Consider the following 72,089-nt stretch of genomic DNA (forward strand, 5'->3'; position numbering starts at 1 on the left):
GATCTGCCGATAGAGGGCAACACAAAGAAGGAATAAATTAAAAATACATCGCTTGTTTTTGTTTCTTTCGAAGGAAGCAAGTCTCGCTTTTATTAGTGAAAACTCATAGAAATAAATAACAAAAGGAATACCGGCAAACTGATGAACCGGAAAATCAAGCGGAAAATAACACGAGCCAGATATCGGCGATAGCAGAGGTCAGCCGTAAATCCATATCTTTATCCACAGTAGTGAGAGTGGTCCGTCGCGTTTGTGTTTAAGACAACGCACGGGCCGTTGCAAACTTCATAAAATCTATCGCAGCGTTTGCGTCACGACCACTTCGCCAACTCCGGAGTCCAGACATCATGGCAAGCAAAGGACAGATCGCGCTACCGCAAATAATGTTACAATGCATCATATAAAAAAAAAAGGAACTTAGGTTAGCTTTTTGGGTTTGTCCAAAAACAAGACTGGGAACTCTACCGCGAGTTGACACTATTCGGTGAGTTCCGCGTAATTCCTAGTTTCCGAAGTATTCGAAGAACTCGAATATTTTGAACAGCGAAAGAGCGAGGCAAATCGAATGGAATAGGAAACATCATTCGCGAAGTGTTCGAAGTTTCGAATATTCGCACACCCGTACTAAGCGTGTAATTATCGCTTCTCAACCGTTCTGGTTGCGGCATTAACAAATAAGAACAAGCGTAAAAAAATAAAAATCACGAAAAAAAAAAATCACGAAATCATAACAGTTACGTTTTGCGTTTTTTCAGCTGTCACTGATCACCAACCCGTCTCTCGCAAAGAAGAGCTATATCGTTGCATCAAGATCAAATTATTTAAATCTAAAAAAATTAACAACTGACAATGAGGAGGTCATTCAAGAAGTTAGAGATCGATTGCCTCGACTTCCGCACCTCTCTCCTTTTGAAGGTTGACCTTATGACGAGGCACAGATAAGTCGATGCCAAGAGACTAAGGAATCACAGTTTATGTCCGCATTCCATTAGCCTCATTCATATTAACAATAGTGTAAAAAAAGACGAGACAAAAGACGAAGAAGCACACAGGAAAAACACACAGGACAAGCGCATTAGCCTCATTTTGTTTTCATGGTATATACTTCGTAATATTACATTGAATGGAAACGCATCTAGAATATTGTTGTGTATGTTTTTTGCGACGTTATGGTGATAGAAACCGACGTTGATTTGCCAAATATTATATAAAAGATTGCCAAAGATTCTATGACACGCGCGGAAGAATCCCGGAGAAAAGCTCACCGGAGAAAAGCTCACCGGAGTAAAGCTCACCGGAGAAAAGCTCACCGGAGATAAGCTCACCGCAAAACCGGCGGATGCGGAGAAAAGCTCACCGGCCATTGAGCGTATGCGGAGAAAGGCTCACCGATTTTTTTTCTTCTATTTATATAAAGGCTGTTGGATCATGCGTAACATATATCAATTTATCATTAAAATTCGTCAGCTTCGTAAAAAAGAAAATCTAATTTTTTAAAATATTTGTTAAGCTTAATTGGGTATACTGCTCCCAAAATAATAATTGCGGGCGAGTGTTTTTTGTGGCCTGCTCTCTAGGCAACGAAAGCCTAATCGAGAGCTTTATGAACTTGAAGAACAGGAAAAAGTTGAAAACTTAATGTCTGCCTAAACCTAAGAAAACAATATTGTAAATGCCGAATATCCGGAAGTGGATGCGCAACAACGCCCTGCTTGAAATTCTCTTAGAAGCTTTTGTTAACTTTTGGAAAAAGGAAAAAACAGTCAGTAGGATATCGAGGCTTCTTTCTTCTACGGACATGCACGTTTTCTAGCCGTTCGTGCTGGCGATCCGCATGTTGCCTTTGTGGGATAGTGCTTCTTCTACGGTGAGCCATCCACGACCTTCAGAGCCGCACACTGGCATTGTTGTTACTCGTGAACTATATAAGAACTCGTATTATGTAAAGGAGAGAATTGGGCGAGTTGGCAAACGTTAAACATGATAAAAACCGCTCAAATGACGGCGACTGAGTAAAGACAACAAACACGACAAGACTAAGCTGTTCTCGCAACTAAAGGTTTGTTAGTGAAATTAAGAGAAAGAAAACATGTAGCGGACACTGATTAAATCAACAAACGCCTTTTTTTCTATTAGGCAGTGCACAATATTCGGAGCTGAAACGGTTCATATTAGCTCGCAAAGAACAAACCTTTTCATCTGACAGAGCTACCGACGGCGTACTGTCAGCTGTCAATAAATTGCTGTCTTTTTTACCGGTGTACGATTTTATACTTGTGGCTTCATTTAAAGGGAAGCTACGGAGCTTCTTGAAAAAAATGAGTTATAAGTTAATTCTAGTGTATTTTCACCTCCTGAACCCGAATACCAAAACCATTTGCTGCGCAAGTATTGTTAAACGCGAGAAAAACGCGAAAGACAGTCGCTGTACGTGACGTCATCGACGGATCTTTTGGCTTGCCAAGGCTAGGGAGGCGGGGCTTCAGCCCTATTTTCAGATTGCTCTTATGGCTCTCCGGCGTGTCGCATTGAAATATAATTGTGATATCTGTTATTCTAGAGGCCAAATGAACGCAATTCAAGCGTTTTTTCTCAAATGTAGAAGTGCCCCATCTTCCCTTTAAATACAAAATGGGTGATTAGAAATTTTTGAGGAATGAGTAAATATGTCCAATGAACTTCAAGAATATTAAAAAAAACGAGGACATATGTTAAATGAAGTGACGAATGCGAATTGTGTTAAATTGCCAGGTTTGGCGCGGAATCCGCTAAGTTAAAAACAAAATCGGTGAGCTTTTCTCCGCATCTGCCGGTTTTGCGGTGAGCTTTTCTCCGGTGAGCTTATCTCCGGTGAGCTTTTCTCCGGTGAGCTTTTCTCCGCCGCCCCGCGCGGAAAGGGGGTTCATTTTATCAAACTTAATTTTTAGAAATTTAATAAGATAGGATGGATCTGTCACCAGAAACACAAATAAATTCTCTTAGTTACGAAAGTAACTATCGATTTCGGCATCACATGAAATAGGTGCTTGTTTTTGAAGGAGCTTATTAAAATGTACCCACCTTATGCCACTTAATTCTTGCGATTCTCTGCAGGTTTGGCTCTTTTAACAGACGTGCGAATTGTTGCAATCAAGTAAATAAAAAATACTTCCCAAATTTTGTAAATTTTATATTCTCAAGAACATTACAGGGACATCAAACTAATATGGCATTCATGAAAGTCATGCATAAAAAAAGCAACCATTTGTAAAGAAAATTGCAGTAACATTAAACGGAGAATAACATTAAACACAACATGAACGTGCGTTTTGCTACTTCTGAGCTCGCTGATAAAAAAATACGACATTTTTTTTTTCGAACAGCTTTGCTTTTAGTCTTATGTAAAGTCTTCCAAAGAATCATTGAGCAATTCCTAGCGTGAGGAGGATTTGAATGTTTCTGCCCCTACTCGACAATAGACAATAGATAAGATATACGAAGAAAACGTCAGCACGGCAACATCGATAAGCAAAGCATTGTCGATGTCGCCGTACAGAACGGAAAAAGATATTTGCTATACAATGAAGTGGTGACCTATCAGTGGACTCGCTGAAGGCGCCGGACGCACACACATTGTGAGTTTCATTTTCTTTCTTTCCCAGCGTTTTGCATCATAACGGAAAAATTCAAAACTCAACAAGGCATACATCAAACTTTAACACGTCAACTCTTCTTTATGCAAGTGTATGTATCGCGGTTTTGCTTAGAAACAACAACAAATTCAGTCCTGAATAGCAATGCGTAGTGAAAGTGTGCAACACATGGTAGTCATTCAGAATCTAACCAGTTTGGGGAACAATTTCACAGGTGAGAGATTCGCGAGAATGCTATACTGACTTCGTCTGCTCATCTGTTGGTTTTCGTTACTTCATAGCCCCTTATGATAATTCCATTAAATCAGGTATATTTTCATGTTGCTACTGTGGCCCCGTCATGGTCTTTCGTGTCTTTCGTTAAACTTTAGGTCGAAAAAACAAACTCTCGAATAGCTATCACTTGCTAATATATATATATATATATATATATATATATATATATATATATATATAAGGCCGGACACCGGGCAAAACGTCGAAGATTAAATCGTTCGTTGTTGCTGTTTTCACTAAGGGTTTTTTTCTTCTCAGTTATATACCCACGCCTTCGGCCTCCCGCCACCATGCCCGTTGTATATATATATATATATATATATATATATATATATATATATATATATATATATATATATATATATATATATATATATATATATATTAGGAAGTGATAAATGTTCGAGAGATTGTTTTTTGAGCATGGAGTTTAACGAAAGACACCATGACGAAGCATGTATAATGGCAAGTTGAAAAAAAATATTATCTCATTGGTGTGATGTTGTCAGCTCCAGAAAGGATAGGACACGATGATAAAACTGACAAAGGATTTATGAAAGCCGAGCCGGCACGTGGGTCCTGGCGCGAGGGGGGGCGTGCGTGCCACTGCTCCCTCGTCATCTTCACCTTCCTAACAGTCCTCCCTCCGACGAAAACGGCCAACCCGGCCGGTGAATATACGAACACATGAAGCACAATTACAAAGCCACACACATATAATAACAAAGGACGGCCGCCGACAGCGAGAGTGAGGATGAAGATGAAGAACGTTGAATTTCAGCCTCTTCTGCAGCATCAAAGACCTCTGCACTAGCCACAGCCGCACGACGGCACGGTCCGGGCTGGGAAGTCACGTCAAGAAGCTTCAAAACGCCGGGGGTTGGGAACAGAGACGGCGGATCGTCGGTCGGCCTCGTGTGATTCGGCTTGTCATGGTTTCGGAGCAGGGGCAGGGCGACGGAGCCATGGGCTGGTGTTTGGTCTGCTGCTGCGGATAATTGCCTTAACGAGGCGGGATGACAGGATCACAGCGGCGCTGATGTTCAATATAGGTGATGAGCATTGCTGCGCACCTCTACCGTTCTGTTAGGGTGATGCTGTCGGTAGCATAGAAAACAAAACAAGTGAGGACAGGCAGAAAATATAATGATTGATGGATGCTGAGGCGGCTTGTATGGAGGGTTATTTCTACAACGATCTCGGAGAAACTCACTTAAATTTACATTGTAACAGTTTGCCCTGTCATGAAAAACAACAACACGAGTATGTATCTCCAGCCATGCACACTATATCTCATCTTTCGCCTTGCATAATTGGTGCTCGGTTCACTGCTGATTCAAAAAGCGATACCTTTGAGTCGTTCCGGGTTTTAATGCGCCATCTTGTTTATGGATTTTATTTCAGTGCGTCTTTCGTGGACTTGCTGAAAAAATAAATAAAAAGGCAATCCAGCAGGTATTTGCAGGACCGTAATTTTGCAGAAATAACCCTCGAAGTAACCCAAAGAACCGAATCAAAACGGATGCGCATGCCCATTGACCAGTGAGTGTAATAAAAATTCTTCGTTGACAATGCAGCCGCAGAGAAAATAACAAAAGAAAATAATCCCGTCTTTTTCATACCTATTAGTTCTTACGCGTGGAAAAAGATTGTAAAATAACGAAAATCGGCCATGTCTAATCATTACAATACCGTGCTAGCCAACAATGAAAAAAAGGATACGGTTATTGTAACGAAAGCCGTTTAGCTCTGAAACGTAAACGGATGTCATTAGAAGCAAAAGGAATATGAAATGAAACATCTAATGGTCATTTCCTCGCGCAAACACAAGGTACATTGGCTTCTATTTCTTTTTGATTTATTGAAGCCAATGTTTGTCGACGCTTGTCCGTAGGGCTTGCAATTAGTTTGATCTGGGTAATTTCATGTGGGATTATGCGAACGCGTTTTGACCTGTATTTTTGCTTTATCGTTAATTGTGGACCCCTATTTCTTAATACCTGCGCGGTAAAAGTCCTGTCGAAATTTTTTAGTTTTTTTTTTGCTTCTGATTGAGATTGTACATTTTGTAGTCCGTCTCATATTTATAGATACAAGTCGAGTTTGGAGCGTCAAGTACACTGCATAGGTAATCGTAGAGAAAACGTGCACGCCCCTATATACCTAAGAAAATTGTTCAACAGTTTTAGGTGTTTCTTTGAAAAATCTTTTTTTTTCACCTCAACATACCAAAAAAGACGACTCCCGGAGGCCTCAAAGTGGTGACCAACGCAGAAGATGCGTCTCTTAGTAAAATATTGATAACAACTCTGAGGCCCCCAGAATTTAGGAAACTTTTTTTCTTGCTTCCTACTAGCCTGTACCACAGAAAAAAAAGAAAGAGGAAGGCTTACTTTTGCTTTATTGGGATTGAACGGGACAGTTGCGCTTGTCGTTCCAAAGCAAAACCTGAAATTTATCTTTGCGGGTTTTACTTTTAGTGAAGCATTATGACGTATGAAAGAGTATCCAAAAAAAAAATAAGGACAACCTTTTTATTTCCAAATTTTTATCGGAAGCTTTTAAGTTGGCCTTTGTATTTTGAATCATTGCCATCACCTTTCTTTTTTGAGACTTCTGCATATCTTTATTTAAAGTAATACCCACATTTGTCGCTTACTTTCCCTGAGAACCCCCAAAGTTCACCTTCAGAAGAAACTTAGGGAAATTATAAACTTAGTTTTATAAGCCAGAAGAAGATAGCTATTGCCAAGAAAAAAGAATATCTGGTGTTATTTGTGTTCAATTTTACAGACATAGGTTGAAATTTCTCTGAAGACTAATTTTTCAGTGTCATAACTGGTGTTATAAAAATGAGGTACAGAAAACTGTGATGTTTGTAGGAGTCATTGCTACCTAGGTACACAGGCCACTGTTTTTGACAAGAAAATTAACACTCCTAAAAATTTACAGTAGGTGTTACTTGTCACCTTCTTTAAGAATCTCGCACTGTGCACGTGATGTCTAATTTCGAATTGAAGGCAAATACTGGGCAATTCAATCATAGCTACAAACCGCGCTTACTGCAAAAACAAAATTTCGAAGTGATGGCAGAAAGGGAATGTGTTCTAGCTCCCTCGGAGCTTTTCGAACATTGTTGCTCTTCTAATCATTAACTTTCTCTTCCCCTAAATATATGTTATCGGATCAGAGCTATCATTTTTATCGAGACGTGTGTAATAACGTCAATACTGCTCCTTCGGTTAGCTTTCACATTGTGGTTACTCCTTAGTAAAGTGCATCGCGTGAAACAGGCTGGTTGTTTTTGTTCCACGCAGGCAAGTAATGAACAGGTTACAGCTTCACTAATTTATTAATTAACCTTGTAACGAAAATAAGCAAGGTTTCTTTTTCATGGTCATGAGTTTACTTAATATGTGAATATAAACGGACCTGGCCCCTTTCAGTTGTTATCGCGCTTTCTCGGGAGTTGAACCGAAACTGGACCATTTTCATCGAGCTTGGATAAAATTCGAACGAAAAGCTTTCGGGATCGATTTCATAATTGAAGCAACCGATCGCTCCGAGAAAACGAATGCATTTATTGCCAATCAAAAGCGGCGGAATAAAGCTTTTTAATATTACAGAAATACTTCGCGCAATGAGCCCTGTTATTGCAAAGGCTGATAGGTAGGTTGTTCACTTCGCCACACTTCTCCTGGCTATATTTTTTTTAAACCAAAGAACTTACTGGTGGGAGTTCTTTTTGGGGCAGTCTTTTCACGTAACCCTGTCAGAAGCCCTCTAAAACCACAAAATGGAAACACGGTTTTGTGTCTTTTTTAGATGCTGAAACCATACCTAAAACTCTATAGTTGGCTTTTGTTTAAAAAAAAGAAAACGAGGGCGGTGACGGTCGTGAAACGCTCATTACCGAGTGAAAAAGCAACCAAGAACGAATTGTTTGGTGATTTCTGGTGTGTATCCCGTGCCAATGGTTGTAGTAATTTAGAATATGGGGATCAATAATTGTCACGTTGATTAAACAAATTGGAGCTACAGGATATGGCGCGATTCGAATGCTGAATGTGGAATACCCCCCGTTTCATAATCTAGGATAGTATCAAGCTCGTTACTTAATTATTTTTATTTATTTATTACCTACATCGCCCCGAAGGGCATTACAGTAAGGGGAGTCACAATACAAAAAAAAAAATGGATTTCTTAACACAGCATGGGTTATCAAGACACATGAGTACGCAAAGTAATATACAAAACTCGCAGACGGATATAACCATACATAGGTACACATAGCCAAGTTTATTTGGCTGTTACTGAAGGCCAGGGCTTACTGCTAGTTTTGGCACTGCAGTTAAGAACTCTTACATAAAATGAATAACATGACTATTGAGTATTCTGGATAAATCTCTAAAGGTATTTGCTGATGCAACGCACGAAATAGAGCACGCATCGCAGCAATGTTTTGTTCTCACAGCATAACATTTCCACGACCCAAAATCAAGTATAAATCTATAGTACATATATTATTGGAAAGAAGGCATAACAAGACATTAAGTTAAAGGGTATAGCTATTATTTAAAAAAAAACTTTTTGTAATGGTACAACCATCCTAAACAACAAACAGCGAAGAAATGTTTAAAAAAGAAACACGTTTTCTCGGCAGTTCTGCGCATTCCGGATTTCCTGTTGTCGCAATATCGGCGAAGTTGTTTCTCTCGTGTAATGTGAAGAATCGAAAAAAGGAAACAGTATGAGTGCCTTGCAGAGTCATGAAACTGACAAAAGAACTAAATATACTTCGTGAGAAAAATATGCGACCTTTGTTTTATAATTTAGTAGCAATCTATCTTTTCACTGCAAAAGTTTCACTAGCATTTTTCTCGTGATACATTGTATATGAGCTACCAAAGTTTTATTTTGATAAATATAATTAGTGCTCGGATATAGATTGCTGCAAACACAATATGTTGGGTGTAAGGGGTAATAGCAGCCATAACAAGTAATATCTGAAGTTTGACAGTCACATGTTAATGTCTGGCGTTAGAAAGCGAAGTGGAGTCGTATGTTTGAGGGCTTTGCTATGCGACGTGCCATCGCGTGAGTGGGAACTTATCGCACCTAGATATCTTGCCGAGATTCAGTTACTACTGTCGCACCGCGTAGCTAAAATGTCGACGGCCTTTCACATTACGGTCGGGTGGATGATAGTAAAGGAGACAGTCCCAAAGCCTCTACTTCGAGGCACTCCCGAACATGGGAGCCTCTGGGTTGATAGGAAAGGCGCTCTATTTAAATCGAATATGGCGGTAGATTTGTAGTACATTGAAGAACATTGAAATCCAAGCTTTAGTTTCATACCAATTTTGCTACGCTTATAACATTTTTCTACCTTACATACTTACTGCTGGTTCTATCGTGCACGATTAGGCAAACCTCTAAGTTTAGAGGTGTCATATTTGACAGCCGCATTTGTTTAGCTTATTACAACACTGATTATATTTTTGACAGCCGCATATTTGACAGCCGCATTTGTTTAGCTTATTACAACACTGACAACACTGCGGACTCTGGAGTAAATTAAATAAAAGCTTATTATCAGATTGATGTAGAAGTTTGTGTGCGGAGATAGAGTTCCAGGAAGTATTCACAGTACAAAGAAGTAGTTCCGCCGTATTGAATACATGTGTTTGCACTGATAACCAACCCTGTGCAGCGATTGGAACGTAATATTTTGAGACACTTAACATGTATATGTTTTATTGTTTGTAGAACTATTTCAGAACCCTCAAAATTTGTTTCTTACCCTTAGAAAGTTTGTGTTGTAATATTGATGACCCTGTTAGGAGAAATGGCAAAGTATAAAAAAGTTGCGAGAAGTGCACGTGACGAACAGCCAAGAAAATAATTAATAATTACAACGGATGCTTGAAATAACAGTTGCAGCCCACTTTTCTTAGTCCCGGTATTATGTGGACAAATTCTTATGCATTGTAGCATGAGTGAGGAAGCATTTAGTCTCGATTCACATTATCATTAATATCAGTGTAATTCGTGGAAGTTTCTCACTCCAAAAATAAATTATGCATGACCGAACAGCCAGTCTCAGCATGCATGCAATACTAACGTTGAAATAAGATGTTGAGGGAGAGAGGAACAAAACAAGTTCCACAAACCATAAAGGGAAAGACAAGAATTCGCACCACAGTGTTTCTGGAGTCTCCACCCTAGGATTCGTTTACTTTCAAACCAAAGGGGCGAACCAGCCACCGGTTTAGACTTGCCGGAGGCTTACCCGTATCACACCACGGACAAATCAGAGCTCTTTGAATAATAATAACTCACCTTGCTTCTACTTCAAGGGTGAGACATTCGCTAACCTCGATCTTCTCCCGATAGCAGCCAGGATTGGTTTATTATAGCCACACTGTAACCATATAACCATTTTCTGGTTAACTTGAACAGTTCTTATCGAACGGGCATCTACTCAGCCGGAAGGACGTAATTCCGGCGCCTACAAAGTGCTTAGTAGATATCTCCCGTTTCATTCCTTCCTACTAGGTTGCAGCTGGTAAATGGCTCCTGTGGGCCAATGGGGACCGCTTCATATTCTTTTTTTAGTTATGTCTACTGTACGCTGTTCTAAGAAGAAACAAACGGAAAAACGTGGCGAAGCGGCCTTGTCGACTTTTGCAGATTGACAGGGCGGAGTGCCGCAGCAGCCTTCGTGTAGAAAGAGTGTCCGGTGGCGAGCGGATTCCGGCAGCCGGGTCAGTGGCGAGATTTCGCTATCCAAACCCGTTCTCATTATTGCCGCGCCGCCCACCAGCACGCGACCCCGTGCACGAGAGGACATTGCGACTGGCTTTCGCGCGCGCTTACAACGTAACATTGGCTGGAAAAGGTGAGCGCGACTCCCATGCTTTCACGTAATACCCGCTGGCGTACCCACGCCCGGACTCAATCTGTCGCTTGGATATCGAGCTGCATGCATTCCCGGTTTTGTGCGCCGCGGGATCGCGATCTTGACGCAGGTAATTCGTCTTCTTTGTTTACTGTTTTGGTCTCCTTAACTAGATTAGTTGGACGCGCTCGCAGATCGAGACTCATCGTGTGTGTATCACGTGGTACCTAGTCTGAATTGGTTTGCCGCCGGCGGCCTTTCAACGCACATTCTCGTATGGAGAAAGAAGTGAAAGTGAATTACGTTAGATGTCTTGAGCGTGGTAGTTTGTCAATCGCAGGCTACGGAAGAAAATTTCCAAAAGAAGCGGTCCACTATCTTTTTAAGCTCCGAAGTTCAGTCGATATCGAAGTCATCTAAATAGAAGACAGGGTTAATAAATTGGCAGCGACCTTTCTCTTCAAATTCCCAGAATGCACGTAATGCATTATATATCGGGAATAAAGGGGGGGGGGGGGGGATCGGTGTGTTACGTGACTTATATTCTCCCCTCTCCTTGGTAAATTTGGCGGGAAAACTGAATGGTTGTATAGGTCACGTGACCTGACGTCGATTTCCTCTGCTAAATTTAGGGGGGGGGGGGAAGGGAGGGACTGTATTGGCGTCTAGGTCACAAAACGTGAAGTTTCCCGCTAAATTTAGCGAGTAACTTAATTGGTGTAGAGCTTGCGTGACGTCGATTTTTCCCTTAATGTAGAGGGGCACATGAGTAAATGTTTTGACCACAAGACGCGAATTTTCACACTAAATGTAGCGGAAAACTGAGTTGGCGTCTAGGTCAAATGCCGTCACTTTTACCAAGGTGCATAGGTCACGTTACGGGTGACGTCACGTGACGCCAGTTTCGCCGCTAAATTTAGCGGAAAATGCGCTGACGGACGGATGGACAAAGTTTTCGGATTTGGGGGGGGGGGGGGGGGGCGGCGTAAAAGAGGCGAGCTGATGAATGTTGCACATGATTCTAGCCGGAGGCGACGAACAACAAATGGGATAAAGGACAAACACACACGTGCCGCGGAAACGCATGGCGAGGTATATTACCAATGCCGGAAAATGAACTGCATTTTAGGGCAACCTTAACAATACCGCCTAGAGGACAAGGCTTGCATCCCCCCCCCCCCCCTTCCCAATCAGGAGTGAATCTACGCGGCGCTGCCTAGCTCGCATCAGCGTCACCGCCAGCTTGTCTTGTTGCATCTGACAAGTGCGACGCTGCAGGCGGTGACGATAAGACGTACGAGTCTAGCGCTTTGCAATGTACTCTCGTCAAAGTTCAGTGTGTTCGCTCCCTGTCGGGTATCCACTAATGATTACGCAAAGGCTTTGCCTTCTAGGTAGTATTTGCCCTATCCGGAGATTGGCCTTTGAAGTGTCGTATCCTATTGTGTTTGTTAAGTAAGCTCTCTCTCTCGTTCTCTTTCTCTCACTCTCTTTTTCGTCTTCTCTAACAAGGAAAGTTATTCGTTTCTACTACCAGTGCATTATTTCTATTGCGTTTCACTTGGGAAAATGTACGTGACCCGTCGACAGTAACGCATTTCAGCCGATTCCTACGGCTCAAAAACGATCACCGAGGAGCTTTCCTTCTGTGGCTAAAGACTCGTGGGCCTCTGTTACAAGCCGTTTCTAGGCGCCAGAGAAAATGTTCCCAAACCATTGGCAGTAAAAAAAAAACGCTTAGAAGTTATTGCATTTGAAGAAAGAGCGTAGTTCCTTCCGCTAAAAATGACATGCACGCGAGAACAAAGAGGCGCACCCACATCTGCCGAGAAGGTCGCGCGCTCGTCCTGTCTACTCCTTTCATAAGCACTACTTTTTCGCGAGCTGTTTTTATATGGTATAGTCATGAGCCAAGTCGCCTGAATCGCTACTTTCTGACGGTCCTTAAATAGTTCCGCTACACTGGGAACTGCATAGAAAAGGAGAGCCATCGATATTTTCGCTATGGCCAGACATCACAATACCCTCTCAGAAGAGCAGATAAGATGCACTCAATATAGTACAGTGAACCTTCGGTAAAACGACTCTCCAAATAAACGTCGGCTGCCGAGAGCTTCGCAAAAAAAGAAGAAAGAAACAAATGTGCGGGAGGTTAAAGTATTCAACAAGCAAAAGTTGTCGGACCACATGGCACACACCTGCCAAGTAGCGCACTTTTTGATCACCGGCGCGGGTCGGCTTTATCGCAGCTGCCCGAAGAGCTGAGCTTGCGAAGCGTACCAGATGCACTTACCGATTGCCCGTGCGTCTCTCGCAGGTGGGAGGGGCACCGGTTCGTTGACTCGGCGCACGAAGTAGGCGATCGAGGCGTGGTGGTTGTTGTGGTGGTGTCGGCGGCGCGCCGGGAAATGCATTTCGAAATTGTGCGGAGCCCGGTGTTCCTTACAGAAGAGCCGGTATCTTCACTTTTCTTTGTTTGTGCACTGGAGAATATACGGTGGAGGCATGGTAAGTTTGGGTGACCAAGAAGGGAAGCAAAGTAGCGAAGGGCTCATGACGGCCCGGATGACGTTCTAAACGTAAAAATTTGAGCTCACTAAATCAGCCGAACTGGTTTGAGGAGCAACTGTTGCCGATGTGCGCGACCAAAGGCGTCGCTGTGTTCGACTCGAAGTTCGCGGTAGGCCTAATGACAGCTAGGTTCCTGTGTACACTGATAATGCCTGCCAAATCACCGGTTCACGGCGAGGCAACTGCCAATCACGACGACGAGGCAGATATAAATCCCGCTAATCGTGGCGAGAAAAATTCTGATCGTGACGTTACGAAAGGAAACCCCAAGAGGGCGCCACCGAAACATATGGGCACCAGTAGTTGCAGAGAGCTTAAACAGCTCGAGGAAGGGGTTTATTATAATAACTCTTCTTGCTCCGTGATTGGTTCCTTGGCGTTCTTATCGGCTAATGTTGCAACCCAATTAGGTGTAGACTGACGAAACAATTTCCGGGGCACCCCACGCCCGGCATTTCTTAAGCTGTCAGTGACTGCATAAGTCTATGCGGAGGGCAAGTTCGTCTGCTTCTTGCACAGGGGTTGCGATGACGTCAGAACGCCGCGCTCTTATTGGCTGATCAAAAAAAGAAAAAAAATAGTGGGTAGACCTCAGAGCATCCAGCCATTGAGGTCTACCCACTATACTTTTAAGCAAAGCCAATCAGAGCCCGGCGTCGTTTTGACGTTACCGCCACCACTGCCCAACACGCAGACGACTCGATCTCCGCGTAGTAACCGACGACGTAAAGCACGCAGGATATGGTGAATCCCGAGCATTCCTCTCTCGCGCCGCAATCAATAAGAGTCTAGCATCAGGACGCAAGAAGCGTGAAGATAATAATAATAATAATAATAATAATAATAATAATAATAATAATAATAATAATAATGTTTTATTTTTCTTTAATGCCCACAAACAGCTCTAACAACTTTTGTGTGGTGCACCGTCAGTTCGTTTTCACAGCAACACTATTTCAAATACAAACATGCACAAAATTACACAGACATTTGTAAGGGCACAAATAAAAGTTTGCAGAGCAAATACAACCTTCCACTAACTCTTGGTTGGATAAAATGCGCTTTTGCAAGGCCGACTTGAAACTAACGAAATCAAGAGAAATATCTACATCACAATCGCATATAATATTAAAGGTAGACTGCATACGACATAATGGCGATGAAGATGCAAGAATAGTAAATATAATAAACTACGCCATGCGTTTCTTGAGTTGTCAGCAACTGAATTCGAATACAGCTTGTAATGAGTGGTTTAATTTAGTTTATATTTGCCGCGCAATTTGAGCTCCGTGCTTTGGTTTTCCGCTATATGTTTGGGGTGATAACCGACTGCCACACGCTAGCTAAGTTTCAGCTGATCGCTACGGGCATATAATCCGGGAAAGAATTCATACGGTAATTAATTAAAGCGAGACAAAATACGCTTGCGGCCTGGTTGGTTGAGCGTCACACAATATTAGCGCAAAAGACAAAGGAAAAGGAGGACAAAACAGAAGAAGCGCTACTTTGAACTGACAATTTAACTGACGTTTCCAACTAACGTTGAAAGTAGCTCTTGTCCTGTCCTGTCCTTTCTTGTGCTCCGTCTGTTGCGCTCATATTTGTATGATTAAAGAGAAAGTTAGTGTAGGGCAATAGATTCATCTTCGATTACCCTTTACAAAAGCACATATATTTGTTAGGGCTAAAAAAAAACAACCGGTGAGGGTATACAAAATTAAGGTCGGAAGACGAAGCCGCTTACATGAATGCGTCGAACTTTTAAAATATGTTTTACCGCATTGGCATATTTGGTATAGAAAAGGAGTTGGTGGAACGACAGACCTATCTTATTTCAAGAGAACTGAAATTTAAAACATGTACAACATTATCTTGAAAATAAAAATAATAAAACAGCTTGCTTTGGAGGTTAGACCTTGTCATACAAGAAAGATTAAGAACAACCCTCTATGCTTTACGACATCCGAATTATAGAAATAAAGGTTAGCTGTTCAGGTCAGCGCTTTCCGAACTCTGCTACCTTGAGATCCATCAGAAATATAAAATATCTCGTCGCGACCCTCTCCCCAACTTTTTGCTATGTCCCAAGCTTCTGGGTTTCAGTGCATGAACAAACACAAATTTACTGCATAAAACATGTCGCTAAAATCTTATTTCATAGTTTTTATAGTCACAGTGAAACGGCTGAGCTAAAAACGGCCGAAACAAATTGTATGCCAGCAGGAATGACTTTATTCTTAATCCCTGAAGTGAACTTGTTTGTTAGAGCGCAGCTTCTAAAAACAAAGGGGGAGTTTAAGCCCGGCAGCTCCCAGTCCCTGCTCGATGTTGAGCTCCGACCTGTACGTCGTTTCCATCGACGTCGCCGCAGAAAAGCTAAGTTAACATTTTCTTTTTCGAGTCCCCAAGACGCCTGATGAACCCCTCGCCTCGCCCCTCTCCGCTATATCTGTCGTTATTCCCTTGGGGTTCGCGACTTACAGTTTGGGAAACACTGGATCGAGATCCGGTTTCTTTCTTTAGCCTCGAACGCGTCTCCAACTGGTGTTTTTAGCGTCGTCCTATGCTGCCCTTACATCAAAAGTGGTCCCGAAATCGCAACAAATGACGTCACAGAAGCCAGAGTGTCACGCTGTCGAATGTCGCCATCCTGGCGGTTGGTAGTGGCAATGCCGGCGAAAAAAGCACAAGAGAACACGAGTGTCTTTGTCGTCGCGGCGTCCCAACTCCAGGCTGCTGAAGATTCCGTGGACTGTCAAAACTGGAGATCAACGTGGAGCAAAAGAGGTGCCTGCTACATCCAGCACTGCTGCTGGGACACCGCCAGGGTCGCGACCGGCGTCAACATGACACTTCTATGACGACGTCCCCAGGCGGAAATCGTGGGACCGTTATTTGGACGCGCTAAACACACGAATCGGAAAACGCGTTCCAAGCACCATACTTGAGAAAGTGCTGTAAGTCGAAATTAAATTTACTTCAGCTTATTTGGATCATTGAAACTCGATACACACTGCGTTCTTTAAACTAGCAGAAAATATAACATAATACACTTTTAAAAAGAAAAATATGTTAGCGCTCTTTTGTAATAAGGCAACGTAAATTTGTATATACATTTTAGGCATGACTATGTAGGAAACGGCGGGCATAGAAAAAAAACAAAAAAACAACAAAAACGTCCTAACACAAAAAGCGGCACACAACTAACATCATTAACGAAAATTAAAATTTACAAATTCGTAAATGTTTTTGGTATATGTTAAGCCTAAGGAACCTATTGTTAGGGATGATTACATCGGTGTGCAAGTTGATAATTTATAGAACGTATAACATATTAAAAAAAGTAAATAATATAGTGGCATCAACTGCCGGCTTTCTATTTGCTGCTCCGAGGTTGATAATTGAACTGGGATTATAAAGGACATTAGGAAACGACGAAGGAACAACAGTATGCACGAGGAGAAACAACAATATACACGAGGAGAAATAAAAAATAAAGGTATCTTGGAGAACGCCGAGTATTAAGACGGCACTCTCTTATCTACCTTCTATCTAAGGATTGATTGAAAACACAATTTATTCCGCGTTTTACGCCCCTGTGGCGTTGCTGTTGATAAAGGGGAAGGCGAGGAAAGCGCTGTTGATTCGGTTCCTGCTTTAAAAGATATAAGCATCAATAAAGAAAAAAAAATAAAGATAGGCACAAAAAGGCGGACTACTCTCAGTTATGAAAGGCCTCTCACCCCGTAGATATAAATTATGGCGAGTTTCGTGTTCCAAGTCAGCGAGTGCACGCCGCCAGAATTGTTCGATCTCGCGATAAAAAGCAGCTTTCTTTTTTGTTTTTGCGGATATTTGCTTTTATTTATTTAAAAGCCAGCATTTTTTATACACATGCTCTCGTTCTTATTCAGAAGAATGCGCCACGGGGGTCACAAACCTCTTCGCGTGCCATCTCGAAATAAAGTACTTCTCTATAAATATATGTTGTCAATCGCAAAGATACGCAGTCGGCGGCAATTTAAACTGGTCCAGTTTAGAGCTGCACCCCGTTTCACTCAAAGTCGGACCGTAGCCGACGCTACAATCCGGTGGCGCCAACAATAAAGCAGCGCCAAAAGTGCCTCGTCACGTCGCCTCGCTCGCCGTCTTTTCGCGTTCGGTCTCACATAGACCAAACACACACAGTAGGAACCCGCCGCTCCGCCGCCATTCCGGGCTTTCTTTATTTTTTGTGCGTGATTAATTTTAACCGGCGGTAACGAAGCCAAAATAAAACAAAAAACAAAACAACAACGCAGTGACTATGCAATTTCAACACCGCTTAACTGGGTCCAGCCGGTCGTATCGTCGGCTGGGGTCGGACGCGTAAAACGAACCGGCGCATCGCCAAAAAGGGGTAAGATGCCACGGTGGCTTACGCAGGCTATACCCTCGTCGCGTCTAGTGAAGGTTCTCACGCGATAAAAAGAAACAAATCCACGATAACGATAAGATAGCCCTTGCCTCCTACTTTGTCCTTGCGGAAAACGGCCTGTACTCGAGTCCAGGAGCTTCGACAAAGTTGGGTTAGCTGACAAGCCGAGCGGACCTCGTCGGCCGTTCAGCGGACGCACGTATCAGATTGTAAAAACATCACGCAGCCGAAAGGGTCCCAATCGCTCGGTCAGGACCGCGGGCTCTAAGCAGGTAGACCAATCGAAATAAACAGCCACCGCTTCTAAAGATAAGAAAACGCGAAAATGGCGTACAGTGAAGGACAAGGCGTATTTCGACCCGATTAATACGTGAATTCATTATCCGCGTCTTTCTTGTTTGGCGTACTAAACACTCGTTTCAGACATCCCACGTGCTCCAAAGAACCGGTACACACCGGCGGACAGTAAGTCGATTTGAGGTCAATGTGTCGACATCTGTTTCATTCCGACCTCCGCCGTCGACTCGTGCCAAGTTCGCCTTATTTTTCCGAGCACGTTCGCATGACGCGGAAGTGTTTACGCAGGGCTGATGTATTCGAGTTCCATTCTCGGATATTCCAGGTGGAAACATGCGAGACATTTGGGGGATGATCCACGCCCACGATACGAGAAAGCGCACCATTCAGGTCGCTGTAAAAACCCGCGTTATTAAAAAAACAAAGCTGGATCCAAAAAAAGAATGTCTAGGGGAAGATCACTACCTCGGCGACTCGTGAGCGTACTAGGAAGCAGTACGCGGCGTGTAATTCTAGGTATGGAACAGCAAGTGCTCATAACGTATTATTTTACCTCGGGTGTGTTGCGCGGCGTTTTGGAAAGCACAAGAACGTGCGGTTTTACGAGCTTATTGGAAACGCGAGGCACTTGTGCTAGTGCTGCACGCAACTTGTGGCACGATAGTAGCTTGACGCTTTGAATTCGCACAGCAAGAAGTGCAGAAGGGGGTAAGTTAGAGAATCATAAAAATCTTTGAAGAGGAAAGTTAAAAATGGGAACGGTTAAGTGAACAATAAATAATAATATTTTTAAAACATGACGACGGTGGAGGCCGACCTCTAGATTTACTATTCAAACCAGTTAAGTTGAATACTGCATGGAGATGCCAGCCAGAGAAATGTTTATTTTTCGGGGGAAATATTTTAAGGTGGTGATTTGATTCCGTGCGATTTTTAAAGTAATTTTACTCTGTACTGAATAATATTTTAATATATTTATTTGCTCGAAAGTAGTCATCGAAGTGCCCTGATGTTATTTTGTATTTAATGGTTGTGACAATATTGTAAGGGTGCAGGCGAGCTGGTTAATATTAACCATGTTGGATTGACCTGATACAGCTAGGGGTAGGGAAGAAACATGAAAACGTAGAGGAGACAGAAAATAGACATGACGACGTCTCCCGTCTATTTTCTGTCTCTTCTACGTTTTAATATTTCTACTCTATATCAGTCTCCGGTTAATCCAACACGGTGAATGGTTGTACAAAAAAGAAAATATTAATGGTATATACTAAAAGCTCTAGTATTTAAAAGTATTGTTTATAATTTGCTTTCTTGAAACTAGCGAACGGCGGGTCAGGTTCTACGAAAAAAAGTAAACGGCGAGCTAAAAAAAAGGCAAATTGACAGTTGACGTGAGAATATTTTCTTTGGGGTAGATCACTATTCATCAATAGCGCTATAAAACCTCATACATGAAAGAATATATGTTGGCATAAAAAACAATGTTTCGTTGTATCAAGGGGAGGAGTTTGGTGTTAAAAACACTTTTTTTTTCAGGAGAATTCGTTATACTTAAAAATACCCAATTTTTCTTTTGTCAGTAAATTATTTTTTAAGGTTCTAACACTGTTTCTATTATGCACTTAAGGCCACGGTCCCACTGAATGTGGCAGTTTAGGTACTTTTTGGCAGGCCATTTCTCATCGCTTTTTGAATACTGTTTTGTGCGATTGATGTCGTTCGAAAGGCAAAGTAGTCCTGTATTATTTGATATTGTGTATGTATTTGTTTATACTACTCATGCGCATTTGTAGTTTTGCGAATATGATGGCGCGGACCCTCACTTGCTCCGCTGGTTTAAGTTTCATGAAGAATCTATTAAACATAACACAGTTCCAATAAAGCAGTTTTGTTAGGATGATGTTGGAGCAGAATGTAACGATATACTTTTTTGGTATTTGCACTACTTTGTTTTGTTCATCTCTCCAAATATTGCCATAAATTTGTAATGTTTTTTTAATGACATGAAGGAAGTAAACACAAGGGAAGTAAAATTAGCTACAGACGTGGTGCTTATAATTGGTAATAAACAAAAAAATATTAATGTTGTGTACATTTTTGTTCGTTTAGATATTGTATATCAAACGTAGCTCTTTTTCATGCTTCGAGTCACGGTGCTCAAAATGCAGCTGAGAACATAATTAAATTATGATCAAATATCTTATAACATTTAGAAATACAATGGTTGCCCAAGGAGTGGACGATGGCTTTTTGTTCATTTTCAAAGTCATTACGCGCCAGGAGCCCTTCAAACTTACCTGTTTTTGACGCATATCTTTTATGGACATCAAACAGATTTATTGGCATCTAATCACATTTATTGCATGAAATATATATATACATTGCGATGTATTCGATATTCACAATGATCCCGCTTCGGTTTCTTGATAGGTGTAAAGTCTAGTTAATTTTAAAAACAATTATAAACTGTTTGAGTGCTTTCTTGCGCTACCTGCCGGATGGCAGACAAAACTGCTGATTTCTAATTCAAGAAATTTTCGTGGGTGGCGTTGGCGTCTGTATCATCATCAATGTACATGTCTTTTTACCTTCACATTTGGAAAATATTTGGAAGATTTACTATCGACAAATGAATGGTTTCAGTACTGGGCCATGTTAATAAATCTAAGATAAATAATTACAGAAGCGTAGTGTGATGTAATGTTTTCATTATTCGATATGATTGAAACCTATAAACAACAAAAACGAAAAGGAAGAGAGTACACCCGAGTTCACTTCGTGCCTAGAACCACTAATACCCTAGTTACACGGGCGCTTTGAACTGTCGTTGAGTTCAATCACAGTTATCGGCCCCAACTATGATTGAACCGAACTGAACTGAGATGGTGCTACACGGCTCTCTAGAACCCAGTTGAAGCTAAAACGAAACTAGTTATTGTGCCTCGTGATCAGTCTAATTGTTAAAGTAATCTACTCGGAGAAACATATTTTATTTACTATAAGTGTATCGTACATCATGTTTAATACCTTGTTGCTTTTTAGCGGTGTTTACATCAGTACCAAAGCAAATTCAGGGCTAAGTTGCGCATATTTTAGGCTAGGTGGGCTAGCTACCACCCGCTACGATGGGTGCACCCATTACTATCTGTCCATTCACACAGCTGGGCCCGCCGCCATCTTCGCTCGTTTGGTGGCTTGCCGGCTAGCCGGGATCGTTTTAGCGGCAGCTCGGACGCCTAAATCTATTCGTTCCCGGATATTTTGCTGCTACGATTCTTTTTAGACGCCTCCCCCTGCATTCCGAAACAGTAAGTGCCTCGGAAACGATGGTCGGCGGCAGCGGTCCCGCGGACAGGCGCCATTTTGCCTCAGTTGGGGAAGTCCATTCAGTTGAACTGAGGTAGGGGAGCTCAGCTGAACTCAACTGTCAGCGGCTCGATGACAGTTGGCGCCGCCCTGTAACTCCGGCCGATCGCGATTGAGTCAACGACAGTTGACTCAATGGCAGTTGAAAGCGCCCGTGTAACTAGGGTATAAATGAGCTGCGCTTAGGGTATCGGCACTCCGTTCTCCAACATTGTTGTGGGCGCCGCCATTTTAGGTCTTGTGCAGAGCAAACGCAACTGCCGATCGTCATGATTCAAAAGTGCGACTTCCTCAGCATTAGATCCGGTGTCAGGAAGCTGATGCAATATTGCTTTGCTCCGTTGAGGACTGCTTCAACATTAGCGGAAAACTGAAAAGTGTTTCCCGTGATTTTAGATAAAGCTTCGGATAACTGGCAACCATGATTTTAAGCCACAATATGCCCAAGTGTCGTTACCCTGAAGCGTAGCTTATTTAATGACACTATTCATGCCCTTGTTCAAGGAGCTTGTAGTACCTGAAGGGGCCATGACGGAAGCCCCGTGGGTTCCACAAGCCACCACCTTTTGACGCCTGCCTCTTCCTTATTGTTACCAGTAGTGCCACTAAATTAGCTACGCTTCAGAGTAGCAACACGTGATCATATTTGTAGTGTCCTTGATTTAGCGAAATCGACTATACGGGTTGGCAACATTGGTGTATCAGAAATGGCGGATTAAACGAACGTAAATTACCACGCTGCAGTCCTCAATCCAAGCAATCCCTAAATACTCCAACACCACAATGGTGTCAGAAGTGCCGTCCGTGGTAACGAAAGACCCCTAGAACCCGTGCACCACGAAATCATCGGCGAGCACCGCCACAGCAATCAACGGAACGGGTCAACATGGCACACACGCTGCCCCCGTTTCCGAGCTTCAACGTCCAAGCGACGGATGCCAACAACATCGGCCTCGAGTGGGCCAAGTGGGTGGACAGGTTCGAGAACTTTCTCGTTGCGTATAACATCACGTCAGACGTACGCAAGAAAGCGCTCCTCCTTCATTACGCCGGTGAGGAAGTGCATGATCTCTACCGGTCTCTCCCGGACGACTCGTCATCGGCAACTGTCAGCAGCACCGCGCAAGGCGCAGCGAGAACGTCAACATCTGAGTACGACGCCGCGAGAGCAAAGCTCGACGCTCACTTCGCACCAAGAATCAACCCAACATTCGCCATTTATCGTTTCCGACAAGCACAACAGAACGTCGGTGAGTCACTCGATGCTTTCTATGCGCGGCTCCGGCAGCTGTCTCGTCATTGCAACTTCCCAGACGTTGATCTCGAGATAAAGAATCAGATCATCATCGCGACCATATCCACGCGCCTGCGGAAGTATGCCATACTGCATTCGCTGGACTTGCCAGATATCCTCAAGCAAGGACGCATGTTCGAGGACGTGGAGCACGATGTGTCTGAAATCGAGCGGAGCGCCGAGAAGCCAGTCCTCGCAGTACGAAAGGATGAGCAGCATCGCGGCAGCAAGCCAAAAAGAAGTTTGAAACCGCCTCAGCGACCAAACTACCAGACACAACAACATCACAGCCTGTCGACAGATTGTCACAACTGCGGTGGCAAATGGCCACATGACGGCGGACGATCAAACTGTCCTGCATGGGGAAAAACATGCAAAGCCTGCAACAAGATCGGACACTTTGCTAAGGTGTGCCGTTCATCAAACAAGACAGTACAAACTATCAGCCAGACCCGCCAAGACAGCAGTTCAAGCGGTGAAGAACACGTTTTTGTAGCAAAAACATTGCCTCCAGCAAGCACGTCTCCCAAAGCTGTCATCAGAGTCGACAATGTTCCAATCACCTTCGTGATTGACACGGGTGCAACCGTGTCGGTTGTTGGTGAGGATGAGCTCCGGAACTGTCACCTAGATGAGAAACTGGAGAAAACATCCGTAAAGGTTTTTCCATACAAAGCAACGTCTCCTCTGCAACTTCTGGGAAAAGTCTCAGTCAGCATGATGTACAAGGAAAGGTGCAGTCAAGAGGACATCTTCGTCACCCCAGGAAGCTGCGCACCACTTCTAAGCTTTGCAGCAGCATCAAATCTTGGTCTTATTCGAATCACATACCAAGTCGAAGACTCCCCAACAGGAAAGTCGATCGTGGAATCATTCCCTAACTTGTTCAAAGGAGTTGGCAAACTCAGAGAGCAGCAAATCCACCTCTTCGCGGACGAAACTGTTCCTCCCGTCGCTCAACCGCACCGACGCATTCCATTTGCAGTGCGAGCACTTGTGGAGACAGAACTTGACCGTCTCCTTTCAGAGGACATAATCGAGCCAGCAGTTGGACCCACACCATGGGTGTCTCCAGTGGTTATTGTACCGAAACCACACCACCCCGATGAGATTCGTATGTGCATCGACATGCGCCTTGTGAACACTGCCATTCAACGAGAGCGACATCTGTGTCCAACAGTTGATGACATCATCGTAGCTCTCAACGGAGCAACCATTTTCTCAAACCTTGACCTGAAAAACGGCTATCATCAGCTGGAACTGGACGTGTCTTCGAGACGACTAACAACATTTTCAACGCACACTGGTTTGTTCCGCTACAAACGTCTCAATTTCGGCATCAGCAGTGCAGCAGAAATCTTCCAGAACACAATTCGCCAAGTGCTAAACGGCATCCCAAACGTCCTAAATGTCAGTGATGATATTCTGGTCTTTGGAAAGACTAAAGAAGAGCATGACGCCGCTCTAGATGCAGTCCTACATCGACTTCAGGAATCAGGACTAACGCTCAATGAAAAGAAGTGTCACTTCCACCAGCGAGAGCTGACCTTCTTCGGGCTCATTTTTTCATCAAAGGGTGTTAGCCCAGACCCTAAGAAAATCGAGGCTTTCCTACAAGTAAGAGTACCAGAGTCTCCTCAAGAGGTGAAGAGTCTTTTGGGAATGGTCAACTACTCGGGTCGGTTTCTACGAAACCTTGCTGACCTTACTCAGCCACTGCGTGAACTGACGCTAAAGAATGCAACCTGGGAGTGGACTGAACGACACCAGAAAGCCTTCGACGAACTGCGGCGTGTCATGTCAGACGCATCTACCCTGTCCTACTTCGATCAAGCCAAGCCGACAGAGCTGGTTGTGGACGCAAGCCCACACGGACTTGGTGCCATTTTAACACAACGAGATGGTGCACAGGTCGCAGTGATAGCTTATGCAAGCAGAGCATTAACACCAGTGGAAAGCCGCTACTCCCAAATCGAGCGAGAAATGTTGGCAGCAGTATGGGGCATGGAACACTTTCGGCTCTACTTGTGTGGTGCAAACTTTCTTTTATTGACAGACCACAAGCCCCTGGTGAGCATCCTGGGAAACCCAAGGTCGTCACCATCTGCCCGCATAGAGCGCCTTGCTCTCCGCATCCAACAGTATGCATTTGACGTACAACACACTGCTGGAAGCAGCAACCCCTCGGACTACCTTTCAAGACACCCAGTGCCACAACAGGAGACAGGCACTCGCATCGCCAAAGTTCCTGATGAGTATGTCAACTTCACCCAACGCCAGTGCATCCCAAAAGCCTTCTCGGTCGAGGAAGTTGTGGAACAGACTAAGGCAGACCAACAGCTGCAGCTACTGGTGAGAGCCATCCAGCATCCTCTACGTAACGACTGGCTGCTACCAGAACTAAAGCCATTTGCAGCTATGAAGGCAGAACTCACTTTAACACCAGAAGGTCTCATCCTTAGAGGGACACGCCTTGTCCTTCCAACTGGTCTCCAGAAACGTGCAGTGCAACTCGCACACCGAGGTCACCAGGGAATCGTAAAGACGAAACAATTACTACGAGAGAAGGTATGGTTTCCAGGCATGGACAACCTTGTGCACATGCTGGTGAAGAGTTGCCTTCCATGCCAAGCTGCAGTACCCCAAACAACTCAAGAGCCACTTGCGATCACCGAACCTCCCAGCAGTCCCTGGGAAAAAGTATCCCTTGACTTTTGCGGTCCATTTCCCGATGGGAAATATGCAATGGTGGTGATAGATGACTTTTCGCGATACCCTGTGGTACAGGTCCTCAATTCGACAAGCGCACGCAATGTGCTGAGCAACCTCCGAGCAGTGTTTGGCCAGTTTGGCATCCCAGAACAAGTGAAAACGGACAACGGGCCACCGTTCCATGGCACAGAGTTTGCTGAGTTTGCCCAAGAGCTGGGATTTCGACACCACAGAGTCACACCGCTATGGCCTCAGGCCAACGGTGAAGTGGAACGATTCATGAGGACATTAAAGAAACAGGTGCACACCAGTGAACTCGAAAACAAGGACTGGAAGGCTGAGCTAGATACCTTCTTGATGTCTTACAGATCTACGAAACAAGGCACAACAACAAAAACGCCTTACGAATTGCTGTTTGGAAGACCAATGAGGAATCTCCTTCCCCTCTATGCAGCCCCAACCCCAAGAACAGTTGAATCAGAAGGACTGAGGTCAAGAGAGCTTGCAAGAAAGGCTTACAACAAGCATCGAGCTGACACACGGAGAGGCGCTCGTCGACATCGCTTCTGGGTGGGTCAGCGAGTCCTGTGTAAACAAGCCCAACACAACAAATTTACGTCGTATTACGATCCGACCCCTTATACCATTACCAGCATTCATGGATCTCAGATCAAAGCATCCCAAGGCAACCGAATGATCACACGGAATGCTAGTTTTTTCAAGGATGCCTCCAGGATCAACCGAGTGCCACGCAGAGCAGAGACCGACCTAGATGACACTATGCCACCGTCCAGCACGGACAGTTGCATTTCAGCACCAGGGCCATCAGTGCCTGCAAGACGACAGAGCCCCCTTCATCGACGCTACCCTGTCAGAAACCGCAAGCCACCACGGCATCTTGCTGACTTTGCAACATAATCCCTTTTAAATTCTTTGTGAAGAAGAGTGAACTATTGCAAAATGAAAGAACTCATCTCAGCAAGTGTTCAGCTGAACATCGACAGCACATCATTTAGTTAATTTTGTTTTGTTACTTTGCAACATTTTATTTGATGTATTAGATTCTCAATTTCATCTTCTCACAAGGAGGGTAGCTGTAGTGTCCTTGATTTAGCGAAATCGACTATACGGGTTGGCAACATTGGTGTATCAGAAATGGCGGATTAAACGAACGTAAATTACCACGCTGCAGTCCTCAATCCAAGCAATCCCTAAATACTCCAACACCACAATATTGTGCCTTAAAATCATGGTTGCCAATTATCTGAAGCTTTATCTGAAATCACTGGAAACGCTTTTTTAGTTCTCCACACATGTTTAAACAGTTCGCGGCAAAGCAAAGCAATATTACATGAGCCTCCTAACACCGAATCTAATGCTGAGGAAGTCGCACTTTTGAATCATGACGATCGGCAGTTGCGTCTGCTGTGCACAAACACCAAACTGGCAGCGCCCACAACAATGTGGGGGAACGGAGTGCCGATACTCTATTAGCAGTTGATTTAGCGGCTCTAGTTCCCGGGAACCTCTTTTCCCCTGGCTGAAACTGAAACTAAATACGGATAATCAGCGGCGTAGACTTTCCATTTTCCCGGGGTGGGGGGGGAGGGGGTCCTTTTCCGCGCAATTTGTTTTTACACCGGCAATTATCAGTAGTTTATTTTAATGGGTACATTTTACAGCGTATGTATATCGCCTTGTGTCCGTCGCTGTGTGCGTTATTTTGTTTACATACCACTACTAGAAGCTCGTTACATGGCACGTAATCAGCGTCTCGGTAAGGATCATGGCCCGGGGGGGGGGGGGGGGGGGGGGGGGGGGCTCCGCCCTTCCCCCCTTCCCCGAATCTCCCCAGGAAAAGCACGAGCCCCGATGCCCCCCCCCCCCCCCCCCCCCGTAGTCTACGCCTATGTGAATAATATCCCATTATTATAGCTTATTTAGTTATAACCAACTAAACATGATAGGAGGAAGCGGCCGGGTAGGAGAAACGCGGGTTTTATGAGTGACCGTTATTACCGTCCCAGAAAAGAGAACGCCAGCTTGCGCTGGTTTCAAACAGATCCAAAGAAAAGAGGCGGCACGCTGTGTTCTTTGTGATTGTGCGTCTAATTTATATACAGTAGGCATGGGCGGATAGAGGACTTTGGGTCCGAATCGAATTCGAAGCGAATAGTGATTTTGGCCGAATAATTTCGAATCGAATAGTTCGAATAGTACAAGCAACAAATACCACAAGATATGTTTAAACTATAGTTTTATATTTGCCCTAATTTGGTATTAGAAGTACTGTAATTGTCAATTTCAAGAGTATTGAGTTCGGGATCACGAAATGGTCAAAATGGTTCGAAGCTTGCGCCACCTGGCCGGAAATCCAAGCTAGAGTGAGCCAAACCCGTTTATATCGAACTCGCAAGAAAACGTCTACCAGTTCGATATAGCGGGTAATTGGATATAAAAGTTTTAATGAATTTTACTCGAAAATCCACTTTCTGCTGAAATGTCACACAATGAAGTAGTCTTGCATCTTCTGCTGCTTTTTCTTCATTGCATCCGCCACAACGATATTTTTCTACGCTATCGACGGACTCCAAAATGCTGCGGGCCGCTGCTTTTTATACTCGCGCATTAGCGCCGAACTATGCCGAGAGCACGGAGCACGTCCTAGCGGCCGCACCTTCTCCTGCACAGCGCCGTTTTGCTCTGTAAGTTGGCTTTCCCCTACAACAAGGTGTTTGCGTTGGGGGAAACCAGCTAATTAACAAGCTAGCATTTTTTTTTTTTGCCTTTTTTTTTTAGTTGCTTTTTTGTGGGTGGTTGCGTCAATTGCTTGGAAGAAAAAATAATATTCTCTTTTGCGGACGGAGCGGGGAGAGGGAGCACGGATCTCCCTCTCCCCGCACCGTGGCCGCCCGGGAAAAAAAAAAAAAAAAAAAAAAGCCAGCGTGCTTTGCAAGCTGGCTTTCCCCCAATGTTGCCGCTTGTGTTGGGGGAAAGCCAGCTTGCAGAGCAAAACGGCGGTCTTGGTAGTTCAATATATCGGTAGCGGCTGCTATTTTTGTTCGATGCAACCATAGTTTTTGCTATATATTATCACTGTAACATCACTGTGCACAAAAATGTCTCGATATAAGGAATAATTCGACGTAAACGGGTTCGATATGGTCGGGTTTGACTGAATTTAGAAAGGTCGAATAATCTTATATTGTCGAATACTTAAATTCGATTCGAAGCAAATGACGAACTGAACAGAATTCGATTGGCTATTCGTAATAACCGAATATTCGCCCATCCCTAATATACAAGTATATTTGAAGATCGACGATAGACGTCGATCGTCTCGAGGTAATGTAACGTACTAACATTATATAAATAATAAACATAATGAAGGACTGAACGACTCAATTTTTCAATTCACGGATTGTAATATGGCGGTAGCCTATTGTACTTACTGTTGATGAAGATCAATATGAGGTGACGAGGTAATGATTAAAAGATGAGGCTTTATAAGGACGACGGCATTAGTGGGCATCGAACCACAACGTACAGGGCCAGACTTGTTTCAAGTGTCATGTACCCAAAGATTTTTCTTCACCCTCAACAAAATATGGTAAAATCAATGAGAATGCCGCTTTACAACTGTACGTGGCACATGAAAACTGCACTGTTCGAAAGCGCTGCTATTCATTAATATGAAGGACAGATTCCTAGCAGCATCCCCTGTTGGACTGCTTGAAAAAAAAATGGCCTCGTTGAGGTAAAGTGTCCCCGTTCCAAAATATTCTTATAGACTACCGAAACCACAAAAGAGTATGAGCCGAAAATAAAAAAAAAAAAGGAGCCTGGTGTGAAAGGTCCAAATCACCACCATAGCTTCTGCTACCAAATACACGGGCAATTACACAATACACAAAGAAAGTATTGTGATTTCATTATATTTACATTTAATGGCATTGATATCCATCCATCTATTCTGGTCAAACAACATAGAGCCTTTTCTACTCAAGTTTTGCATGAAAGGCCGGACTTCCGCTGAAATTCCTCACGTAGACGAGTTGTCCAATCGCATAAATTGTCATTACTCCCGATTGGGGAATCTCTCGATCTTCGTTCGTAGGCTATAGTGTCATGAGATCGAGGGGTGTTGCTCATCGTCCGCCGAACATTACTTCGGCGGGTGTTTTTGTCGTGGAAGATGAGACCGTCGCGTGCTACCGGAACAAGAGCCTGGCGATTCTTCACTGAACTGCTTCTTCCGCAAGCTTCAAAAGGGCTTTCTTCGTTTCCCACACCATCTGTTCTGCTCGCCCGCTAGTTGCAGGATGGTATGGTGCACTAAGGTGGTGCCTGATGCCGTTTTTATTTTTCTCAAAAAATGAAAGCCGTTTACAAATCCCTGTAACGCCGAATTGGAGCGCAGCTCTTGAGGAGGAGTAGGGAAGGGTCTATGAACTATGAATGCTTACTGAATAGATTTTCGCTGAAGCTTTTATCACACAGAAGAACAGTCCTTGACTTGGTATTCCTGCATAAGATCATTAATGGTGCCATTGATTCTTCACGGCTTATTAGTAAAATCCATTTCCATGTTCCTTTCCGTGCGACGAGACAGCTCACCTGTTTTGATATTTGCTCACCATGCCGTGTGTCACCTCTTTCTCGTTTACAGACATTATATAACAGCATTGTGCCACCTCAAGTTGACATCACCACACCCCTGCCTACATTTCGCTGTCAGTTGGACGAACTTTTGGTCACTTCATAGCGCGTCAGTGTATATGCATATCTATTTCTTTTTAATGAGTAGGATTTTTGTTTGTTTTTATTGTACGAGTTGGTGCACCTAAGAGAAGGCCGCTCGGCCGTTTTAGGGCACCCGAAAAATAAAGATTATTATTATTATTATAAGGGTACTGAGGGGGGTCACGTCACCTGCGGGTAGTCACGTGACCCCGGGGGGGTCACGTCATCTCGGGGGAGGGGGGTCACGTGACCTCGGGGATCACGTGATCTCGGGGGGGGGGGGGGGGTGGATCACGTGACCTCAGAGGGGGGTCACGTGACCTCAGGGGGGAGGTCACGTGACCTCGGGGGTCACGTGACCCCCCCCCCCCCCCCCCCCCCGGTTACGCCGACGCCGACGCCGACGCCGCTCAGGCTGGAAACGGGCCCCTAAGGCCTGGTTCACACTTAGAGCTAATCCGCTGCCGCCGAAGCGGAATCGGCCGCGGCAATGCACAGTGTACGCTACGCCCGGCGGCTGAATTCTTGCAGATTCGCCCGCCGATTCGCAAGTGTGAACCAGGCCTAAGAGCTGCGCTCTAAAACTTGTATATTTTATTTGAAAGAAGATTCGGCGCGTTATCAGAGAAAAGTATTTTCGGTAGACCAAAAGTAGCGAAAAGAGAGCATAGAACGTCAAGGACGCGTTTGAACGTCGTGGCATGCATCGTGTAAACTTCCAATCACCTACAGTACGCATCAACCATGACTCCACAGATGCGGATACGTTTTGCCACCCTCCGACTGAATAGTCGATCGTTTTCAGTTACTGTTCATGATGGCGCTCGACTCGAGGAATATTTCGAGTCTTTCCGCAAAGTTAGCCCAGGTGCCAATACTTTTGTCGAAAGCGGCAAGTGCTCGAAACGTCGACAACGTCGGCAGCGACGTGCTGTGCTTGACACTTGGCGCTTACCATTCGCTGAAAAGAAACTTGCTTGTTCGTCTGCTACGAGTCGTCCGATATCAGGTCATCACCGCGACTCCATCTCTCGACAAAACAGGTCTTCACTGTCCGCATGTACAGTGCCCCTCAAACTTAACGCCGCCACTCGGTTACACTCGATTACGCAAATATTGATCTATTGCATGCTACCCAAAGACAAATTGGTCGCTGCAGCTCCTCGAATATGTTCCACTGGTTGGGTTCTCATCAGGGACGCGAATGTTCCCCAAGTAGTTCGACCACTAGGTTCAGGAATAGCTCAACAAGTGAATAAACCGGACGATCTAGTGGCGGCGTTAAGTTTGAGGGGCACTGTACATAGTTAGCAATCATATGAACTTATGAATTCCCGAACGCTCATCACTTGCCGTCGCTAAACGCCGCTCAATCATAGCGCCTTCATTGCAAATAAACGTCTTCCTATTTGTACTGATGCTTTTCATCATATTCCTCCTAAGCTGTATTTACAACATAATGTGTGTCGGTACTTCCGAAAATATTGCAACGGCCGTTTGTTTTTTGAGAACCCTATAATGTAACAACCTTTACCACATCTTCCGAATCCCGTGAAACACAAAATTTCGTGACGTCACTTTTCAGTCGTCATTATAATGGCGAGGTAAATACAGTAAATCGCGAAGCAGTTTACTAGACGTCCGCTTCCACTGGTGTCTTGGAAAATTGAATCTACTGAGCATGCATTCCTGCAGAAAAAAATTTCATTGGCAGAATATTGGCACGTCAATCAACAATTGATTCCTTTCTTCTTGGTAACATTTATTGCCAAAGCCCGTGTCAACCGCCTAACAGCGTGTCCGAGATTCTCGCATACATGAGTTTGCTGGGCCCCGCTATTGAGCCAGCTGAGCACAGCTTGCAGCGGCACGAGCAAGGCCACGAGGGGAACGTGATGGTGCTCGAGCCATCCCACCGCCAACCTATTTTTCGGCCACCCCACGGGTGCGTGTCGCCATCTATTGGTTGAACTAACGCCTTGTTCAAGATGGCTGCCGTGGGACCGCAGCCTTAAAACCGAGCCGTTTATAACTTCGTGGTATTCGTCAAAGTGGCGAGTTGATAACAAGTTTTGGAATCTTTGGAAGCTTCCGTTTTTTATGTGTAGGACAATATATATTCTCTAAAGTGCAATCCAAACGACGAGGAGGAGGGCATACAAACGTTTTAACTCTAAAAAAGTGACAGGTTGCTCAGACGAAAAATGATTTATAGATTTGTTCGGCAAAATGCAGGCGATCCTTCGCCATGTTCTGTATTATGATCGGGAAAAAAAACGACTACACAACATACTTTTAATTAGGCTATGAGCAGTTCTTACTCTCTGGATGCGCCACGTAAATAGCATAATTATTACGAGAACCGGAGACCTCGTGTTTTTGTATAGTGCAAGTTCACCAGCTGTCCTGTTTCTTCACTGACGTTTTTGTAAATGACATACCTGGTGATAGAGGATATTTCCTACCTGAATTTAGAATGAGGAAAACGGTGCCTTCCGAGATTAAAATAGAGCAGATAATGGCAGATCCCGTCGACTGGTTTGGCATACTTCGCCACCGACAATTGCTTTTGGGGTTGAATATGCAAATATGGGTTTGGTTATGTTTTGATTCAGTAAATTGAAAATAAGCCTATATACTGAATAATATTCGACCTTTACCGCTGCACAGGAATCACAGATGTTGTGACTTGTAGCGGACTCATTCCGATGAGTGAAATCAGTTTAAGGTTTTTCAATATATAGGCACACGACAAATGAATAACAACAATTACAATAATAATAATAATAATAATAATATTAAAAAATCACTAATAATAATAATATTATTAATATTAACGATGATGATGATGACGATACTGATAATGGTGCTGGTGATACGGTAATAACACTAATAATAGTAATAATAAAAATAATAAAAATAGTTTCTTTCTCATGAAAGTGATGAAGGGGAGACTGGAGAAAAAAGCTGAAAGAAACAGCTCGACTAGCCTCCGGACCCTAGAATGACAAAACAGACGGCAGGCACCAAGAGAAACAATGTAAAAATGAAAACATGGAAAAAACGGTCAATTATGAACGTATTTTTAGCATGAACTGTATAAACTTTGCAGTTGTTCAGCTACGGTTGAAATCGCTATTTGTAAAGCTGTAATTACGGTAGGGTGTATACGAGTATTTGTTTACCATTATTTGTTCTCCGAGGGACATTCAGTGTAACATTCAGTGGACATTCAGGGGACATTCAGGGACATTCAGCGCAACATCCAGTGTGACGAGTAGGATATGCCTGAATGTTTTTGGCCAGTGTTGAAACGTCAGCTCGAAAGGGAGAATTTCTTTTTATTCGTTTTTTAAACTAACGCTCAACCTGTCTTTGAACAGATTTTGTGCAGAACAAATCAGCAGTTTGAGAGTCATACGAAATGTGACATATAGTTGTGATTTTTTTCTTTTGGAGTGAAAATATCTTATCTAAATTTGTTGAAGTAGTCGTGATCCATACTAGGCGACGATAGTTTAAGTTTACGAGCAAAAAAAAAAGGAAGTTGCAGATAAGTAATCGTACAGAAATCGGCAAGACGGAGGGTAGAACAACCCGACGATGAAAAATAACTTTTTGGTGGCCTGATTTCTTTGGTCGTCCCAAAACACGTTTTCAGAAAAAAGTAACACTGGGTGTTTTAAAAGAATACGCAATGTTAGTAGGCATCGTATTTAAGGTAAGGCTGGCATTGTACGATACATGTTTATTTTAAGGACGAAATATAACGGCTTTTGTTCTACTTTGAGCTTTCATTTCTCATGAACTTAATTTGGGCAATGTATTATTAACGAGACATATAACTAAATTTGGTTCACCGGTTGAAAAAATAGGCTCGTTTCGTCAGCTTACATAACGAGTTTTTCTTTTTTCATCCTTATTAACTATATCATTCACATATATGTTGAATAGGAACGGACCTAATATGCTGCTCTGGTGAACACCAGAAGGAATTGGTTTGATTGTAGAAGAAAAACAGCGTAAACGAACATGTTGCCTATGTTTTAAGTACGAACTCAAAACTGTGGGCGCACAGCAGCGAAAACAATAACGTTCAAGTTTTTATAGTAGGATACTACGGCTTAAACATCGGTTCGGTCACGAGCATCTATGCGGAGGGCAAGTTCGTCTGCTCCTCGCGCAGGGGGTAGCGGTGACGTCAGAACGCCGAGCCCTGATTGGCTGATCGCGACCCCCTATCTGGGCGTCGTCTGCTCCTTTGCAACGTCGTCTGCTCGCAACATCGTCTGCGTCTGTCTTACCTTTCCTGCGACTTTCGGTAGTGCAGAGGCCAGACGCTAGGTTCACAAAACGATCTTACGCCAAAAATATGCGTAAGACAAATCTTGATAACAAATTCGTATTCACGAAACGAAATTTTCGTAAGTTTTGCGCAGGTTACGGCGAAATCCTACGACAACTCCGAAGCTGTCTTACGCACTTCTTACGACCAAATCAGCATGGCCGACAGCGTCGCGGTCGCGACGACCAACGGACGTTTATTTTTCTACGTGCGCTTCTCAAGCGTCCCGACTTCAAGCCGCGAGATAAAAGTAAAAAGTATTTGAAACCGACCACGACGAACAAGAACGCTGGATCCACAAACACTCGGGAAAAGCACCAACGGCCACGATTCCCCCGACAACGACCAAGCGAGCACGGCAGATAGGCCTAGCAGGCACTCCGACTCGGCGACCGTCTGCCCACGACCGGCTGGCGTGCTGAATGGAATATGCCCGCGTGACCCTTGTGAACCCTTCCCGTCTTATACCTTGATCGGTGACCTCAATTTTAGATTAAGAGGGTAATCTCTTCCTCTTGTCATCTCCTTGTTTTCCGAGGCAACGGTGACTCTCGCCGGTAATAAAGTGGTGAATCTCCGACAGACGCAGGAAAGGTAAAGCATCCATCGCTTTGACTAGCGGACGTAAAGCAGACAACGTTAACTGCGCCAACCCGCCGACGCCGTTAAAGAGTGAGGAGTCTCGCCGTACACGAAAGGAGGGAAAAAGTATTTGGGAGAGAACTTGCGGACACTAACCACCCTCACTCTCGGTTCTTAGCAAACAAACCTCGGCGCCTCGGGACACCTCGCCAGTGAGTCCTTTGACTTCTCCCCTTGACGCGCGTCTGCTACTTGTTATGCAAAACAACGTACCGCTCGAGTTATTTCGTCTGCCCTCTCTGAAAGGCGAAGTCGAGCTCGCTCGTAAAGACCTGCACTTCCGAAAGTCGCAGGAAAGGTAAGACAGACGCAGACGACGTTGCGAGCAGAGGACGTTGCAAAGCAGCAGACGACGCTGAGATAGGGGGTCGCGATCAGCCAATCAGGGCTCGGCGTTCTGACGTCACCGCTACTTCCTTTCTCATGCGCAAAAGACGAAAATGAGCCCACTTGCGAGGCGTATAGCTTCGAGCGGCGATTTGTCTCGACTACAAAATAATATGAACGTGATCTAAAGGCGGCCTATGTGATTTTATATTGCAATTTAAGTACACTGCGTGGCACAGTTATAGCGAGCAAGACATGGACACCCTTTTGGACGCTGCTGATAAATGGTGGTGACGAAAACCCAAATCGACTACGGATGGTAATGCCAACCATAAGCTTATTTGCTCATATTATTAGTTTAAATGACAGCGTTCACATTTGATCAAGGAGCAAGAAAAATCGCCGGTGGCATGTTTCTGCTAACAGAGTCACTCTTATCAGGTCACTAATTACTTCCCTAAAATGATAAAAAAATACAGGCAATTTCAGGCGAAGGCCAACAAAATATTTATGAATGTAACGACACTCGTTTGAAATTACTTTGTAATAACTCATTACCAGGGTGAAGCAATTGTTTCCTCTTAACAGCATACGTAGCAGAAAACAGCAAGGTATTGTTTTAACCTGATTCAAGTGTTGGCGATTTGAAGTTGCATATTTTCTGGCCCTAAACTGATTGGGTTTTGCCCTTAAAACAAGTATACAACTCTGTAGGTGTACGCTTTATTCTACGCATTATTGTACCGTAATGACGGAATAGATTAAACACTATCGAGTCGATCCCCACATTTCCTGTTCCTGTATTAAAATTAAGCTTTTTCATCCCTTCTCTTAAGCTATTTTCAAGTAGATAGAGCTTAAATAATCGCTTGAATGCTATCAAGAATAAGAAATTGACTAGTTTTACTAAAATTAAACGAATTCAAGAACTAAATAGATTACAAACTGAAATCCGAAGTAAAGTCACATTTATGGTAATCAAAGGGACAAAATTACATAAATTCAGTAATTTTATTACTGTGACGTTATCACTGCCGCACTGAACAACGTTATCATCTACAATGAATTGTGATCCCGCGGCTATAAGAAAAGTTATGTTTCTTGAGTGTCGTTTCCTTTCAACATTCAAGCGAACACTTTCATTCCAACGCAATACGCGCCGTGAATTTATTTTGAAGGAGGAAAACAACTAGTCGCGATCATCAAATATTTTTTTTTTTGTTTAATGTGAGCATTACTCATTTTAGCACAGGATATTCCTCCTTGACTCTGCCATAACAGGGATCGGGGTCGAACGACGAAAGTCTGTGAGACGTGAAGATATTTGCTACTGCATATGACGCACCTATAAAATTTTTTATGCCACTTGCGTTGTATAAATTTTGCTGTAATAGGGATGGGGTAGCCTGCCAGATCCTTAAGTCGACGCGAGTTACGAGCGTTGATTGAGATTGAATTCGCGAGCGAGCGATGACACGGCAACACGTGCGGTAGCATCGAGTGTCCGTGTTCCTCGCTTTCGTTGAATCCACAGCCATCGAGCTGTCGTCGAAGATCGGAATGCTCACGCATTCAACGACGTTTTCTGCAGATGCGTGTCGTAACACGAGCTGCGTCCAGGGACCGGAATTGAAAGGAATCGCCAGGGAAGTAGCCGAGTGCAAGCCATGAAAGACGCAGAGAAATGTGCGGAGGACACCACGGCGCCTTCAAGAATGCCGAGTCATGGCCCAGACAGCATTCACAGCTGGATGACGGCGGGTAAGTCACCCGACTATTTCACTCTTTCGACGCCAGCATTTCAAAATGGGGGACAGCTTGCCAATCCAAATGTACAACGTGCACGTCTCACCTCCCCCGACAAACAGCTTAAAAAAAAAAAAATAAATAAAAAAAAATCCATCAAGAACACAACAAAAATAACGATAGTAATTTTTTTCAAGTTTTTTGTTATTGCAAATATAAATTGCGAATTCCCGAACAGTCATCCTCCGCCGCAATATATCGCTATGGGGCGAAGCAGATGTCAGTTTCATAATTATCCGTTATCTCAATCAAAAGTAGTGTTATTTTCTGAAGATTGCATTGGGGGGAGAATGGGGCCCGTTTTCGTCCAATTTTGGTAATTGGCACAATTCAGCTCCTTGTAGTCACGATCTCAGTCGGCCTCCATTTTCCAATGAGAAATTTCAGAACATTGGTTATATTGCTTCATTTGGACGAAGGATGGGCATTCGGCGATGCGGGGTATCTAATTGAGGGGAAAAGAACCCAGTAAATTGTTGTGTGGTACACCCCGTAGATATAGCGTGGTGTGTAAGGCATGGCATAACAGTTATACTCCCTCCGACGTTCAGCGCACAGAACTTTGCGCCCCATAGGAGCGCATGCAAAGGGAAGTAGCGGCAATGCAAGGAGATCCGAGCCCGGAAAGGGGGCGCTTATGACAGGTGGATACGCGTTCCGTGCGCTCTCCTTGACGGTCGTTATGCACTTTGATTTGTGAGCCACTCCTTGTGGTCTGATCCGCCAAAGACGCTTTTTCGAACATTTGCTCGTCGTAGAGCATACTGCAATTCCATGAGGATAAAATACACATAATTCCCTTTATGCTAAACCAGGTCATACAGAACCCTTTATATCATATGCCTCCGAAGATCAAAGACACTCCTCGTTCATACCTGCTTATCATACAAGACTGCAATAAACGTCTTAGAAAAAAAAAAATAATTGACCACCGTGTGCAGTTGGAAATCCGGTTCTAATTCGTGCATAGGCTTTACGGGTTGCGTGGTTTTTTGCATCATTAAATTAGCATTTAATGTTCTTAATGCGTCGCTTTCTTTTCATTGTTTTGCGAATCGTTTAAAAGGAGACTTCAGAAAAAGACAAACTATATACCGTAAAAAAGTGGCAGAAAATCGCTCGTATTCCGATTATAATTCCAAAAGGAAAGCAATGACAGCACCTATCTCTATCCTGGCTTAATAATGATCCACCTCGCTTGCGTCAAGATAACTTGTTATGACCAGGTTTATGACGAAGGACCGGCTATTGCGCAACACGTGAATTGCAAGCTGGTTCTTACTTTTTAGGATGCGTGGCGGTGTGTCTAGAGTCTAGACAAGTATCACTGATCACACACAAAAAAAAAAACCTACAAAAAGGAAGATTTCACATACTTCAAGAATATTGCACTCTTTTAAGAAAAACTTAAAATGTTTCTAAATCAAAAGTTATGAACTTTCGCGCTCATAGTGTCGCGAATCAGGCGAATTGTAAAGCGGACAAGTTGTTCAAGCATTGCGAAGGTTCTCACTTTTACAATCAAACGTGAGGCGTTGTCTAAGTGACGAATGATGAGGTTGTATATATTTTGTCCTGTTTTAAAGATATTGGTTTAGAAATTGTCTTTAAAGAAGCTGAGCTTCAATAGAATGGCTTTCCCACACTGGTCAGCAAGATTACGCGTAACGTAATTTAATTATTTGCATGCGCATACACCAACTCTTCAGAATCATATTATATTGAAGGATAGTTCTTTTTATCATGCCGATACCGACATAAAAGCTTCGATTTCAATTATGGTGTCTGGAAAGCGTCTCTGACTCATGTGTTTAACGCGTCCTCAAACATGGTTTCTCGATTTCCGCCTGATGAAGTCATAAAATCGTCTTGCCGTTGCTTGCGGCGATCCTGGTGGTGGCGCAGCCGCGTCGGTGGCTGCGGCAGGTTCTGCTGCAGGCCCCTTCCCTACTTGACAGCAAACTTCAGCAGCCTAGAGTTGGGACACCGTGATGACAACGACCCTCTCGTTCGCTCGCACGTTTGGCCGGAACTTCTTCAAATGACCGCGAGGATCCCGACATCCTTCAACTTGCCATGCCGGCTGCCGTTACGTTATTTGTGGCCACTTCGCAACTTTCGATGCATGGGCTGTATAGGACACGAAACACAATAGTCAAAAACATGTTTAGGGCAACGTGTTTCAACCAGATACGGTATAGTTGGCTAACGGGCCCTAGATTTTAGATCTCAAATGCCCTAAATAAGACGTGTACACGATGATAGCCAGCCCCACCTCCAACCCCTTCTCCCTCCCAACTTTACTACTGAATATCGTTCGTGAGTCGATGCTCCTTTTGGCCTCTTGGCCGGACTGTGGCTAGAAAAAGTTGCCCCTTGACGCTACGATAGGCGTACCATATTGATTTACAGTTTTTAGGGGCGAAGCTCCTTAGGGTCTAGCCTTGCCCATCCGTCCGGCGTCCGTGCTCACATCAATTGTACTGCCACGAAAATCGGCCCAACTAAAAGAAAAACAAAAAAAAAACGTGCTTAGGAACGCTTGCCTACGAGGCAGACGTCTTAACCATTACGCTACACTCCATTTTTTTTTTCTTTATTGCCTGGTTAGACATTGAAACGCTATAACACAAAAACAAAACTCACACTTGTGAAAATGTTAAAAGCGCGTGAAACTTTGAACCTACATTTAAAAGCGTTTTACACAGACCAATTCATCTAATAAGGATACCCAGTCTGGGGGTTCTTGCAACGCGCGATAGACTTCCCGTATGTACTCGGCACCTTCAATTAAATGGTCTTCAGCGGGGCGTGCCTTGACATCTGCATTGTTCACTTCCGTCGTCGTCCTCCAGAGGACTACGCTACACTCCAACGTTGCATGTAGCCGCTCAACGTCTATACAGGAGAGGGCGCTGCGGTCAAATGCGTATATAATCGCCTTAAACTTTGCATGCATTGGCTCAACGTTTATAGACGAGAGGGCGCTGCGGTCAAATGCTCAACTGCGTATATAACCTCGATCCATACCACACATTCTCTTTCTGACATGGACCGTTGACTTAAGCGGTGGAGATGCGTTTCCATGGCTTCTAGCGGATCCAAGCTGATCCGCTAGAAGAACCACTGGCTCTGCATTTCACCGACCATAAAGCAGTAATAATGAAGTCAAAACGCAACCCGGAACTCAGCACTACCTATGAGCAATAAAAAAAAAAATCAGCACCATCAGCACTATTTATGAACAATAAAATCAGTATCATCCGCATCACCAGAACTTCGCCCCAATCAACATCATTCACCACGTGGAGATGCGGCCTCTCTTTTTTTTTTTTGTTGCAGGCACCCATTTAGGGGCTGAACATATGTCTAACTTCTCTAAATGCTCCCCCTTGAGCCAAATTCCCTCGCATGTGTGGCAGCCTCTCCATGGCCTGCGGGAACCACCTTTTCGAAACGCCTCACTTCCAAAACTGGACAGCTGCTTTCAGCTTAGCAGTAACCGCGGAATGGCGTCCTCGCAGTTTTTTTTTTCACAACCCCAAAAGATGATAACCACTGCGAGCCTAATAAGGCCATATCCATGCACGACCAAACGTCTGACTGGTGTCTGAAAGACGGCCGAACTCGATCAGGCGCCGGTCAATCACTGCGCATTGCATCGTGTGCTTTCGCGTGAGGCCATGATTGGCCGCCATTTGATCGAGTTCGGCCGTTTTTTGGCATGGCGGACGATCAGTTAGACGTTTGGTAGCGCATCAGTATGGCCTGATCAGGCCGCCAATGTTGATGACCTGTTGGGCGCAATAAAAAAAACAAGCCTGCAAGGACGCCATTATGTGGTATTTAATGAACTGGAAGCAGCTGTCCACGCGTGAGTGTGAGGCACCCCCAAAAAGAGGTACCAGCAGGCTCTGAGAGGCTGTCACACAGGTGGCCCGTCGATAAGTTGGACAGATGTAAAGATCTGTAAGTGGACGGTATATCGGTATATGTTGAAAAAATAAATGAACTATAAATCGGTATGGCACGCCACTCACAAAAGCAAATAGGGTTTTCATATGGTAGATAACAATTTCTATAGGTATATTGTGTTCATTATTTTTGTTATTTTTCTATAGAATTCTGTTTGTTATGAAAGTTCAAATAGAATAAATCCTTTTTACAAAACTCTGATAGAGCATGTAGCGCTAAGGAACGTTCTAGTATCCTACCACGACATGTCTAATAAGGTTTATATAAGATTTCTTTTTTTTTTTTTTGCGTGTTCGATTTAGTTTGCCGATTTATTTTGCAACCGGCATAAAATTGCTAGAAATAAAAACAAAAGAAAATATTTAGCAAACTAATGTTTTGTAAACAAAAAGGGAACACTAAATATTACGAAATTAATAAACACGTGTTGAGTTTTCCCCGAAATAACCCCAATACTCTCGCTAATATTTTGTGTTCGAGGTTGGGTGACATGTTCTTGTTTCATTTCTCTCAGCGGCATGTGCGCTTGCGACGTTCTTCGGCGTCGGAGGCAGGCGATCGGCCGGGTTCTTGTACGTTTCCATCCTGGACACCTTCCACACGACTCGAAGCCAGGCGTCTTGGCCGGTCGTACTCATGGGCGGAGTCCTCCTACTGGCCGGTAAGAGAGAAGGTGTTCTTTAGGACTCTTCAAAAGGAGATTTTATTTATTAATTTATTCATTCGAATACCTACATCGCCCAAATCTGGGCATTATTATAAAGGGGGTAAGGCAGTACAAAACAATGGCAAACGATACATAGAGAGATACACAAGAACTATCGTGATGCAGAAATATTGGATATGACATCTTAAGAGAAAAATACAACATACAACATTCTGTACAATATATGAAAACAATGTATAGTGACTGGGACTATTAGAAGGGCAAAGTGAAAAATTATTCAAACAGCAAGTTTTTAGGGCAGTAGGAAAGGAGGAAGGAGCCGCAGAGATGACTTCAGTTGGTAAATTGTTCCATTCGTGTATTGTTCGTGGAAAAAACGAGTGCTTGGAAACGTTAATTCTGCATCTATATTCTCGTACTTTTAAATGATGATCTGTACCGGGCGACACATAACTGGGCTCCTTAATATAACGTTCTTTCTCGATGCCAGTCCTACCGTTTAGAATGTTGAAAAATAAAGTGAGCCTAAGGTACCTTCGTCTGTCTTCCAACAGAGGCCATCCCAGGTTGCGGCGTATTTCAGATGATCTTATAGAGAAATCATAATTGCCGGAGACAAACCGAGCTGCCCGTTTCTGAATACGTTCGAGTTGTTCAATAGTGTGACGGGTATGCAAATCCCATGCGCAGATGCATATTCCATTGGGTCCCAGTGCCTGACTTGTGCGAAAGATGCCAGATGACCGCCGAACTTCCACCAGCGATGCATAAATCTTAGCCTTTCTTGTCAATTTTGGAATAAATGTGCCACATAAAATCCGAACAAACACAGTGAATCCTAACTTTGGCTCATGTTTGGCTATTTAGGATCAAGACTGCTAGGTGACGGCCAAACTACCAGCAGCGAAGAACATATCTTGCACTGCTTTGTCAATCGTGGCCCAAAGTTGCCACATAGAAAAAAAAATGTGAAGCTTAGTTTAGGCACTTGTATTTAAATTTAGGAGGCCAGATATGCCAAATAACAGTCAAACTATCCTCAATGAATCCTAACTTTGCATTTGTTGGGCGAATTAGTACCTGGATACCCAGACTCTGGACAAAGAACGTTTGACCCCACCTTTGCTTTTTCGCATCTTGTTTAAAGTCCTGAATTCCAGGACAAAAAAAGTGTTGGACTCAAGAACTGCAATTCCTCGGATACTACAGACTTTTACAATAACCGCTCCCTGCGCGCCGCCATCATTACCTGCGGAGCTGTGGAACTTGTTCTGAGCATGCGCAGTAGTTCCTTTCTCCCGAAAATCAGACGCCGCGCATGCGTCCACAGCCCAGCAATTCGTCTTTTTTAGCTTTGAGGAGAAGCAACGGAGAGGTGTATTGCAGCCAAGAATCCAAACGTTCTCTGCTGCAACCACCGCACAGTGTTGCGAACGTGACTATAGTGTGTACCAAAGACAACAAACTGCAACAGACAAAGTGCAGCGTCCATGTTATTAGAGCGCAGCGATTTTGGATTGTATTTTTTGTATTTATATACAGATTCTCTTAGGGCCCCAGGGGCGTTACGGAGGGGAGTGGTTGGTTACTGCGAGGCGAAGCTCACGGTTATTGGTCATATTGACGATGTCATCAGGAAGGCCGTTCCAGTCTGCGACATATTGGGGTAGAAGTAAATGCTGATAGGCTATGGACTTGGTCTTGGGATGGGCGATATTGTATGAATGGTCCAGTCTTAAAGAAATAGGTGAATGGGCTAAGAAGTGTCTATTTTAGAATTCAAGGAAGAATGTGAAAAACGCCGTATTTTAATCCCTAAATAGCAAACAGCGCGCTAAGAGTATGCTGACCAGTAAAACCCATAGACTTCGTGTAGAGGCGTTTAACGATATAAATAAATACTGCAAATAATGCTTGCAGCGCCGCAGTGCTGGGCAGCTGTTGAGGGGTATATAGGTAGCGGTTTCAACATATTAAAGGCCGAACACAGCCCCGAGGCAATAGGAAATCACATAGCGGTCAATCGGCAATCATTTCAAGACTTCATGTGGTCTACTTCGTTACAACGTCAAGTAATGCATACGCGAGCGAAATAAAAACCCTTTGTTTCAGGTCTCATTTCAGGTCCGCTGGCTCACAAATTCACAGCGAGGCCTGTGGCGCTCGTGGGAGGCTTCATCTCCGCGCTCGGGTTGATGCTCTGCTTCTTTGCCACCAGTATTCAGTATCTCGTGGTCACTCTTGGTATAGTTCACGGTAAGTACCCCGGCGTTTCCCAGTGTATACGAGGTCTAAATGTTATTTTAGTTCTAAATATTTTTGGGCGTTCTTTTTTGCGGATCAAAACATAATTATGGAGTTTATGGCTCTTATTCTGAAGACGGAATATGTTACATCCTAAATTCCCAAGCATAAATGCACCATAAGCCAACACATGGATATGAATGAACCTTGCTATGAAATGGGAATATAATTGGGAGAGACTTTGAAAGGCAAAATTTGGTAGAGGCGGAATTTTCACTGTGATTACCCCTCTTCGGGAAGTTAACTTTTTCATCTATTATGCATTCGCGATATCTTGTTTTCAATGATGTTGCATGCTAATATAGGTTTATGATGAATTCAGGTGTAACATTTCCACTGCACTGAATAAGAATAATAACTAGAACTGGGGATTGTCTTGCTTGATATGTGCTGCGGAAGCGTTCCACTACTACAGTGTGCTGCCGAAAAATATTTATAGTCCGGCTTTCATATCAAAAATAAAGTACGAATTGCCAAATGCCCAGTTTCCGCCAAAATTAAACACTACCGCTCTCTACATGATGCCAAGGTTTCAAAACAAACCGTTTTTTTTTGTTTAAAGTTAAAAGAGTTTTACTGAAACCTTCACTGAGGAAAGGGGGCACGTTCTCGCTAGATTGAGCCAATGAACCTGATGCATTCACGGACTTCGTCGACCACCATCTTATAGAATATTTTCGAAAATTTCCTATAACTTTCGAATAAGACAACGATTCATTTTGAAACCTTTGCGTCTGGACTGGACTTTGTATAGACTGGGCTATTCATAGTTTATTTGGGCGATTAAAACACTGTAGGGCGTTCTCAGACAAGATCGAACAACCATGTCCGGTGACCAAACAGATTTCGCTGGCGCCATGCCCAGAAGAATTGAACCGCCCTATTGAAAATTCTCATTTGTATAAAAATTTCTGTGTCCAATGAACAGATATGAATCATACAAGATATATGAGAACATATAAGAACCATATAAGAACTATATAAAAAGTATATAAGAACTATAGGGATATAAGAACATGGAAGCACCATATAAGAAACTTGTGAGGAGTTTCTTATAAGTTTCTTATATGGCTCTTATATATCTTATATCGTTATTATATAGTTCTTATATAGTTCTTATATGGTTCTTATATATCTTGTATGATTCATAAGTGTTTATTGGACACAAATCATTTCTCATACAGATGATTTCTTTCACTAGGGCAATCCTTGTTTTGAAAAGAAAAGAATTATCTTTGCGAAAAACATTTGTAAGCACCCTTTCAGTGACGTCCGCGTTTTGCATATCGCGCGATGCTGGCACTTCGGGCGGCTTCCCCTCAAAAACTGTTGTGGCTACGGGTCTAGTCACATTTACTTACACATTAGACATACGAAGGATTCACAGAAAGTATTAATCACTGACAATTAAGACCGTTATTTTGAGAGACAAAATCGCAAATACGGCATATTGAACAATAACTCTCTGGATTAAAGATTGTTTTACTCTGTATCTATAAAAGCTAAGGTCTTCAAACTTTGGCAGTGTGTTGCCCTGTATAAGTTCATTTGTGCATAAAATATTGTATTCCTGGTTAGCGGGACAAATCTACAACGATTCCTAACATAATCTTTAATAACATAGTGCAATATCTGTGTGGCTTTGAAGTTATAAAGCGAGAAATATGGCTAAATTAATGCTAACGCGGTTGCCATAAATGGGGCGTGCACATAACCGTTCTTCACAATTCACTTATTATTAAAAAGCGTAAAAATGCTACGGGGTGGTCAGGAGAAGACAAACTGTCAGCACAGAGGTTGACGGTAGTTTTGAAAGAAAAATTCCTAATACTTTTTCGTACAACCGACCCAAAAATTCCCGTGGGCCGGAGCGATCGAGTGGCGCCATCCTGTAACATGCTTCGCGGTGCCTGTTTTAACAGCCGGCGTGTAGAGTCTCCGTCTACGCGGCGGAAAGGAAGCATCCGGAGCGACTTTGCAAACAAATCAGCCTACAACCTTGACGATATCATAATATAGGAGGTAAGACGCGACAGAACTTGAACCTGCGCCGCCTGTAAGCGCCAATAGATCCACGCAGTAAAAAAAAAAAAAAAAAAAAAAATACGAACAACGCCCAAAAAATGCTAAAAAAAGAATTCCGATTGAATGAGATTGTCTGTGTTTTAATTTTTATGAAAACAGTTTGGAGAATCGTGAAATCCAACTTGAATATGCTCATGTGACCTACGTCAGTGATTGTGCAGCAGGCCACTTTCAGAACAAAGACCGACTACACGAGTTGCGGAGCAACATGTACACGTCAGCGAAATAGAATTTACCGCAAAAGGACTCGGCAAGAGTGCCTGCGATGAAATCGGGGGTCGTGCCAAGCACCAGGCAGCGTTATACAATCTCCGAGGGCCCACCACGTCGGTGATCAAGTCGGCGTCAGAGATGGTTGCCCCACTGAACACTAAACTGCCGAACGTGAAACTAATCCACGTCCCGAAAGCTGACGTTAAAGCGTTCAGGGACATAAAAGCAAAGAGGTGGGACTCAGTTTCTGTTGTGTGTGGAATTCAGCCTTGTCACTTGAGGCAAAGTACGCGGTCCAACAGTTCGGAAATACAGCTGTTTTAGCAAGAACAGTAGACGCAAAAAATATATATCTTTGAGAGTAAAGTTTCCTATGGCTGGGCGAAAAGCAGATCGAGGTCGCGAGCTTGCGGTGCCGCTGAGAAGAAACGAACATTAACAGCAACAGGCAAACCGTGAAAAGAAAGTTCCTCCTCGGAGTGCCAGGAGAGCGCTGTGACGATTCAGGTCGGTGTCCGGCAGAAAGAATGCACTTGACAAGCGCCGAATGTGCACACAGATTCTTGATTCATTAAACTCGTTTCAATTGTACCACTTTAAACATGCGTTCTTTCTTATCACTATTTAAATATGGTCGTCAACAGCTTAGGCTCCCTACAAAGGGTAGGCTCCCAAATTCACTAATCGGAGAAATTTGTATTTAAATTGTAGAGTTGCGCTTCAAATTCGCGTGTAATCTTTTGTATGAATTTGTATTTTTCACGAACTCATATCACAGTGCTTTCTCCTCACAGACATTCTACATTTTTCATACCCTTTCTTGCCATGCTTGAAATCTGCCAACGTCGTATCTATCTCTACTCCCGTAACGACAATTTTGTATCTTTAGCGATCTGGGAATTCAAAATTAAAAATATTTCAAAGCATTTCTGAAGGGCCTGATGGGACTGATTGTGAGCCTTGTTCTGCGCAAAGTAGAAGAAAGATTAAGGTGAACTTCATTTTAAACTGGTTTCTAATTTTGGAAAATCGGTAACCTGTGTACATGTCAGTGTATTTTTTAGAAAGGTTATCGTTTTCAATTTCAATGAGATTTATGCGAATATAAAAAAGTCGCGTCGAGATCATGTTAAAAAATTTGAATTTCTAGTCTTTTAAGATCCTTATTTATAAAGCTCTCAATTGCTTTGTAATCTATAATACATGTTTGCCTCCTTTTATTTTATGTACAGACTCTGTACAAAAAAAAATATCGACCCTAAGGCGACAACAGTTTTTCTTTTTTAAATATCCAAAGGGACGGTTTCACGCAAGTCGCAAAAACAGACAGCGACTTTGTGATTTTCGTTCCTCAAAAGAAATTTAATTTTCCGAAAAAAGGCTTCTAATATGTTTGTTGCGGTTGCGCAACAAATAAAATAAACTGTCTGGTAAAAAAAAAAAAATGTCTACCGGACATGGATGTTTGATCCTATCTGAAAACGCCCAATACAAACAATCTCAAGCAGTTAATTTTTTTTTTTTTCTGTATTTTTTTTTTTTTTTTTGCTTTGTGCGGACCTCCGGGGCGGCAGATCTATTGGCGTTTGCAGACGGCGCAGGTTTGACGTGCCCTAGCTCCTATATCATGTTGCCACCAAGGTTGTAGGCTGAACTGTTTGCAAAGTCACTGTGGTGGCTTCCTTTACGTTGCGTAGACGGAGAGGCTACATGCCAGCTGTTGAAACACGCACCGCGAAGCATGTTACAGGCTGGCGCACCTCGATCGCTCCGGCCCATGGCCGTCTTTGGGTCGGTTGTGAACGAAAATGTATTAAACATTTTCTCTTCAAAACTACCGTCCAGCTCTGTTCTGTCAATCTGTCTTTTCCTGATCACCGTGTAGCATTTTTACGCTTTTTAATAATACTGAAATTGTGAAGAACGGGTATGTGCACGTCCCATTTATGGCAACCGCGTTAGCACCAATTTGGCTATATTTCTCGCTTTATAACTTAAAAGTTACACGAATATTGCATTATGTTTCTGCAGATTCTGTTACTAGACATTATAAACGTTAATTTCGGAGATTAAAAAAAAAAAAAAAAAAACTAAAGTGGATTTTTTTTAAATGATTTTCAAATCAATGCATATTTAGTGAAATGCCCATACTTCTTGTAAATCCTTCCTATGCCTAATTCGTCAGTAAATATATCTAAACCCGTAGTCACAACAGTTCTTTTTAGAAGCCGCCCGAAATGCCAACATCACGCGATACCCAAAACGCGCACGTGACTGAAAGGGTGCTTACACTTTTTTTTTTTTTTGCAATGACAATCTTTTTTTTTTGTTGTTCCAAGGATTGGCTTTATTTTTCTGGGCATAGAGCCAGGAAATTTTATATTTTCCATCAATATTAAAAATGGTCACCGGACATGGTTTTTCGATTTTATCTAAAAACGCCCTGAATATTTTTTGAGGGACGTTATATATATGCTTACCGTAAATGATTATGTACTCATTTTACCTGTGAGTTTTTATAAATTGCTATTCGGTGTCTTCCTATTGAAAATACGAATATTTTTATATAATTTTTGAATAATCATAATAAAATGTATATGCTACATATGGAGCATATAAGTTTTTATAAGTAATCCTACATTTCTTAGATGTTCATTAAACACATTATACAATTGCTTTTAATATAAGTCATTTTAGATATTTTTAACACATGGGTCACAAAAAAAAATAATTTGTTTCTTCTGTCCTTTTCACAACATATCCCCAGCCTTTACACCCATCGATCATTAATTTTTGACTCTACGACATCTGTTATAACACACGGCTTAAAAATTCTTTTGGTCGGCTCTTTAGTTCCCTTTCCTTAATGAGCTGCATTTTGTTTCAGCCATCGGAAGCGGCATGGTGTTCGTGGTGATCCCGACGGTGATCAACGAACACTTCCTCAAGTACCGGGGTCTGGCCATGGGCATCAACTTCGCGGGTTCCACAATGGGCACCTTCGTTTTCCCCAAGCTCCTCGAGTTCTTCTCGCACCACTACGGATTCCGGGGCGCCCTTCTACTTTTCGGCGCCCTGTCTCTCCACTCCATCGCATTCAGCCTATTTCTGAGACAACCTGTCTGGCTCAAGCGTCATTTGGCCGAACAGGCGGCGCTGGCGGCCAAGAAATTTCCTTTAGAGAAGGAAGACCCGCGCGCCCAGGACGCGGACGTCAAGAAAGCGCCTGTCAACACGGGGTCTTTCCGTCACGGATTGACAGTGTTTTCAAGTCCTATGTTCTACGTGATAATGTACTCATACATCGCGTTCAGTTTTGCCTTTGAGTGCTACATATCATTTTTGCTGGATTTTGCCATTGACCGGGGAGTCCGTGTATCCCACGCCGTCACCCTGCTTTCGGCCAGCTCCATTGCAGATCTTGTCGGGAGGCTGACCTTACCCGCAATGGCGGACGGCAAGATACTGTCACGGAGGACGTTGATCACAGCCAGCTTTATAATGCTGGGAACTCTCTACGTGATGCTTCCGTACGCGATGTCTTACGGTGCCGTGTTCGCGATGGCCACTGGGATAGCCTTCTTCATCGGCACCAGCGTGGTCCTGTTTTCCGTACTCCTCGCCGAATACCTGGGCATCGAGAGAGTGTCCATGGCCTATGGTATGGTGTCAGCTTCGGCGGGAATGACGTCGCTCGGAAAACCTTTTGTTGTTGGTAAGTAAAACCTATGACTCCCTATGGTTATCGGGCGAAGTTTGCCTCATCATTTATGTGCACATACACTGAGTATCCGTTTGAAGAACACCTCATTGTTCTACAATGGATCTTAGCGCTGTAAAACAAGCCAGAAAATAAGCGCCCGCACAATAGAAAGCTTTAATGCTCACCGAATGTGCATTTAGATGGCGCATTTTTCCTGGTGAACCCTTAAAACGTAGCTGCTTTGACAAAAACAATTATACCAAAAACTGGAGAGGGTTAATGGCGGTCGTGTTCGCGGATGACCGAGTTAGCTATAGTTCTAACTAGTGGCACCATCTTCCGATATGTGATGCCAACAGACGGCGTATGCAATTCCGCATATAATGGATTCATCGCTAGATCGAAATAAAGCTGCAAATGTTTATGTTCACGTTTCTTCCTTTGTGAATCGTTCTTTTGTTCTTTCTGACGGACGCCCTAATCTCATTGGCTGCGAAGAGATCCTAAGATACTCGGACTCGACACTGCTAGCGTTACAATTATGCTGTCGGTGTCGATAAAAATATCAGGTAAACAATAATTGGGCAAATATTTCACAATCCTGCCGGATTCAAGAATGTACACTAAACTGAAACATTTCTTTCTGTCTTAGACCCTATATGTTTTTTATTCTTTCATGTTAAGAAAATTAGTCTGCTTTTATGAATTCAGGTTGTTTTCACTTCAGATTGGGCACAACGTGTACAAAAAGGTTTATCTCGTTCCTCGCCGCGTGCCCATTGACACCTCTTAAAGTTTCAGCAAGAAATAAAAGTGCTTTGTTTATACCTGACAAAGTCATCTTTATGGAGAATACGATTTCGTTTCAGTATATTTCGGCTCAATCAATTATGCACTAAGCCATATTCCGCGTCTTCAGGTGCCAGACAGTGTGGCATGTGACGATATCTAAAAAAAGATGATAAAATTTGCCAGATTTATTGAGTTTTCTGCTAAACCGTCGCCTTGATGACGTTATTTTCTCATTATTTGTTGAGTCGTTGGTTGTTAGTTTTTACATAGGTTTTTTCATAAATTATGTGACTTTAAAAAATTGCGCCGCGCGGTAAAATGTGCGCTTCTATTCTTGCAGGTTACTTCCGGGACGTGACTGGATCATACGACAACCTCTTCAGGCTTTGTGGCTCCATCGTCCTTGGAGGAGCCGTCATGTGGATTATCGTACTCATAAAAGAAAACAGCAGAAACTGCAAATGGATATTGGAAAAAACGCGTGTTGAGAAAGTTAACATAGTACACGTCCTAGGCGTCTTACCAAATGGTCACGATCAGTGAGTGTTTGAATGTTCTTGTAGTTAACATTGTTGTTACAAATAACTGTGCTCTCTTTTTTTTTATCAAGATTGTGCAGCGCAAAGTATTGCCCAAGCAATTGGAATTGACGGAATATTAGCCGGCAAAAAAGGGGGGCAAGGCAACTCTCGAAATAAAAGCTGGTGTACAAGTACCTGGAGTTAAAGCATGACATCGCCCAGGATCTCAGAGCAAATTGTGTTCTTAAACGTTCGGAGTGTGTACAGTAGGACCAGAACAACGCAAGAAAATGAACGTGATTGAAAACTGGTTAGGTAATACCCTGGCGACCGCATCTACCATGGACGAAACACTCACGTCTTAGCTCTCCATTTGTCTGTCCCTTATAAGTATTATTTCTGCCTGTCTTTTATTTTGATCCTTTTTTCAGCCAGATAATGTGGGTCGCTAGAGCAGTAAAAAAGTTCAAACATCGTAGCACCTACACCTGAAGTGCGTGAAGGTGTTTCTAAGTATTCGCCGGGATCTCTTCCCTTCAACATTAAGCTCATAAAATCACGTCTGAACTTTGCTAATACTTATACCACAAAATAGCACTGTCTTTGGATTCATGAATAATGCCGTGTACAAATTGTCTGCCCCCCCCCCCCGCCCTTCCCGTGGCAAAACGCTAATTCTAAGCCGAAATGTAGCTTTAGCGGTCTGAACTAGATGCAAAAGTTCTAGAACTAACTGTTAGCTTAACAAATATTTATGTAATTTTTTTTTTAAATTTTTTAATGGCAAATAGACGGCCAACAGTGCTGTAATTTGGCCATTAAGAGAGCCGAATGGCGCAAATTACAGAAAAACTGCCCCCACTTTTTCCTTTAAAGATTAAAAAAAAATCTCCATTAACTTTTGAATAAGACAACGGTTTGCTATGAAAATTTGGCATCTAATTTAAACCGTTAACGCTATTTTTGGTGCAGAATGATGTTCGGCGATGCATAGTTTTTGTAAAAGGTGTAGAGAAAAAAAAACCTTGTAAATATTTTGTGGGGACTCACTGTACAAGTTAAACTACCAAGGCTGTGACGCAGCGTACTGCATAGGCGAAACCGGCCTAAAGCACCGTACCTGATTACAAACCCAAACGGGACAATGCATGCGGAAAGGCCAAACATGAAACTTGTTGACCATTATTGAACGACTGGTCACAATGTCCGCAGCTGGTCACGGCTTGCCAAGCTAATCGTGGCCCTCTCTCCGTTGTGTACGCCGACCTCCGCAAATTGCCTCACCAGTTACCGAGCGATGAGCGGTCATTGGTGTCCTCTATAGATATCGCTAATAATGTTTCCTGTACGTAAAAGGAATGTCAAATTACACTGTTAATATTGACGCGTCAATGTGACGTAGTTTGCTTTAGAATAAATGGTGCCGGCATGTCAAAAAGTTTCTTTTCCTGTATTTGTGACAAAGGAAAGCCACAGCCGTAGTTTCCTCTGAGTACAGAATAAGAGGTAAAATATTAGGTTTATACGACCTGGCGTCGATTATAAAAAAGAGAAGTTATATATATATATATATTCTGTTTTCAGCCCCCCAACACACACACACACATATATATATATATATATATATATATATATATATATATATATATATATATATATATATATATATATATATGGGTGGTTTCATCTCAAATCGTGCAGGCAAAAAGGGTCGAATTTTTAATTTCGATGAAAAAAATATATGTTATGCCGCCGTTTCTAAAACCGCAGTCGACACAAACCGCAAGTTCGTCGGATTTTTTCTTCTCGACTTATGAATTTTTAAAGAGGCCGCGGCGAAAAGCAGTGTTTTTCACACCCGTCGTGGGTCGGATGTTTCGCTTGATCTCCCGCCATGGATTTTCAGTCCACATTATATTATCTTCTTTGAAGCACTCTGTGGACACATTTAAAAGGCTCCAATACCATGAAATAATTTTAGGCCTTTTGCTTTTTTTCTGTAAAAATGTCAAAAACGCCTCCTCGGTCAATTGTTGACGAACTTTGACAATTAATTACTGGCGATCTACTTGGGTTACACCGATATTTTTTATGTCCACGGAGAGCCCAAAACACGCTCTTTCTATTTATTATAAAATGCCTTGGCTGTATAAAATATCCTTTGCGGTACGTTTACGTTAATATTATGCAAAAACCAAAAAGTACCATTTTTGAAATTGATTTTCTCAAAAAACCCATTTTTTTTTTTTTTATTTTTTGTTCAACTGTAGATATGATAGTTCTCTACACGAAAATCAAGCCTAGAAAGTGTATATTTTGTTTGCATGTTTTATATTTAGGCCTCAATATCGGAAAAAGACGTCTTTGTTTTGCAAGACCTAAGTCAGACTTAGCGACCCATGCGTCTCTAAGAATTGTGAAAAAGTTTTCTTGAATTTTCTTCTGCATTTTGTAATCAATTATAAACGGATTTTGTGATATTGAATATTTATGTATGTTTTGATAAGAGCGGGAACCATGAGATACATATCTAACCAAATCAGCAGGCCTAGTAGACTTTCAATAACAGAAAGGCAAAGACGTTGTATTGTTTCGATTTATAAACCTTTCAAAGTAAACTAGCACGACTAGCTATTAGCTGTCATATTACTAAGACAAAGAAAGTCACCACATCGTCGATATATTATATGCAATTCTTTACGAAACCAAACACTGGGGCTTGTTCACCGCACATCGCACAGGTCACCAGGCAATGTCCTTTCACTTCCGTAATACACAAAAGTGGTGACACAGAAACGGTCCGAAACACACAGAGAGTGTGTCATGGAGAGGGGTAGGAAATAAAAATAAATAAATAGGAATTAAATTGCCCAACTCCGATCTTAACGAAAATTGCGTTAAAAAAATAAATAAAGTATTTAGGTTCGAGCGGTGGTAAGGCGATAGGTCCACGCCTGGTGGAGAGTCAGACAAAGAAGTCGACGGCACGTAAAGGTAAAACAAAACAAAAAATCAATAATTTAATAAAGACGGGAAAACTCAGCCACACATAGCAAGAACATAAACCAACTCCCCCGGGCATTCCCTAAACGGGACGCAACCAAATGCGTGCGAACACGCTCTCTACATCACCGCCAGGCCGCTCCGCAATGATGAAATAAACCCAACAACTGAACAGTGCTAACAAACAGTTAGTAAGAAAACATTGAAAAAAAAAAAAAAAAACGTTCAGAAAAATTCGCACCCGAGAAACAAAGTTCAGCGGGGCGAAGAAACACACACGAGTCGGTCCCACGACATTGAAGTCTGGCAGGATGACGGCGTCCACATGATGCTCGAATCTGTTCCTCCCTCTATTACGCACATCACGACGGCTGTGCGGAACAGTGGCTGTACGAAAGAAAGTGAAGAATAGATTCCAGCAGGCGATGCGCGAGAAGGTAACCGAGACTATGCTTCAAGCTTCACATCGGGAGAGGAGCTTTCGAGGTAGTTTCTGCAGTTACTCAAACTTTCTCTTTCCCCTTCCCTTTTTCAAAAGAACACGTCAGCCGGCGCTAACGTTTCATCTCGGGAGAAGCCCACTCTTCACAAACGGTTATACTTGACAAGGAGGCTGACTTCGACCCAACTAGTCTCCGGGCAGAATACAAACACAAGCATATTTACCAGCACGCTCGTTTTAATATCAGTCTCCGGGCTTTGCTGTTTCCAAAGGAGATAACCATTTATAAGGACAGAACGAGCGGGTTGGTGGGGATAATTAAACTTAAACACTCCCTTCTCGTTTTCTTCCTCAAGTTTAATAGATAACCCTTCGGTGCTATCGGATCTCCCCGGAGAGAGAGAGAGAGCACGGCCGTTTCAAGGTAAGGATAGGGCGCTCGAAGCTAGGGCAAACAGGCGGTATCGTTTCACGTATGCACGGATGGCTGGTTTCAAATTTCCCCACATCCCTAAAGAAACCGGCCCATCTTCGTGTGTGCGTCTGCGGGATTTCTGTCCCGCGCCGCCGGTTTTAGCGCGCACGCGGCGTTGTTTTGGCTGGCACAACAGTTGTTGACCGTCGACATTGTAAGGCCGTGGTGTCCTCATCCTTTCAGGCAACGATTCCTTTGCTTTCCCTTGTGCAATACTCTGACAGACTCCTCCTGGGTGGCTGTCACTGTTCGCCGCGTCAACGAAACAATCGTACCATTTCACTCCTCGTGACACAGGGTGCGCTGCTCGCTTTACTGTCACGGGCCGTCCCATCTAACACAACGAGAGCGAAAGGTCGTGGTCATCTGCTGGCTCCGAAAGGGCGGGACGTTCATGCAGGCCAATGAGGGCCCCGAATCAATAAGACGTCTGCCGACTCCTACACGTTAAAAATTTACGACACCTGCTGGTCTGTTAAGAAGTGTTGCTTTCTTTTTTGGAACTCCTCCGATGTAGCTTGCCGCCTATAATAAAATTTAAATAATCAATAAATATATCAGGGTGGAAATACTGTATTTCAGTTTTATGTGGGAACGTTGAAAAAAAGAAAAAAACTATTTCCAAGCTTGTGAAGACGCGCAATTCGCAAGTCCATTTCGAGCCGTAAAAACACGTTTTTGTACGATATTGATGCTTAAATGTAGAACATACAAACAAAATATACACTTTCTAGGCTTGATTTTCGTGTAGAGAACTATCATGTCTACATTTGAACAAAAAATAAAAAAAATAAAAAATGGGTTTTTTGAGAAAATCAATTTCAAAAATGGTACTTTTTGGTTTTTGCATAATATTAACGTAAACGTACCGCAAAGGATATTTTATACAGCCAAGTCATTTTATAATAAATAAAAGAGCGTGTTTTGGGCTCTCCGTGGACATAAAAAATATCGATGTAACCCAAGTAGATCGCCAGTAATTAATTGTCAAAGTTCGTCAACAATTGACCGAGGAGGCGTTTTTGACATTTTTACAGAAAAAAAGCAAAAGGCCTAAAATTATTTCATGGTATTGGAGCCTTTTATATGTGTCCACAGAGTGCTTCAAAAAAGATAATATAATGTGGAATGAAAATCCATGGCGGGAGATCAAGCAAAACATCCGACCCACGACGGGTGTGAAAAACACTGCTTTTCGTCGCGGCCTCTTTAAAAATTCATAAGTCGAGAAGAAAAAATCTGACGAACTTGCGGTTTGTGTCGACTGCGGTTTTAGAAACGGCGGCATAACATATATTTTTTTCATCGAAATTAAAAATTCGACCCTTTTTGCCTGCACGATTTGAGATGAAACCACCCATATATATATATATATGTGTGTGTGTGTGTGGGGGGGGGGGGATTTCATGTCAACTGAGGCACAGATTTAGGGTTCGATTTTTACTTTTGAGGAAAAAAAATATGTTTTGAGTCAATCACTATAATAAAAGAAGACGCAAACGACAATTCGTCGGATTTTTTGTTCTGAAGTTATGGACCGTTGAAGCGGCCAAGCTGGAACCACGTTTTTCCAGCTTATCGGCGGTGCCATATTTCACTCCATCCCTTTTCCCCACTTTTTACGCTACATCAATATAACTTTTGGGGAACACTCTCGACATATGTTTTTTTATGCTAATTAAGCGTCTAGGTCATAACATTCTTAATTTTTTTTTTATTTGTCAAACCGCCTCTCTACGATGATATTTGACGAACTTCAGCAAGCTGTGCTGTGTTACCTAATCAACATATTTTTATGATCTTTATAGCACCGTAAAGCTCCAATGATGCTATTTTCTTTGAATATAGTTTAAATATTTTGCAATAAGTATATAACGCGCTACATGTGCCTGAAGGACGAATATTTGGAAAAACTAGCAAGCTTGGAGTCCATTTTCTAAAAAAGAACCACTTTTTTATTTTTTAAATTTTTTATTCACAATTAGTAAATATAGTAGTCTATCAGGAACCACCAACAAATATTGTAATATATTGTTTGTATGGCCGCTCTTAAAACTCGAATCTCGTGCTATGAGCGTTTTGAACGGGACTGCGCACAGGCGCTCTCTGCTGAGCAGAATTTTGGCTTATGTAAGGTTTTCTATTTATCGTTAGCAGTTACCCCCCATATCCAACTATAAACATTAATAAAATTTGGAGTAGTGTACTTTAAAAAGAGAAATATTTCGAAGTCCGTACTCACGAGTGCGGGTGCGGGCTTCCCCCAATACGGGGGAATACAGATCGTTGGAGAATTCCTCTGGGGCCTGTTGCTTTCGGCTGAGTTTGTAATACCGTACTTGATGTTTAATTGTCATATTTTCTAATGTCAAACAGATATGCAGTGCATTAACATATGTACGGTTTAGTATCTGACGCTTAGGAAGTACGGTTTATTTTGTGCGCGTACGGACTCTTTCGTAAAATAACGAGCATTTCTTAGCATGTAAGGCTTCAAATGTGTTAGACATGTGTTTAGGTTTCATTTCTATTTTCAGTGATTCATGCCGGGTTACTTATGGTGAATTCCACTCGTAGATCCAGAGCGCTTTCCAAAATCCGCGAGGTGGGGCGAAATTCCGCTCCTTGGGTCACGCTTCGAATTGACGAGTGGAAGATGAACTCGCCTTTTTGGAGCGACCCCTCCCCCGCTTCCCCCTCGGCCGTTCAAAATGACCGCTGCTCGAACTTGACGGGCCCCCCAATGCTTAGCCGACTGATCTTTCCGACGACCAGTAACAACTGTCACTGTTTAGCTGCAGAAATAACACGCGACACAGGACGGGCGAAAGTATACGTACCACGGAGCCCATGTCACAAATAACGAGGAAGACGTCCGCATTCAACACCGTCACATACCTTTCGGCCGTCTCCAAACGGCAGGGCACGCGGAGCGATTGCCATCGGTGGAGTTCAAATTGCTGGTAGGACTTTAATAAACACAGACGTAACAAACCATCACTGGCACGGTCGTTGACTAATATGTTCTTGCTTTATTGCACGAAAAAAACGCCGGCGGAATGCAGCGTATAAAAAGTAAACAATCAGTGGCGACAGAATGAACAGGCCTAAGCTTGCGTCTGCCTCCTTCCGATTTTCTGCCGTTCTTTTTCTCGTTATCTCTCTCATGATCACAGATGTCAGCGCTTCCGATTTGTCACGCTCCTGTCCCGGCTTTCAACGCGAGGTACCAGGGTTCGAGCCATCACAATTCCGCGTAAACAACCGACGCATCCGAGAAGACCCAGCTCGACCGACTCGACTCCGTCCCTTCGTCGACGGCGCGGCCAGCGCGGCCGGCCGCCGGCAACGCCTCGTCGCGCATGCGCCCCCGTCGAGGGAGGGGAAATGTCGTAGCGCGCTCTGTGGCTCTCTGTCAACTTCCGTGTAGATCTCTGAAATCTCGCAGACCAAGTTCGGCGGAGTTGGAGGCGCTCCACGGGGCGGTAGCTGCCAGAGATCTACGAGCGGAAGATGACCAGGTCGAGCCAGATCTGCGAGTGGAATATGCGCGCTCCAAATGGAGCGCTTTTGGAGCGCTCGAGATCTGCGAGCGGAATTCACCATTAGACTTTTCCCTCGTGACTTAAGTTTGTCCGGGGGTCTCGATGTTACGTACCTTCTCCGTCAATACATTGGGCGAAGCACACACACCTTGCAAATCACGCCACTGCCGAGTAGATAAATATTGTTAGGATAAATAATGTTGCGTTACTTGCTTTTATGCTCACATATTGGGTAAGTAATAACATAAAATGGAGAACCTTACATAGGTCAAAATTCTGGTCAGCTGAGCGTCTATGCGAAGTCCCGTTAAAAACTCTCACAGCACGAGTTTTGAGTCTTAATAGCGGCCATACAAACAATATATCACAATTTCTGTTGGTAGGTCCTGACAGACTACTATATTACCTAACTGCGCATAAAAAATGAAAAAAATAAAAGGTGTTTGTTTTTTTTAGAAAATCGACTTCAATCTTTTTGAGTTTTTATAAAGAAAGACTGGTAAGTTTGAAGTCAATTTTCTGAAAATGTTGATTAGGTCACACGGCACAGCTTGCTGAACTTCGTCAAATATCGTCGCAGAGAGGCGGTTTGACCAATAAAAAACAAACATCAAGAGATTTATGACCTAGACGCTTAATTAGCATAAAAAAGGCATATGTCGAGAGTGTTCCCAAAGAGTGTATTGATGTAGCGTAAAAAGTAGGGGAAAGGGATGGAGCGAAATATGGAACCTCCGATAAGCTGGAAAAACGTCAGTTTCCACCTTGGCCGCTTCAACGGTCCGTAACTTGAGAACAAAAAATCCGACGAAATTGCCGTTTGCGTCTTCCTTTATTATAGGAATTGCGCCAAAACATATATTTTTTTTCGTCACGCCGAGTTGAACTACTTGTTTGTGTCGAGCAAAGTTCTGTTTTGGCGCCACTTCAATTACTTATGTTTATAAATGATATCGCAGATGGCATCGAATCGCATAGAAAACTATTTGATGATGATTGTATTATTTATCTCGAGATTAAAGGTTAATATGATAAACCTTTGCTAAATTATTCTTGAAAATAAGGTGACCAACTGGTTTGACAACTGGCAAATGGCGTTGAATTTAGACAAAACAGTGTGTATATACTTTACAAAAAAAAATGTTCTTGAGTTTCCTTACAGTGTTAACTGTATGGATTTGCGCCGAGTCTCCACAAATGAGAGCATTGGCGTCATGATAACATCTGATTTGAACTGGAACGCGCACGTTAAATATGTAACAAAGAAGCCCTCGTGAAAAAAATTTTTTGACGAGAACTTTAAATGATTAGACTTGTGATATCAAGTTTTTAGCCTACGCTTCAATGATGCGCCCAGTACTATACTTCGTTTCAGCTTCGGTCCGAGCGCGGCCGTTGCTATGAGCCGAAGAGCCAATCAAATAGCGAAAGAGACACAACGTCATGGCGTGCTCTCTGCAGTTGATAGGACCAGCCGGTATTCGCCGTCTCTCTGTGCGTGCTCCTCCGCCGGCTAGTCTTATCAAGCGCAGAGAGCACGCCATGACGCTGCGCTTTTTGCGGTGTTTGATTGGCCCTTCGGCTCATAACATCGGCCGCGCTCGGACCGAAGCTGAAACGAAGTATAGAATACGCGAATATGACCTGGTATCCGCATACACAGAAGAATGTAAGTATCATTTAAAGTGTTCAAATAAAGGATGCAATATCTATTTATCCGAAATACGGTCGTTATGATTTGCCTACATTGCCTCTAACAAAAGCGGGACTATTGACCAATGCTGATCCCGCAAAACTTGATTGATTTACATTTTTGTACCTTTTTTTATAGGATGCAAGGCATTCAGAAGTAAAAATCACTAAAAATAAGCACAGCGGTACACTTGCTGAGCATTCCCTAAATAATGACAGATTCAGATACTCACTTTTTTCTTCAGATATAATTGAACAAACTAGTTACATAATGATTTAAGACAACCCTCACACAGGCGAAACAAAAAGGAGAAACACGACGAAGTCTCAAAACGCAGTTGCGAATTTATTTCTCTGACTTGTTCTTTTATAGAACGACCCCCACCATCACTAGAACTCCCTACCGTCATCTCCAACCCACGATAGACTAGCTGGACCTGTATCGTGGGGTTCTCGGTAGGAAGTTCTAGTGATGGTGGGGGTCGTTCTATAACCTAACCTCCTTAGAATATTTTATTCTTTCTGTTGCCAGTCAATGTTACCAACACGCTCTTCAGTTAATGTGAAGAGATTGGCAGTATTCGGAAATAAATAAGATAAATAAATATGTAAAAAGTATCCGTCGACCCCAGTAAATCATTCACTAAATCCAAAACAGTAAATTTCTACTTAAATTCGAATCAATGATGTAGTACATAATAGTTAATGTGGCAAAAATGCAATACAGTTATTCATCTCAACACTTACTTTAAAGTGTGTAGGTTTCTCCCAAATGGCAGAAACGGCGTGTAAAAGTGCCGGAGTTGTTTTTCTGACTAGCGAGAAGAAAATGAACGCACTGTCATACAATATAGTGGCTTCGTTTCAGGGAAGGCGACGGTTCCCGTTTTCTCCAGGTAAGAAAGTGTGGAAAAAAAAGGGAGGGGGGGAGTTGTGATCATGCAAAGCAGCCTCGTGTAAAATATTTCCGTTATTAATCAAAACCTTTTCATTATCTCAAAAAGCAGACAGTGAACTAAAGGGATCATGAAACGATTTTGAAATTCAATTTTATCCACCGTACATAGTAAAGGGAGTGAAAAGAAAATTAAAACACAAAAATAGAGAAGGAAAATATTTTCGCATAGAACTTTTAAGAGATACGCGGACTCTTTTATACCTTATTTCCCTCGAAAGGTCTCTGCCTTTTCACTGCGATGCCTCCGCGGTGCCAATGCACGTCAGCCAAATCCACGCCGCCTATTGGACAAGAGCCTACTTTAATAGCACCGCAATCATAAACAATAAATAGTCGGCACATGTTTCGTCAAAGCTTTGTGAAGGAATATTCTGATCCACATTTTGTTGAATAACTAGCGATGTGACGGAAATTGCCGAATTTCGTAATGCTCGGAGCCATGTGCCATCTATCGTGTGGTAAACGAAGGAAGATAAAAATAAGACTGCGCCTGCGCTGTTCCTGCTCTCTGCTGCAAAACATGGTGTCGGTGGAGACCGTTCACGTGATCGGCGTGGTGGAAGCGCATCGTTTCGCGTAGAGCGCAATCCTTGACTGAATTCTCGTCGTGTGTCACGATGATAACCCAGCACGTGCTATTCGCGGCTCCGATTCCCTATAAGTGGCGCCACTCGTTTCCTAAAATGGCGGTTATAGTGAGGGTCGGCGATCCGTGCCACTGCTGAGCCTGTACGTGCTGGCTTCACCGTGCGACACAAATTATTTCTGGTTATACGAAGAAACTAGGGTGTTATGAGCGCAGGTCACCTCTTCATCCTGAAAACACAAAATGGAGTTTAGCGTAATATCTACGCCAGAATGCATGTTTTAATTTTCGAATGAAACCGAAACTAACCTTTACTTTGAATTTAATTTCTCGGTATAGGCGTGGCTTTCGGATTCGTTCATAACTCAAGGTGTGTCCGGCAGCGTAATTTTTGAGTTAAAGAAGTTCTTCGTAGAAACTATTTTGTGACACGTGTCCGATCCAGGCACTTAAAAATATTTTGGAGAGTACTACAGTGTCCCTGTAAAGACATGGTCTTTCATAAAACTTATTGGTAATATAGGATATTGTTTTTGTTAATAAAAATCAGTGCAGATATTTGTACTTTCTTGCCGAGTTTTGTCGCTCAGATAATGGTCATGTGAAATAATAAACTGCGGGCGTTATATTTTTTTTTATATTTAGATGGTTAATTGCTTTAACATTATCCCCGCACACGAATAGCAGAACCCATCCCATTTGTACAGTATGTTCAGAAAACCTTTAAATTGGGAAACGCTGTTCTTGCCACTAAAAACCGAAAACAGAATCCAAGTCAGAGAGCTGACGTGTCTGTGTTTTTTAAAGCAACGTGTGACGCACAGGACTTTATATTTATCCAGTGTTTGACTGTTTGTCTATCTTGGTACCGATATGAGAGTTTTTCATATGCTAAGCAGGAAACCGAACAAAACCTTTCTGGAAAGGCTATTATGGTTAAATGACGGATTTCGTGAGCGGGGCGTTTATTGGGGGCATACATTGTCGCAATTTGTATTAATAATATTATTAATAAAATGAAGTTATTTTAGTACGTAGTTTTTAAGCTCCCATGTAATTTGTTGCTTATGATCTAATTTCAAACGCGCGAACAACTATGACAATCAAAAGTATGCAAATTATCATCAGTGGTGAAAATTGCAGCATTTTTAATTAGTAAGTTATAAATTTAAAAAAATCTAAGGACAATGAAAACATTCTAGCTAGTCTCAAAAATTCATGTAAAATTATATTAATTGTGAGTAAAGCATATGGCGCCGTCAAGGACGCGATTTTTGACAATCGGCCCCAGAGTCGCCTGCAATACCCTTCTGGACCAAATCACCCCCTTCCCCCCCTTCCAAAAAAAAAGAAAAGAAAAAAACTACTTACTTTTTTTTTAGTTATTATTTTTCTTTAACATTTAGTTACTTTCAATGTTACGCACCGTCGTTTTGCCAACCTCAGCCTTCTCAGTTCGAAGGAACGCCTACCTGTTTGCACGTCTACTCACTGCAGCACGTTTGGTTGACGATGGAAGCCGGTGAAAGAGTAGTAAGTTTTTCTATTGGGTATACGAGAAAACGCAAACGCGGTTTGTTTGAGTTAGCTTCGCTTGTTCCACAGTGCGCGTACGCGGAGCCCGAAATTGTGCCCTTGGACTGGCGCATGCGCAACGGGGTGCACGCAAATCTAACGCAAACACACAGCACTTGCGTTTGCTACTATACGCAATACTAAAACTCTCTACTAAGGTACAATCCCATACCGGCTGCAGCACTACATTGGGTCAGTGAAGAGTGTTGTTTGCATTCGAAAATGGCATACGGCGAGCCATGATCGACAGCAGTTCCACCGTACCCGCTGAGGAGGAGAGTCGAAGAGGACCCTCCCTATAGCGCTTCCTGTTTTGGCCGCGGGAGGGCGAGTAACAAGCTGGAGACGCGAATAAGGGAAGATCCATCTACTCATGCGGCGTTGTTTTGGCGGCACCCTCAAGACAGCAGAAACGCTCGTGCCGTCGTCTTTGTTTACTTCGACTAAAGTGGTGCTTTCCTAGCATTTGTGTCCTCGAACATCGCCCGGATTTCTTATTTTGCGCTGCGAGTGCTCAAGCTCAAGGTATTACTGGTGCGTACTTTATATAAAGGCGTGTATGAAAGATGCAAACTTTGACGCGTTTTCATCACCCTTAAAAATTGATTAGTGTTAACATTCATTAACCATCGCTGCGTCTATGTGATCACAAAATCATACTTCTACGTTGCTATATCTCTGCTAAGATTACGTCGTCCTTTGCACTCATACAAAGAGCGTGTGGCGAGGTTTGTACTATCAGTAAAGTAGTGTTCTTAAAGTCATGACCGTCCAAGACGGCGCACTCCATATTTTACAGCGACGCTGTCTGTAGACCTTTTCATTTCAGTAGTTGCCTGACCGGCGGGTAGAGGACGCTGGCGCACTCGGCGCCATTAGGTTGCTTCAATTTGGTCTGTTTCGGTCTCAACGTACACACGATTGTGATGCTGTTTCATGCCACTTTCGATTAATTTTGCGATATGAATTTCTTTCTAGTAGCACACAGCGAATGAAACAATAGTATTGAGCCACTTGGCAAACCACGAAGTGGTTTCGAGCCTAAATTGCGATCTTTTTTTTACGAACACTATATACGTCTGATTCCGTCCATCATTAATTTCGGCCAGGTTCGGCGGTGAAACAACTGCGCTGATGCACAGGGAGGTGTACCATAGTCTACGTCCGTAACCGCGGGCATTAATTTCAAGAAGAAAAAAAATAAAGAGCAGGACAAGCTCCGTCTGCACAGTGCGCTCGCTGCCTGCCGCCGTGCTTTGGCTGCGCGTGCACCGAGCGGTACGGAAGTAGATAGCTCGCGCTCAAGTCAGATATTGAACTGATCATCTTGTATTGCAACAGACTATATTGCATGAGTGCTTAGTGAAAAATCAGGTCGACAACATGATTAACAATCTCCTGAATCACCAAGAACAGATGACCTGACAAGTTTGCTGTTCGATATTTGGTTCCCGTACACCAACCTTTTCTAACTTCGAGACTGGAAATGTCTTTTATAATGACTAGACACGTTTAATAAAATCACGGAGATAATATAAAAAAGTAATATTGTCTCGGCCTGTTTTATTTAAAGAAATTAAGCGCTCGACAAATATTTTGATAGACCAGCCTATGCTGACTAGAACATTTCTTTAACTAAAGTACTCATTTACAGCGTTTCAAAATATTGGCCTTATGAAATAAACTTTTTGTCATATGGACATTTGCTTACGACGTTCTCAAGGTATGAGAATGGTAAGATAAGTGAATGCCAGGCCTCAAATAAAGTCTGATATTCATCTTCCGTAAAATTTGCCGAATGAAATTGAAGAGCGCAAAAGAAATGATCTCCGATAAGTTTGGCTGAAGTCGAACGCCAGGCACCACCCAATGGACCTTTGTAGAAAGCTGTTCACTGATTGCAAACGATGCGCTTTGCACATTTTGATGTCGCCATCTACTGAAAGTAACTCCCTATTCGAGGTCGACAATTAGCTGCACTCCGGTGATTTTCATGCAGAAGGATTCTTTTCGGCGTCACATTTTATGAATCATAGGCACTATCAAGTTGTCTGTGGTAGTTTCTTACGCGGGGAGTTAAATTATTTATGTTGGAATAAATTAATTGAAATTGCATGGTTATATTAAAAAATTACTAAAGCAACTGAAAACTATAGACATGGGGCCAAGCACGATATACAATTCCGTGGAATTCATAAATAAACCGATAAAGCGAATGCTTATATCACACACGCGATTAAGAACGTAAAACAGATATATGTGTGATTTTGCGAACAAACAAGTTGCCTAATGTTAAGGTGCCATTATTTCTAGCATAAAAAATTATTCAAACTAAATGTTTGTTCCCGCGCCCTGTCCACTAGTTCCCTAGTGTAATCAAAAGAAACTGTTTTCGATCTGTTGGAACTACAAACCACCATTTTTTCAGGAAAAACACGTGGCTAATTACGCTGAGTGGTTTTGTTTTCTTCCTTGGCACCAATGCGCACTCACATATATATATATATATATATATATATATATATATATATATATATATATATATATGTATATATATATATATATATATATATATATATATACATATATATATATATATATATATATATATATATATATATATATATATATAATAACATTGGGCTTCCTATTGCAAATGTTCCGCCCTTATTAGTAACCAAACTTCAGTTCTCATAAGTTATTGGTATTTGAACCCTCGAGGCTCTCCTCCAGTCATATATGTATTTAATGTGCGCAAGTGCTAACGCTGATTCCTGTTCCTGTAAAACCTTTTCAAACGTATCCCGCACGCCGACGATAAAACATGTTCAAAACGTGTTACAAAATCAACTACAGAAGTTGCGCGCCTAATGATGTAATGCAATTGCATGCTAAGTATAAGCATCGGACGACACTTTACGGAGTAAGGCAAGAGACGCGGTGAAACGCGACGAAGAACACGAATTCAACGCATCCGCCAAGGCGCGGACGGGAGAGCGGAGCGACAAGTTGAAGCAACCTAATGGCGGCCGCATCACGTGATTCCAAGATGGCAGCGCCCATGCGGTGGAGGGTGAAAAGGTCTATAGCAAGGTTCTGGCGGATCGTCTCTGGCAACAGACCGACCGTAGAACAACAATTTTCAAATACAGCGATGTATGCTCCACTTTATACCTCTCCACCGCCGCCGCCTCTTTCCCGAGTCATGTATACTCCTCGCCACGCGCGGCGTCCCTCTCCTTCCTGGCATTACGCAATGGCGAGCGCTCTTCGGCGGCCACCTGTGCGAGCGCACTAGAGCCTGCGCCGGGATTGGCGGAGCCGCGCTATAATAAAACGTCATTGTATCTACCCACCAGTCGTGTGTGTTCCAATTGTCTGTGACATTGAGATCGCACAACTGTACTTATCAGTTGAACTTCAGACTTCACATAGGTCTCACCCGTGTTGTGCGTTCCGAAGAGGAGCACGAGGATTGTCAGCGCGCCCAGAAGCGAGAATGGGCACATCGCCAACGTGGAACCACCGTTGCCGCTGCTCCCAGCCCGACAACTTTGAGCGCCGACCAAGCTCTCCCTGACGAGTAGAAACCTCAATTCAACCAGCGCGTCGAGTCAATGCCACCGACGATGATCGAGCCAGATAAGCCAATCGCTAGCGCGACGGATATCACCGTGGCGCCAAACGATAACGTAGCAAATCCCCAATAGAGCTAAACCCCAACATAGCAAATCCCATCAGAGCGCAAGCTTCGCTGGACTTACCCCTACCTCTTTAAAAATTGGGTTGTGTGTATGTTTATACAGCCTAGAACTTGATCTGCCTCACAGGGGCGACGAGTCTCCCAGCTGTAGATGAGCAATTTAGCCAGTGCAGTACAACCGCCAGCCTGGGGTCTTTAACGTGCACCACGCAGTAGTGATACACAACCGCACGCCGGTACGATGCTCATCCAGATCGAAACGGGCAGGGGCGGGAATTGAGCCCAGGATTCCTGGGTTCTGCAGCGCGAGCTTTCGCTCCACGTGCTCCGAGCTGGTGTGCGCTAGCCCACTCGGCCACCGATCCCCCTCCTACCTCTTCACGGGGTGGAGAGGCTGTCAATTTTTTTTCTTTCATTTTTCATCCACACTGCCCTCCAAGCCTATCGTGACAAACTAAAAGTTAATAAAGCTTAAGACCATAGAAAACTCTGTGAGGTTTCCGGTATGCCAGTGAGTGACAGCACGTCTCCTTTTTAGCGATGCCGCGGAAACGGCTGAGGGCGGCGGAGCAGCGGTTGTCGTGCTGGCAACCTGCTGCGCTTTTTCCAGTGGTTGCAGGATTGTGTACGCTCGGCGCAGAGCGGTTGTTCCTGTCGCTCCGGTCACAACGGACGAATTCGTAGGTAACGCGCGCGTTGCAAGTGCCCAAATTATAGTTTGTGCAGTACGCAGCTTAAAAAGAAACGGCTGCAGTTTCACCGCTGTCACTCGAGAAGCCACGTCGAAGCACTTGGTGCAGGCTCATCGGTTTGAGGGACCTCAGGTCTAACATCATCCGTGTATGCTCGGAACATTCCATTCATTGGAGTCGCCAATCATCCTTGCGTCTGGTTCCGACTAGGAACTAGAGTGTTCATCGGAAGAGTGGCCGTACTTTGTAACAGGCGTACCGGCTTATGGAACCAGTCCCATGCTGTCGCTGTAGCACAACATATCTAATTGAATTTCGCTCAACTGCGGTGTGTCCATGGCCCCCGCAGTGATGAGAGGCACCGATTCAGAAAATATGTCGGTGGCATCTGCGCCATCAGCGCAGTAAATGGTAAAACCTACCGGTACACAGCCAGCTCTTTGCTAATGCTCCCATTCTCCTACTGCCGAGAGAACTTCCGGTTAGGGTTACAGAGCAAATCACTGCCGTCAAAATTACACCGCAACTTGTTTTACGGTGAGTTTGAGAGGGAGAAAAACTCGGTATTTTAAGAATTTTTTTTTGTATAAGTTATTAACCGAAACTAAAAGGGATGCCTGTTCGGGGTCGAGTGAACATTGAAGGTTTAACGTAAAAGTTATTTGGCAGGCGAAAAAAAAGTCATTTTATGGTCCCTTTAAACAGACATGACAGCGAAAATGAGACCAGCTAATATTTTGCCTCAAGGACGAGGGCAATCAGAACAATTTAGAAAAGGGGATGATAAGAACTGCCGAAAAAAGGCAATGAAAACATATTTATGATCAAACTGGTTCGTATTAGGTACGCTTACGCAATAATATATTTTTATTCGCCTCTTGGCTGTCTTGCACACCAATAGTCGCAATCTAAAAATACACTAGAGTAACTTTAAGTCTTCGAACCGATATCCGAATAAAATCGATGTAATTGTATCACCTAAAACAAATATTAAATCTGGTGGAGGCATCGTGTTTTGCCTTGATAATTTCGAATTGTTTTTTGCATAATAGAAACTAGAGGAGGTGAGGAGGTGTCTTGATCATGATAAATAAAAACAACTGAAGACGACAAAGAGTAAACAGGAAAGTGTTTGCATAACAGAGTGCCTTCCTATTGACATTGATTGCAATAGTGAACTACCTTTCTAGGTCTCTACAGAGCCATTCAGGGCAGGGTTGGTGAATTTAACCTGAAGATATCCAAAACTGGTAGATAGAAAGAAAAGAGGATTTTATAGTTGTAGGCATCATTTATCCAAATTAACATAAACATCATGCAGAGTGGACATGTTTTCGAGCTGTGGTCGACTTGCGAAGCTGTAGTACTTTTGTTTTCTTCATATTTTTTTTGTCTTTAAAGCGTGTATGGTGTGATAGCGGTATATTTAAATAGCGGCAGCGTTAGGAATTTAGGGTTAACGTAGGCGGCCGGGTGGGCCATGGGAAGGTAGAGTAGGGTCGGTCTTTGTACAGTTTTTGGCGGGCTTTTTTTTCTGACAGATGCGCGGTTTTTGAGTTGCTAGGCAATGAGTTGAAAAGGCAGGGAGGTAAAGGAGGACTTCAAAGCGGTTATGAAAACTAGGAGAGAGTACGTTGCAATATTTGTGAAGCCTAGACATAAAAAAGTTTAAACGATTGCGTGGCCAAGGTAACCGTAGATCTCTCGGGCAATTGGTGCGCGTGACATGTCCCGTGCGAGATGGATGGTTAATTGTAGAAGGAGTCCCTGCAGGGTTGCGACGCTCCGTCCGGTAGGTTTTATCAGATCGAAGGCTAGACGGAAAGCAAGCAAGCGATTGAGGCGGATAACGAGCAGACGACAGACCGCTGCTGGTACACGAGACGATTAGGGAAATCGCCGCAATCGCAACGCAAAAAAAACGAAAGCCTGGCGTCGCCGGGAGGCTAATTTCCTCTGGCTACGAGTGGGCGCTTGCAGCGTGGTCGGCTGCCGCAATCGGACTTGCTTTTCTTTAGCAGGGGTTACCTTTCACCGGTAAGCCCTTCGGGTATTACAAACACATAGTTTTACGACAACAGGAATCGATGAACAATTTTCTTAGATTTCCGACGGTCGCCGAAGTGCGGAAACGATGGATGTCGGCCGTTTGTCGCGGCGCTGACTGGACCCCATCGAAGTGGAGCGTGGTGTGCTCCGTGCACTTCCAATAGTCAATAAAACATCTCCCAACCTCGAGTCAAGATTAGCTGGTTCAAGTTGTCACGACCGCAATAAAATGTCCCAGTGGACGACCAGCATAGCGGCCGCAACGAAAAGAAAAAGCCAAACGTATTGTAGTGGGATATAACATGAGAGGCGATGAGAGAGCAGCTATCATTTGCAGGCGAGCGTAGAAACCATCGCCGTAAAAATGCGCAAGTATTGGTTCAACCTGTGTGTATATAATTTATTCTTGCTTTGGTTTCTGTAGAGATTAGTGGCCAGGAGATAAAAAGAATACTCCCCGCAGATGCACGGTACATTACCAAAAGCACGCCAGCAGACAACCGTTACAGCGCTGGCGTTACACGTCGAATACTATCGTTTTCAGGATGGTAACCGTCTGTAGAAAACAGAATGCATTTACTTTATAGTTGATGGTACATAACCAAGCGCAGTAGCCGTAGAATTGGTCGGCTGGGTGAGGGCCAGTTTCTAGTTTTGATGACTGATAAATAAACCATACCAGCACCACACTCCCTGCTACCCTCCACCACCAGCAACGGGACGGTCACGTGCTGTGGTCACGTTGGTCCGATAAGTGAGAAGGGTAAGGAGGAAAATGCGAAAGGAGGCGACGCGACAAGGGAGCATGGCTTGTGGAGGGTACACGGCTGACGTCATGCCCCCTCTTACCTTTTTAATCTCCTTGTGGGACTTGAACATGGCAGAATGCGGAGAGTGCAAGCGGTGGTGCTATTTAAAAGAATCCGATTTGAAGAGCGTAGGAGATGCAGAGAAGAAAAAAGCTTCGCTTGCCAAATTTGTGAAATGACAGAAAAAGGCCTTGGAAGGCTAGAAGGAGAGTTGAAGGGGGGGGGGGGGGGGGGCTAGATTTGAAGATATGAGGGGGTCTTATGAAAGAGCGGGAGAAGCGGGTCCTGCTCAAGACGCAGGCCGGGGAGTTGACGAAGAAGGGGGAGCCTGCATTGAGGCGGCAAGAGCTTACTAAGGACTGTGAAGGCAAGCTAGAGCACATGGAGGCCGAGTTAACGAGGACCGGGTGAAGCGGGCCGAACTTGAGAAGCGAGTAAAGGAGCTCAGCAAGGGGAAAGCGTGGAAGGCAGGGCTAGAAAAGAGGAAAAGGGGAGTGGGGGATAGAGTGGGGAGTAAAGGAAGAGAAAGGGAAGAACGAGGACGGACGAACAACGATGGCAGAAGTGCCGGGTATTCTCAGAGTAAAGGCCGAGAAGAGGGTCGACCTAGAAGCACATTGGCTAGAGATGAATAGGGAGTCGACAGCGAGGGTGGAGCCAGAGGCGCAACGAACTAGAGAGCAGGAAGCGAGCAGTGCGGACATAAAGGAGGTTTAGGCAGTTTAATATTTTGAACCCATGTTAAAAATAAAATAAGAAAAAAAAAAACTGAGCTCGAGATTGTGTATGAAAAAAACACACAAAAGACACGCTTTTCGTGTAAGGCTCGTAAAATTACGAAGCGCTGCAGAAAACCACCCTTCTGCGTCATTTACTTATTTCAAACTGTTTTTGTTCGAGTTCCGCCCTGTGAATATCATCTGGGAAGGGCCTCAACACGTATCTCGTATCGCTGCGCCGCAGTGTTC

The 72,089-nt window shown here is 43.3% G+C and overlaps 2 protein-coding genes across 5 annotated transcripts; both read left to right on the plus strand.

Annotated features, from left to right (window-relative positions):
- Positions 1 to 3,538: 3,538 nt before the first annotated feature.
- Positions 3,539 to 51,786, plus strand: LOC8027270 (monocarboxylate transporter 9). 4 transcript variants are annotated; one of them, XM_040222583.2, is made up of 7 exons: positions 3,576 to 3,614; positions 13,127 to 13,317; positions 37,118 to 37,287; positions 41,822 to 41,968; positions 44,087 to 44,230; positions 49,464 to 50,291; positions 51,412 to 51,786. In XM_040222583.2, the coding sequence occupies exons 3-7, from the start codon at positions 37,194 to 37,196 to the stop codon at positions 51,612 to 51,614; spliced, it is 1,416 nt and encodes a 471-aa protein (XP_040078517.1). In that variant the 5' UTR covers positions 3,576 to 3,614; positions 13,127 to 13,317; positions 37,118 to 37,193; the 3' UTR covers positions 51,615 to 51,786. The 4 variants fall into 4 exon arrangements, with proteins under 4 accessions (XP_029838474.2, XP_040078517.1, XP_040078516.1 ...); XM_040222582.1 differs by lacking the exon at positions 13,127 to 13,317 and adding an exon at positions 10,602 to 10,675 and having other exon boundaries at positions 3,588 to 3,614; XM_029982614.3 differs by lacking the exon at positions 13,127 to 13,317 and having other exon boundaries at positions 3,539 to 3,614.
- On the plus strand, positions 22,299 to 23,638 carry LOC121835738. The gene is made up of 2 exons (XM_042290202.1): positions 22,299 to 23,491; positions 23,611 to 23,638. The coding sequence occupies exons 1-2, from the start codon at positions 22,350 to 22,352 to the stop codon at positions 23,636 to 23,638; spliced, it is 1,170 nt and encodes a 389-aa protein (XP_042146136.1). The 5' UTR covers positions 22,299 to 22,349.
- Positions 51,787 to 72,089: the final 20,303 nt, after the last annotated feature.

Source organism: Ixodes scapularis, unplaced genomic scaffold (genome assembly GCF_016920785.2).
Source record: "Ixodes scapularis isolate PalLabHiFi unplaced genomic scaffold, ASM1692078v2 PGA_scaffold1__304_contigs__length_218370807, whole genome shotgun sequence".
In the NCBI taxonomy this organism is placed as follows: domain Eukaryota; kingdom Metazoa; phylum Arthropoda; class Arachnida; order Ixodida; family Ixodidae; genus Ixodes; species Ixodes scapularis.

What these genes read in the sequence shown, in the direction of transcription:
- LOC121835738 (XM_042290202.1), top strand. Translation starts at nt 22,350, where the DNA reads ATGGCACACACGCTGCCCCCGTTTCCGAGCTTCAACGTCCAAGCGACG. An exon ending in AGCATGATGTACAAGGAAAG is followed by an intron (nt 23,492 to 23,610) that starts GTGCAGTCAAGA and finishes ACTCCCCAACAG; the next exon opens with GAAAGTCGATCGTGGAATCA.
- LOC8027270 (XM_029982614.3), top strand. Translation starts at nt 37,194, where the DNA reads ATGAAAGACGCAGAGAAATGTGCGGAGGACACCACGGCGCCTTCAAGA. An exon ending in TCACAGCTGGATGACGGCGG is followed by an intron (nt 37,288 to 41,821) that starts GTAAGTCACCCG and finishes CATTTCTCTCAG; the next exon opens with CGGCATGTGCGCTTGCGACG. An exon ending in CACTCTTGGTATAGTTCACG is followed by an intron (nt 44,231 to 49,463) that starts GTAAGTACCCCG and finishes ATTTTGTTTCAG; the next exon opens with CCATCGGAAGCGGCATGGTG.